This window comes from Panicum virgatum, chromosome 9N, assembly GCF_016808335.1.
Source record: "Panicum virgatum strain AP13 chromosome 9N, P.virgatum_v5, whole genome shotgun sequence".
NCBI classification, from domain to species: Eukaryota; Viridiplantae; Streptophyta; class Magnoliopsida; order Poales; family Poaceae; genus Panicum; species Panicum virgatum.
Genome location: NC_053153.1, coordinates 79,017,319 through 79,086,951, shown reverse-complemented (window position 1 = coordinate 79,086,951; position 69,633 = coordinate 79,017,319). Strand labels below are relative to the sequence as shown.

At 45.0% G+C, this 69,633-nt stretch overlaps 6 protein-coding genes and 1 pseudogene across 9 annotated transcripts; 3 read left to right on the top strand and 4 right to left on the bottom strand.

Moving 5' to 3' along the window:
• The first annotated feature begins 1,827 nt into the window (after window positions 1-1,827).
• On the top strand, window positions 1,828-5,793 carry LOC120691186 (calmodulin-binding receptor-like cytoplasmic kinase 2). The gene is made up of 6 exons (XM_039974195.1): window positions 1,828-2,211; window positions 2,965-3,227; window positions 3,313-3,481; window positions 3,573-3,662; window positions 4,567-4,859; window positions 5,273-5,793. The coding sequence occupies exons 1-6, from the start codon at window positions 1,980-1,982 to the stop codon at window positions 5,495-5,497; spliced, it is 1,272 nt and encodes a 423-aa protein (XP_039830129.1). The 5' UTR covers window positions 1,828-1,979; the 3' UTR covers window positions 5,498-5,793.
• A 22,957-nt stretch (window positions 5,794-28,750) lies between these two features.
• Window positions 28,751-31,436, bottom strand: LOC120691156. Its single transcript, XM_039974143.1, has 3 exons — window positions 31,263-31,436; window positions 31,023-31,134; window positions 28,751-30,905 (listed from the first exon to the last, which is right to left on the bottom strand). The coding sequence occupies exons 1-3, from the start codon at window positions 31,419-31,421 to the stop codon at window positions 29,239-29,241; spliced, it is 1,938 nt and encodes a 645-aa protein (XP_039830077.1). The 5' UTR covers window positions 31,422-31,436; the 3' UTR covers window positions 28,751-29,238.
• Window positions 31,437-36,089: 4,653 nt separating this feature from the next.
• Window positions 36,090-37,753, bottom strand: LOC120692283 (annotated as a pseudogene).
• A 3,244-nt stretch (window positions 37,754-40,997) lies between these two features.
• On the top strand, window positions 40,998-45,701 carry LOC120692481 (cytochrome c oxidase assembly protein COX19-like). 4 transcript variants are annotated; one of them, XM_039975792.1, is made up of 5 exons: window positions 40,998-41,238; window positions 43,955-44,037; window positions 44,205-44,293; window positions 44,369-44,466; window positions 45,272-45,701. In XM_039975792.1, the coding sequence occupies exons 2-5, from the start codon at window positions 44,028-44,030 to the stop codon at window positions 45,393-45,395; spliced, it is 321 nt and encodes a 106-aa protein (XP_039831726.1). In that variant the 5' UTR covers window positions 40,998-41,238; window positions 43,955-44,027; the 3' UTR covers window positions 45,396-45,701. The 4 variants fall into 4 exon arrangements, with proteins under 4 accessions (XP_039831726.1, XP_039831725.1, XP_039831728.1 ...); XM_039975791.1 differs by having other exon boundaries at window positions 41,178-41,238; window positions 43,944-44,037; XM_039975794.1 differs by lacking the exon at window positions 40,998-41,238 and adding an exon at window positions 41,660-41,914.
• Window positions 45,702-46,315: 614 nt separating this feature from the next.
• LOC120692572 (exosome complex component RRP41 homolog) lies at window positions 46,316-50,156 on the bottom strand. Its single transcript, XM_039975925.1, has 12 exons — window positions 50,011-50,156; window positions 49,891-49,937; window positions 49,700-49,760; window positions 49,188-49,229; window positions 49,035-49,102; window positions 48,117-48,195; window positions 47,982-48,018; window positions 47,486-47,602; window positions 47,310-47,395; window positions 47,033-47,122; window positions 46,798-46,858; window positions 46,316-46,708 (listed from the first exon to the last, which is right to left on the bottom strand). Exons 1-11 carry the CDS (start codon window positions 50,065-50,067, stop codon window positions 46,814-46,816), a joined length of 729 nt encoding a protein of 242 aa, XP_039831859.1. The 5' UTR covers window positions 50,068-50,156; the 3' UTR covers window positions 46,316-46,708; window positions 46,798-46,813.
• A 5,532-nt stretch (window positions 50,157-55,688) lies between these two features.
• Window positions 55,689-56,736, top strand: LOC120692406 (LOB domain-containing protein 16-like). Its single transcript, XM_039975683.1, has 2 exons — window positions 55,689-56,228; window positions 56,334-56,736. Exons 1-2 carry the CDS (start codon window positions 55,926-55,928, stop codon window positions 56,571-56,573), a joined length of 543 nt encoding a protein of 180 aa, XP_039831617.1. The 5' UTR covers window positions 55,689-55,925; the 3' UTR covers window positions 56,574-56,736.
• A 4,007-nt stretch (window positions 56,737-60,743) lies between these two features.
• LOC120691772 (LOB domain-containing protein CRL1-like) lies at window positions 60,744-62,014 on the bottom strand. The gene is made up of 2 exons (XM_039974963.1): window positions 61,430-62,014; window positions 60,744-61,330 (listed from the first exon to the last, which is right to left on the bottom strand). The coding sequence occupies exons 1-2, from the start codon at window positions 61,706-61,708 to the stop codon at window positions 60,896-60,898; spliced, it is 714 nt and encodes a 237-aa protein (XP_039830897.1). The 5' UTR covers window positions 61,709-62,014; the 3' UTR covers window positions 60,744-60,895.
• Window positions 62,015-69,633: the final 7,619 nt, after the last annotated feature.

Sequence of the window (69,633 nt, the reverse complement as noted above, 5' to 3'; positions counted from 1 at the left end):
TGCAGCCAGGCGCCGCCGCGCGGCAACCGACTCGCTCGCTCCGGCCCGCGCGGCGTCCACGGCCTTCGCGTGGGCCTCGCTCCAGTCAGGTGGGGGCCGTGGGATCACATGACTCACGGCGCGGGGTTAACTGCGGCGGGGTGGCGGTTGCCGCCGTGTGCTGGGCCGACGCCGACGCGGCTCCGGCACCGGCCGCGGCGGGTGCGTGCTCGCCGTGCCGTCCTGCGGGCGGTGGCTTCATGTCGCTACCGGCTGCAGTGGCTCATGATTTCGCCGCAACGGACAGTCCTGACTGACGCGGGCCGTAACAAACTGGCGCCCCCATTAAATACGGCCGTTTGGACTGTGCTCTTAAAGTTACCTCTACCAGAAGACAAGAGGACGTCCATTTCAAATTTCTTTTGTTCGCCACTACAGGGCAAAGAGCATGCCACTCTCCTGAGTCCTGTTACCGGAAAGAACCAGCTGAGGCCGGCCACATCGAACCAGGTTTCTGAATTCTGAAGTTCGTTAATCTCCCTGAAAACAAACAAACAAACCTACTCCTCCGCATGTAGCAACTGGTGGTGCCGGGACACTAGTGCAAGCGGACACAAGACCCGTGCACCCACACAAAATCCAGGGCCAAAAAGTCACAGCCTACGGAGTGGATCCAGCACAGGCCCTCTCGTTTCTGCAAATGGTTAAATATGTTCGTGTACCGCTCGCGCTGCCAATTTGTTCGATCCTCGGTTACACATGCCATTTTAAATTTGGATTTGAATTCAAACCCGTCAAACTGGCCGGTAAACCGGTACGAACCGATTGAACTGAATTTTTTAAATTCAAATTTAAATTCGACCGATACCGACCGGTTTCCGACCAAACCGGACAAGTATACCGGTACCGGACCCCGACGGTTTGGCCGGTCTGGTCGGTAAATGAAACCTGCTCTTGTCTTCTCTCCTCTCGCGACTCGCCTGCTCTTGGCAGGCATGGGCCAATGGGCCATGCATGCACTGGGTCAATATGATTTGAGTCCGGCCCACTCGCCACTGGGCGGAACCGGCTATCTTCTCCTCGCCTGTCGCATCTCGCATGTAGGTGCGCGCTGCGGCAGTCGAGCCAAAAGTTTGACTTTGACTCCGCTCCAACATTTCCAATTCCACGCGGTCTGGTCCCACAAGAGTGACGCGATACAGGTGCGGCGCTACTAATGTCCCATCGTTGCTCACTCAGATAACATAAGCAATCAGGTTACTTTTTTTTTGAGCACAAGTAATCAGGCTACTAAAATAGCACAGCACTAGCCGGAGATAAAAAGCAGTAAAGAGATAAACAAACTATTTCTACTAGCAGCACAATTGCATCTCAACTGCAACACACCGCAATCCTTTTTCGTACGAAGGTCTGTCAACATCTTTACCAAAGAAGGTGCTACCAGTAACCATTTTTTCTGTCACAAATCTGCAATTCCTCTGCTGTTTCGAAGAACCGGGGTCCCCTTTTTGCTCCCTGACAGCCACCATATCCAAACGTTGTCGCTGGTAGTGCTAATTAATCGCCACCACTGGTCGATCTGCATTTTTTTTCCTGATTTGCAGGAAAAAAAGTAGATATAAATTGGTAAAGAAACAAAAGGAAAGCCAAAGGTCACACTGCAATGGCTTCACAAATTAATATTTTGTCTATATATTCGCTACAATCACTAAACAAAACCAGAGCACTTTCGGTGAAAAAACATAGCATTGCGGGCCGGGCCCCACGTGCAGCGTAAAAGTCTGGTCCGGTTCCGAACCAGTCCAACTTGACGCGCCGGGAAAGAGCACAAAACCCCCGGCTCCTTCCGCCTCCCCCGCGTCGTCATCAACCCGCAGATTTCCAATTCCCAGCCATCAAGGCAGGCAGCGAGGGCCACCACCTCCCTTTCGTCTCCGCACGCGACCGCAGCCTCGACAGCGCTGCGCGTGCACTGCCGAGTGCCGACCCGGGGTTCCAAGATGAGGAGCGGCAGCGGGGGTGCTTCGCCCTGGAGGCGGAGCGACCCCGGCGGCAGCGGAGAGCTGTCCCGCGTCTCCGTCGCCACCACGGCGTCGTCCGCCTCCGAGCGTTCCGTGAGCGGTGCCGGGCGCGGGGTCTCCTTCCTCGACGCCTTCCGCTCCTGCTTCGTGCCCCCGGAGGCGCGCTCGCCGGAGACCTCCATGTCCGACGACTTCCACCCCTCCCACCAACGTACGTACGCAGACGCCCTTTGCCTTTCTCTACCCATTTCTCCGGTGCTTTTGTACTTTCAGGTGCCTTTTGCAACCCAAGACGATATTTTTGGCAGGAAAGCTGGTCTTTTCATGCTCGTTTCTGGGAATTTTATCATTATACTGGTATTTATTGTGCAATAATTCTGGTTAAATGCTCTTGGGCAACGAACAATTTTTCGGATATTTTCTTTAAATAATGCAAAATTCGTACATCCTGCTTTGTTTGCAAAACGATTTAGTAATCTTAATCATATCTTATCTTTCTTTACACGCATTTTGTAGTATCTCCTGCAAAAATAACCATTCCATCCGACTGAGCTTACTACTTTAATCGGACGTGTGCGACACTTCGCCTTTTTTTTGTTTGCTGTCCACCTGTCACCATTTGATGATAGCCCTGGACCCATATTGGTCAGCATTTTAAATACGGGTCACCACACTAGCTAGTATATGGAAACCCCTAACACAAGGTAGCATTTGTTAATTTCCTCTATGATTGAAGGGGAATTCCTGAGCATGTAAAGAATGGTGCGAACCATGCCCGTCCCATTTAGTTCAAAGTTCTGAGGGAATTTAATATCTTAGTGATGCAGAGATAAGTTATCCTCAAATGGTCGCTGTTAATTCATTCAGCAATACACGTAAATGCTTTTGACTATTTTTTTTTGCAGCACGTGCTGTCATTTTATTTTCTGGCATGTTCAGGTACTTACCTCTGTTAAATTTACAGTCTCGCACTTGGTGAGCTCACAAGGTTCTAACAGTGGGAGCACTTTCGGGAGCAAGCGATCAATTAAAGGAATGTATAGTCCCATGCATAGGAACTCTTCAGAGAGGGAGATGCCTGGCAGCACAAAATTCTCCTTGCCGCAGATCCAGAAAGCAACCAAGAACTTCTCACCAAACTTGAAGATTGGCCAGGGTGGTTCTGGGACTGTATACAAGGGTCAGCTTGCTGATGGTACCCTCGTCGCTGTCAAACGGGCCAAGAAGGTTTGTGCTTATTTTCTTTGAGAGCTGTTTAAGTAACGTAAGCTAGTTTTTGCTGCAAGGCTATATGAGTTTCCATTCTTTCCAGAATGTGTATGACAAGCATATGGGCCGTGAGTTCTGGAACGAGATTGAGACATTGCAACGCATTGAGCACCTGAATTTGGTCAGGTTTCATGGGTACCTGGAGTTTGGTGGCGAGCAGTTGATCATTGTGGAGTATGTTCCCAATGGGAATCTTCGAGAGCACCTTGACTGTAAGAATGTCGTGGTCCTATCTTTCTCTTCTGAAGTAATAGTGCAATGGCTTGTACTAACTGTGTCTTACATGAGGTTAGCTATATGCAGGTGTCAATGGTAAAGTATTGGAATTCTCACAGAGATTGGAAATTGCAATTGATGTGGCTCATGCTATTACATATCTTCATACCTACTCGGGTAAACCTTCTTTCAGCTTCATTTTGTTGCTAATTGTTCCTTTTGTTCCGGGGTGTAATGTTTCAGCAATAATCTTTGATGTTCTAGCATTCACCTGTAAATTCAGAAAATATCCCTAAAAGTTGCATAGTTCAAGATTTTTCTATTTTACTTCAGAAATTATATGATAGCTTCAGTTAAGTTACTAAGTTATAATCTGCTACGCTTGTATATTTTTCTATAATTAACGGAGATGATACAACTGAACTGAAACCAGTATTAGGTATCGCTGGAACAGCTGTTGCAAGAATAATAAACACCTCAAAATACAACATTCAAGATTTGCAATTTACAATCCTAATGGGAAAACGGCCAATATTTAGTTGAGTTACTGCAATACACTTCCTACAATGAATGACCCTGGATGCATGTCTCTTTCTTATTTTTGTATGACCGTATACCAGATGCATAACAGTAATGCATGTACTCTCTTCGGTTATTTTACATGCTATGAATCCGTAGGGAATTTCTTGTAGATAAAAAAAATATTTGATGAGGGATCCTTAAGAACATATCTAGTGAATGACACTGGAAGATTCATGTCCACAAATTTGTGACTAGCTTTCACCCAGGCCACTAATTACACGAGACTATCAAAGCTTTTTTTCCCCTTTTTTCGATAAGGAAAGCTAAATTTCAGGTACCCATTAGATGAAAGTTTCTATGCTACATGTGCTGAAGAAAATTCTAGATACAATGAACTCTCTTGGACATTGTAGGGCTTGATATGTAGATGGTATACTGAAGACTTCTTAGCTTTACTTTCACACAAAGGGCTGGCTGAACTTTAAAGAAATCATTTCTGAACATCTAACCACTGGATCATTAGCAATTGAATACTATCTCATTTATTTCACCGATGCAGACCATCCAGTCATCCACAGGGACATCAAATCCTCAAACATTCTTCTAATGAACAATTTTCGAGCCAAGGTTGCTGACTTTGGGTTTGCCAAACTGGCTCCAACTGACGCTAGCCATGTCTCTACTCAAGTCAAAGGAACAGCAGGCTATCTTGATCCAGAATATCTCAGAACATACCAGCTCAATGAGAAGAGTGATGTCTACTCCTTTGGGGTTCTGCTGGTGGAGTTGGTTACTGGGAGGCGCCCTATAGAGCCGAAGAGATCCATCATTGAGCGTGTTACCGCCAAATGGGTTAGTTTCTGTCAGTCTAGACAATGTACTTATTTGCATCACCATTGGTTTCAGTACTTGATGAAACAGTGGTAACACAATCATGCAGTACTATATCATACTCCATCCGTTCCAAATTGCAAGTCATTCTAACTTTCTTGGAGACTCAAAACATTTCAAGTTTTACCAAACTTATGCACCAAAGTACTAATATTTATGATACCAAATTCTTCATTAAATATAATTTTATGGTATATCTATTTGGTGCTATAAATCTTTGTAACCTTTTCTATAATTTTGGTCAAATATAAAAATAGTTTGACTCTTCAAAAAAAGTTGGAATGATTTACAATTTGAAATGGAGGGAGTAGCCACCAGTCTACATTTGGTTTTAATGTGCTTCCTCCATGTACTGCTATACCGGTTTTTTACAGTCAATGGAGAAATTTGTGGAGGGCAATGCTATCCAAACACTGGATTCGAATCTGGAAGCAAACGACGCTATCAATCTGGCAGTCGAGAAGATGTACGAGCTGGCTCTGCAATGCTTAGCTCCAACAAAGAGGAACCGACCGAGCATGAGGAGATGCGCGGAGATTCTGTGGAGCATACGTAAAGATTACAGGGAGTTGGTTGTACCCACCTCGGCCATGAACTGAAGCAGCTCACCTGGAGCAATCAAGCGAACAAAAGATGCATTCCAGTTTGCCTCTCTACAAAGATTTTGGTGGTGGGAATCACGCAAACGCTTTGCTGCGAGTAGCTGTGAACGGGACTGGTGGGCCTCCCTAGATGTTGTGTGTCTTCTACTAGTAACTAGGCAACCAGAAAAAAATCTCTTCTTACAAGTCTTACTATACAGTATGAAAATGTTTCTGAGCAAACATGTATGAATACGAGTATATAGTGGTGTGTGTATCCTGTAGGTTTTCTTATACAGGTGGATATATGAACCGGTACCCCCAAAGTGGTACCAAAGGCTCAGCCTTAGGTACCGGGTAAAACAACCGGTGCCTAAGCCTTCAAAATTCACGCAAAATATTCTCTTTGGTTGGGACTTGAACTCGCGACCTCTAGCCTCGCACATTGCTCCTTTACCATCTCAGCTACACAGTTGTTCTGATCGAGTAGGAGATATTTTCCTTTTAAAATAACCAATGGATGAGCCTAAGGTACCGGTTGGTAACACCAACCGGTAACTAAGGCTCCTAAGGTACCGGTTGGTAACACCAACCGGTACCTAAGGCTCATCTATAGGTACCGGTTGGTGGTACCACCCGGTACTAATATAAAAGTTACCACCCGGTACCTATGGAGAGCCTTAGGTACCGGTTGATAATATCAACCGGTACCTAAGGCTCATTCATAAATTCCATCCACCCCAAAAGTACCGGTATGGAGATGAACCGGTACCTATGCTAACATAGGTACAGGTTCATCTCCATACCGGTACTTTTGGGGTGGACATATGACTTGTTTTCTAGTAGTGCAACAGGCCTAGTTGGGCCCATCCCTTTCGTATACATGGTGGCCCAAAGTTAAGAGTGGACGGGCCAAGTTGGCAACGACACAAAGGAGTCGTCTCGCTTGCGGGCGTCTTTTTCTTTTTTTATATTTAAAAAAATAAAAATTTCAAAAATATATGTCCATTTTGAAAATTTTCGAAAATACCTCCGGTCGCCCGGCCCAGGGGCGACAGGGGTCCTGTCGCCCAAGCAACGGGCGACAGGACCTTAATGTAATTTTTTTTGAATTTGCAAAGAGGTCCCTAGCGACAGGGGTCTCCCACCCTATATAACCCCTGCCCTCCATTCCCTTCTCATTTGAGCCTAAAACTTGCACCACAAATTAAGAAAAAAAAGAGGGGTGAGGAGAAGAAAAGCGGCGAAGCTCTGTCGAATTCCGCACTTGTGATCTACCGGTAACTTCCGTATGAATCCGTTGATATTGTATAACAATTTAATTTAATTAGCGGATTAGCTGAATTAGATTTTGTGCTTTAGAACACTCGTTTAGTATTATAATTTCAGTACTATTACAGACTTGTTTTTAAATTAATTATGAATTAGAATAGAATTATGACAGTACCTTATTGATATTGCAGCATAAGGCAATGGCTGCCTCCAATTGTGGAGGATTTTCATGGAACGAAGAAAAATCTAGTATAATATTTGGCATCATGACCCATCTTGTTATCAGTAAGAAGTTGGATCCGTTAGCGGATGGTACGATAGAGATGGTGTTGTCCAAAGTAGTAGAATTTAAAGATTTGACATTATTTCGAGGTATTACAACGCAATATGTAAAGGGACACCTGCTAGAACGTCGGAAGATATACATGAGAGTATGTGAACTAGCGAATCATCCTAATATTATTGGATTCTTACAAAGTTCTTGTAAGATATAGGTGCGGCCAGAGGTGTATGAGATGCACATTAAGGTAACTCTCATTCAGTTCTAATCCCGTCCGTCATTTGGAATTCATATATTTGAAACAGTAACATTGTTATTTAATTATATGCTAGGATTACCCCGAGGACACGGAGTTGATTAACAAATCGATACCAAATTTCCGTAAATTGGTATGTATCTTCGGTGGAATTATGCCGCAAACTAGGCGAAGGAGGTGGAGAAGATCTTCGGGTGATAGTACTTGGCCTCCACAAGAACAGATGACCGGAGGTTCGTCCAGTCATGCTACAGCACCTCAAGCACCAAGTTGTGTTAACTTGGATGACGACATGGATGACTTCATGCCCCCCAAACCATGACCTCCAACACATGATGTTTCTTCCCCTGTACATGAACCTAGATCCAAAAAAGAGAGAAAGGGAAAGAGAAGAGGTTCGTCAAGTCATGCTGCAGCACCTCAAGCACCAACTTGTGTTAACTGGGATGACGACATGGATGACTTTATGCCCCCAAACCATGGCCTCCAAGACATGATGTTCCTCCCCCCTGTACATGAACATAGATCCAGAAAAGAGAGAAAGGGAAAGACAAGAGGTTAGTCGAGCCATGCTACACCACCTGCAGCACCACCATCTGTCAACTAGGATGATGACCTAGATGATTTCATGCCATGATCTATAACATATGATGTTCATCGGTTCAAGATGTATTCGCATTTAGTATTGGTAATGTTGTATTATGCTTTTATGTATGTCTCGTACCTAACTTGCATTCACTGGACATGTACATAATGTCGAGTTTGAATCGTAGTTAGTCCTAATGGAGCAGCGAAGCATAAACATACCATCTATCGTATGTGATGGAAAATATGAGAGTGATCAGAGGCGAACGTTGAAGTGTACAAATAAACGGTCCACAGCTATCTCATTATAAATAAACATCAGAGATACAAACATCGGATATATCTAACCACCCCTAGGGCGTCGGACCCTCTTAGCCCTCTGCTGGGCACAGACATGACCCTCGGAGTAGGTGTGACGATCCGGAGACCTCACCTGTCGCTCAGGACGCAAAAGGGGCTGCGGTGTCTGCTGTTGAGAGATCCCAAGTGGTGCTCCTTCTAGCTGTGAATACCCCAAGACATCGGGGTCACCGTGCGCGCCAGGTGAGTCTGGAGTCAAGCTGTCGAGTTCGTCTAAGGTGACGCCCTCGTTGTCTGGAACGAACGTACTCGAAACAAACCCTGCGTAACATATAAACGTAAACCAACATATGTTGCGTGGTAAATTAGTGAGTGTATTGAGAGAGTGTTTTGTACCAGGTCGAAAGGAGGAAGAAGGTCCGGCGCCCGCATCGGGGTAGAATCCTACGCATAAAATACGGATGTTAGCGTACGCTCGTGTCTTTCGTCATGATATGTAGAAACCAAAATACGAAACATAAACTAACCTGTGTAGGCCGGTATCTGTGGCCCCGGTACCATCCCTAGATACGGTCCGCCAACTGGTGGTGTCCCTCTAAACATTCCAGTATGGCCGAACACAGTAGCTGGATCGTATCATGTTTGTGATATTAGTAAATATGTAGCAACACTTGATCTAATTGTAAAGAGATATCTACGTTACATGCAGTTGTGTAGTACTGCGACGTCGGCCCGTGCACGGTCGCCGGATATTTATACATTACAGATAGGTTCGATACAAACTCCACGCACGATATTTATACATTACAGATATGTTCCATACAAATTGGACGCACGATTACTACATATTACAGATATGTTCCATACAAACTGGACGCACGATTACTACATATTACAGATATGTTCGATACAAACTCCAGCACGGTTAGTATATAGGTACAAACTGCACACTGGTGGATCATGACACCGAGTGCCTTCCACGAGCAATTCTCGCCGATGGTCGTTTGAACGTAGGAGGTGCTCCATCTCTGGGATCATCAGATGAGCCATCATATTCTTCCATCTCCATTGCGGTTTGGTCTTCTACCTCCATCTCGTCCACAATGCTATGTATCATCTCTCTCTCATCAGCAAGACCCTGTGGTCCGATGTTTTGGTTCTCTATCTCTTCTGACTCATCTTGCTCAACATAGTTGGTCTCTCTTCGAATACTCAGAGTTGCTTGATCTGCACCATGTTGGATTTCATTTTGTGTCTTCTCTCGGATTTGAACAAGAATGGCCAGAGGCCACCCACGCTCTAGAGCTGCTTGCATGTACTTCTGCCAGTCATCAGTGTTGTGTATCATCATCAATTCCCATAAATCACTTTCTACCTCCCAATTAATAAGAGACTGAACGGTCATCGCATGTGTCTCCGGATCAACACGGAACCCACGCTGCAGCCACTTACATATGGAACCAAAACTCCTCTCCAGAGGTTTATCTATGGCGCTAGATGTGCACTTAAAGACAAAAAGCTCTACTCCACTTGGCCCATACAAAACATTGTAGTCACAAAAAAATACTTGAAACTGCATCTTGCTCGACATATCTGTATATCACAGAATACTTATCGAGTTATACTCTTTACTTCACTATCTTATTCAATAATCCGTAAAAACTAAGTATGGATTTCAACTACAACATATAAATATTCATAACTACGTGATGACACTCAAATTCTATACTTCATATGCGAAATTCTATTCTAAATCGTAATTAATTTATAAACACGTCTCTAATAGTACTGCAATTGTAATAATAAACGCGTAGTACTAATTTTCTAAACTAATTTACTACTACGTAACTAAAGTATCATTAAACTCCTACTTAAATGGTTCTACTATAGCACTAATTAAATTAAATTACTCTACAATACCAATGGAAAAATACATAAGCTAAATGTACTAACCTACAGATCACAAGTGCGCAATCCGGCAGGGCTTCGCCGCTTCCTTTCTCCTCACCCTCTTTTTTTTCTGGATTTATGGTAGAATTTTTGGGCTCAAATGAGGAGGGAATGGGGGTAGAATGCTTATATAGGGGGGCAAAACCCGGTCACCCGGGGGGGCGACCCTGTTCCCACGTGCCCCCGGCCAGAGACCTTGTTGCAAATTTAAAGAAAAATAAAATACATTTAGGGCCTGTCGCCCCCAGGGGCGACCGGGGTATATTTTTGAAATTTTTCGAAACGGACATATATTTTTGAAATTTTAATTTTTTTAAATATAAAAAAGAAAAAAAATTGCCGCCAGCGGGACAGCACGCTACTACGCTAGCCGAATCCACGCCGCCGCCGGTGTCCGCAGGAGGCACACCCCTTCTGTCTGTCAGTCTGTGGTCACTGTCGTGTGACTGTAATAAAACTTGAGCATTTTCTTGCCAAAACCTGCTCTACCTAGGCGTCCACTAATACAGCCGAGCTTAGTTATTTATAGCAACGGTTTAGCATGATTTCTAGGGTAGAGAGAGAGCTGTTCCACACGATGTTCACTAGGATTTCAATGCCCAAAACGAACCCCAAGACACGATCTTTGTTCTCTCAGATTTTCTGTACCAGTAGTGAACACGTGCCCTTCTCCACCAGTTCTCATTTGATCACCACCGATACAATTTCAATGCTTTATTTCTCGCTGATTCGCTGTGTTCGCTTGGCTGTTGCTGGTGGCTGGTGCTGATTTGTTATGAGAGAATAATACTGCTGACTGGCTGGTAGCTGGTGGCTGGTGCTGATTTAGTATGAGAGAACAGTACTGCTGGCTGGTTGGCTGACAAACCAAACGAACAGAGCGAATAGCTGGTACACACTTAGGGAATGAAGATGAGACTAAAAGCAACTAGTATTTTTTAATGTTTCTTCCGCGTACTAGCTGGTACACAAAGTCGACATCGTAGAATGTGTAACTTGTTGTACTTTGTGTGTATATTGTCGTGGTGAAACTAACGCGTCAATGCACGTCAACTTAGAGAATTCTCATAGTAGGAACCATGTGGTTTTTGTGAATCTCATGGTAAGAAGAATGTATAGTCCTTATTCATCGTGGGATTTGAAACTTGTAAATATACTTTGTCACACTTATATGGATACCCACAAAAACAAACACCTATATGGATGGGGGTAATGGCCGCTTCAAGAAGATAACACCCCCATAATAATGTGGGACGTCCAAATAGTCTCCAACAAATCCAAGGTTTGTTTAGAAGCAATTTATTATCTCTTTAATTCATGCCAGCCAATATGGATTTATCAAGAGAAGAACAATACATGACTGTTTGGCTTGGGCTTTCTAATACATTTACATCGGTAAAAGAACCAAGAGAGAAATGGTTATTCTCAATTAGAAAGGCTTTTGATAGAATTGAGCACCAGGCCCAGCATAAAGGATTTGGAGTTAAATGGATAAATTGGATCAGAGATATTCTAGGCATTGGCACCTCTGTTGTTCTTCTCAATGATGTTTCTGGAAAAGTCTTTCATTGCAGAGGAGGTGTTAGACAGGGGATCCTCTCTCTCCATTGCTCTTTGTTCTGGCAGCCGACTTACTACAGTCTTTGGTCAATAAAGCTAAAGATGAGGGGACTCTGAAACTACCAATTCCTAAAAAAGCTAGGGAAGATTGTTCAATATGCAGATGACACACTTCTTATCATGGAATCTTGCCCCAACCAGCTTCTTCTCCTAAAGGAAATTCTAGAAACCTTTGCTAGCTCCATTGGTCTCAAAGTGAACTATAACAAATCTATGATGGTTCCTCTAAATGTTTCTGAAGACAGACTTGAGATCCTTGCAAGCCTGTTTGGCTGTAGTAAGGGTAGCCTAGCTTTTACCTATCTGGGTTTACCACTTGGAACAACCAGACCAAAGATTGATGACTTCTTATCTTTGATTCAAAAAATTGAAAGAAGACTAGTTTGAACCTCAGCCTTTCTGTCTCAAGGTGGAAAATTAGAAATGGTAAATTCTATTCTCTCCTCCACGACCATTTTTCAATGTTACACTCTAAAGCTTCCAAAAAGGAGTTATCAGGCAACTGGATAAATATAGAAAGCATTGTCTGTCTGCCCAAATTTGAGGGGGGGGGGGGGGGGGGGCTTGGGAGTCACTAATCTCTCAACCCATGATGATTGATGCTCTTTTTCTCAAGTTCGTTCATAAGTTCTTTAATAGAACTGACATTCCATGGGCCAGATTAGTTTGGGATAACTATTGTTCAAATGGAAAGCTACCAGGTCAACAAAAAAGGGTCTTTTTGGTGGAGAGATATTGTCAAGCTTATTGATAACTTTAAACGTATTGCTAGGGCAACAACTAAGGATGGAGCTTCTATTCTTCTTTGGCAGGATCTTTGGAATGATGTAATTCCAAAATAGCAATTTCCAGAATTATTCTCTTTTGCCAAGGACACTTGCATTTCTCTCAAAAAGGCTGCAACCCTAGAGATTTCTCTGATCACTTCCATCTTCCCTCGACTTCGTTAGCCTTTCAACGGTTTCAGAAACTCTCTCAAGCTCTCTCCGATTGGCAAGTTGAGGATGAACCAGATTTTTGGTGCTACATTTGGAGAAACCCACTCTTTTCTACAGCCAAAGCCTATAAGGCCCTTATTGGTCATAAGCAGGTTGATCCGTTGTTCAAATGGTTCTGGAAAGCCAAATGTCAAATGAAACACAAAGTTTTCTTCTGGTAGCTCCTTAAGGACCGAATCAACACAAGGGACATTCTACAAAGAAGAGAATGGTACTAGAATCTGTAACCTGCGACCTGTGCATTTTGCAAAGAACGGAGACTGATGTTCATCTCATTCTTAGATGTAACTTTGCAAATGCTTGTTGGTAATCAATTAGTGTCAATTATATCAAAACCAGACCTCTGCACCAAATCCTCAGGAGGATCAGAAGCAACCTTAATGTTCCCTTTGCCACAGAAATCATTATTCTTATGTGTTGGTGCATCTGAAACACAAGGAATGATTGGATTTTCAACAATAGAGACCCTTTGATTCAAGAATGCAAACCTAAGTTTTGCAGGGAATTCAAGCTCATCCTGTTAAAAGCCAAGCAACACAATGTGACGGCTATAGAACCGTGGTTAGCCATGCAGCTGTAATGAGTCTTTTAGGGCCGCATTTATTTTTTACTTTCTTTTCGGTTTTCTGTTCATCTGTTCTTCTAGTTCTTTTTCTTCTTTTATTCTAGTTCTTGTATTTGTTAGTTCTTTTGGCTCTTTTAATATATAGCATATCCTCTTTTCCCCAAAATGTATTCTATCGCCAATAAATACACAAGCACACAGTATTAGCTAGCAGTTATAGAAACTAACAGTTTCACACGAGGATTCTTGCTTCACCCTTGCTTGTGGAAATAACATATCAGAAGGAAAATTGCAACTCAAAAACTTGAGAACAAAATTAGAGATTTTACCTATCACGGCTCTTTCATGTGGTGCAATCACTTTTAATTTACCCACAGTTAACTCCTACTTACCTATGGCTGGAGTGATCTTTTTATTCCCAATAGTTTTGGTTGTATTATTTATTTTATTTATTTTTAAAGGATTTTTCTATAATTCTTGGAAAAAACCCACCGGCCATTAGCCGAGCGCACAGTACATATAGGGGAGAGGGGACAAAGGAAGGTTTGAGTGGAGAAAAGGCAAAAGAAGACGGTCACAGAAAAACGAAAACCAGACGCAGCACCCACCTTCCATTTCCGTTTCCACTTCCACCTAAACCCTAGCACAGACTTCGATCCCTTAGCGCCGCCGCTCCTCCGCTCGCCGGCGACTTGATTCCGCCATGCGGATCCGAAGGAATCCTTCAAGGATCCTTGCCTTGTCCGCTGACGCCACCGCGCAGGTGCAACCCAAGGCACTGCTGCCTGAGGAGCCCGTGCTCCCACCGCCCGCGCCCGCGTCGCCGGCTTCGCAAGTCGACGACATCGTCGCCAGCCTCTACCTCCTGAAGGCCGGGCCTGTGAAGTTCTGCTTGCAAAGCTGTGCATGGACGTCTACACATCCCGACACGCTCAATCCTGAGGTCAGCCTCTGCCCCCTACATCCTATCCTCTTCCTTTGCTCCAAGCCTCCGATCCACCCGTCCGCCGTGGTTTTCGGCTTTCGCTTCTAGTTTGGAGATGCCCCATATACCTCTTTCTTTTTTTGCCATGCTTGCTTGGGTTTGGGATCGCATCGACATCTCGCATGTGCGTACGTTTAGGGTTTGGTTTGTCCATTCGGCCGCTGGTCGATAGTCTTGAAGTGCTTGGCTGGGGGCCGGGAGAAAGGGGAAATTATCCAAATCGGTTTCATGCTGGTTCTGCGGGGTTCTTCCACTCTGAATCCCAGATTCCCAGTTCCCCGATTTGGTATCTCTAGTCTGTGGAAATGGAAGATCTTGTCCAAACCCTAGCTTCTGGATCTGTGTCTGCTACTGTCTGGAATAGAAATTCGTCTTCTTAAATACGCAGGAGAGCTGCTAATCTTTGTATAGTGAGTATGAAGGAAGCACGGATAGGAAGTGCGTATATATCTTAGTCCAAAGAATCATTCCGTTTCCTATGCACTGCACGCCGTATACATTGGGCCATCGCGGGTTGCTTCGGTTTGCTCTGTGCTTGATCTTTCTGCTGTTGCCTTGCTATGCATGTAGGAACTGAACGACGACGATGGTCGCGTCGGCGACGCCTGGAGGGAACCCCGCGAGAATCCTGGTTTGTCTTACAGCGACGTGGACTTCGTGCTGCAGCAGGATGAGGAGGAGACGGAGTCTGAGGTGGAGGAGTTTTTTCTTGTGAAGAGGAAGAAGGTGGAGGACAAGATTGGGAAGCAGCAGCAGCAGAAGGAGGTGGTGGTGGTGGTTAACGAGAAGCTGAAGCGAGATGGAAATCAGCAGAAGAAGGGGTCCAAGTCCAAGACAATGAAGGCGAGAGTGGTCACTGATGATGAGCCTCCGAGGTGCAAGAAGACAGACGGCAGGAAGTGGAGCTGCCAGAGCACCGCTGCTCTGCCCCACACACTGTGTGAGAAGCACTTGAGTCGAAGCCGCTCGTACTACAGCTCTTTAAAGCAAGCACCTGGCCCTGGAGAAGGCAGCTCCAAATCAGCTTCGCAGAAAGCGTTGGTGGGTTCCGGAGCAGCACCAGCGAAGGCTTCGTCCGGCTCCAAGCGAGCTCGGGCGAGCGCACTTCCAGCGTTGGCGAGTAATGCGCCGGCGAGGTCAAAAGCAGCGCCGTCGGCGGCGGCGGGTGCGCGGCCAAGCTCCAAGCGCCCACAGAAGAAGAAGAAGAAGGAAGACGATTACTCGGGCGGAGCGTTCTACTACCCCGAGCCGTTCGGCCCGTTTCGAGGAAAGCAGCGCGGCCATTACAGCAGCAGCCGCCCTGCCATCGTTGAAGAAGAAGAAGAGGGATCCCCACAGGGAGATGCCAGCACATCAGAAGCTCCAGAGGGAGGTGTCTTTCCTGAAGCAAAACTGAGCTCGAAGGCGACGAGGAAGGCTTTGAAGATCCGGACTCTCGAGTCGCTGAAAGGCCAGTCACTGTAAGTGACTCCCGTGCATGTCCAATAAAAAAAAAGTGACTCCCGTGTGGGATGCCGTAGACTGTCTTAATCATTTCCTACTTAATTTGCACCATATATAAACTTGTAGCACCCGGTTTGTGCTTGGCTCGTTTCATCTGGCGGCTGTGTCGTCGCGGTGTGGTCGTGTTGTGTGATCTCATCTTGTGTTTGTTTGACTGTTGTTATGGATAAAGTTTTAATATGTGCTGCTAGCTAGTTTAATGCGTGCCCATCATATTTTGACTTATAGCATTATATTTCTTAGTCGATCATGAATTCATGATAGATGCTGGCATTACTGTTCGTATGTCAACTCTGAATCTGTATGGTATAATCTACAAATTCATAGGATCCCATGCATGTTATGTGCACGCCTTCAAAAAGGAAGGTAGGCTGCCGATTTCGCTATATCGGTCAATAGATTAGGGCTTCCCATAAAAAGACTTTGTTTTTCTTCTTTCTCAAAAGAAAAATTCTGTTACTGTCTCTTCAAACTTTATTCAAGACATATCAGAGTAAGTTTTATGGAGGTCGCAACAGGGTAGACGGAAGGGCAGAGCAAGTTGCTAGCTCTGCTCCGCGTTCTGTGTCGTGGCCGGCGGCCGGGCAGTCGGCGCATGGCCAAAGCTCGTGCACGTGCTCGGAGCCTCGGATTGAGAACGGACGATCCCGATCGATTTCGAGCGGCTCGACGATGGTAGCGGTGCTCGCCAAGTCGACACGCAACCCAAGACGTTATCTAGCGCCATGCAGAATATTACGGTTCTTTTTTGGACCAGAAGAATGTTACAGGGTTTCCCCCGACTGTACAAGAGCAGTGACAGAAAAAAGAAGGGTTAGTTGTAGATGACAGAGGATTCATCCTAAAAGATGAATGGTAACAGTATGTATATATCCTATAATTATCCGCAAATCATTTTAAAAAGAAAATAAACATGGATTTTTCGCAGAAGAGCTGCACATTAATAATATATTAAGAAAAATAAAAGGGGGGAGATACCCAAAACAAAACTGTACATGATTTGGAGGGTCTGTAACACACCCATAGAACATAACCTAGGCTGTTGCTTAAGAAAAAACTAGGAGACCAGACCACAAGCCCATGAAACTAGGATGTAGAAACCAGAGATGAGACACTCCTCAATCCCCTGCTACTGCCTAAAGTTGTGCTTCCTCTTTAAAAGCCGAGATGACTCGGGCAAGTTAGGGCTCCCTCCGTCAAAGACACAAGAATTCTGATGCTTCCAAATTAGCCAAGCTCCCAAGAAAATGATGGAGTTGAACCCCTCCTACCAATCCACGAAGATCAGATTATCTAGTTGTGGGGCAGTGGCTTGTAGCCCAAAAATTTGCAGAATGCTGAACTATATTTGCCTGCTAAAAACACATGAGACTAGTAAGTGGTCTATTGTTTCACCAACCTGATCACAGAGTGGACATCTTGGTGGACGATCAAGACCCCATCGTGCTAGTCTATCAGCTGTCTAGCATCTATTGTGAGTTGATGTCCACATGAAGAATTTGCACTTCTAGGAGCTTAGCTCTTCTAAATCTCTTCTCAGGGCTTAAAATAGGTGGCCCCAATAAACAAGGCCTCATAGACTAATTTAGTGGAATATGAGCCCGAAGCTGAGAATTTTCAAATATGTGTATCTTTCACATCAGGTTGCAGTATCACATTTGAGAGAAGTTTCCAAAGGTGTAGATATTCAATCAGAATAGGCACAGTCAATGCACCTTTTATATCTGAGATCCATGTCCCACAATTGATGGCATCCAAAACCGACCTTTTTCTTGCTCTAGATGCTACAGAACTAAACAAATGTGGCATGGCATGTTCCAAGTTCTGGCCTAGCAACCACCTATCTTTCCAAAAATGAGTGTTTTTTCCATTTCTAACTACTGTCTCAACAACCATAGAAAAGAAAGCTAAGCTTGGACTTGAGTCTGAGCATGGATGGGGAAGAAAGCCTAATCTTTGTCAGGTTCAGTTTTCTGCAGCCACAACCACCTAAGCTTTAGAGCATACCCCAAATTTTGAAGATTAGAAATACCTAAGCCCCCCAAATTCCTTGGTCTGGCGATCTTTGGCCAGGCTAGCAAACAATGACCTCCTCTCGCATCTCTTCTCACTTTCCACATAAAACCTCTCCTCATCTTATCAATAGCCTTCAATGCCCATGGGGGGAGATCACGTGCCATGATGATGTAGATCAGCATGGAGGTGAGGATAAATTGAACCAAAATCATTCTTCCAGCCTCAGTAAGTAGGTCAGCTTTCCAACTTGGGAGTTTCTCTACAATTTTTTCAGTGATGGGCTGAATCTGTTCTTTGGTTAGCTTAAGAGGAGAAAGGGGGGCCCCTAGGTACTTGCAAGGGAAGTCAGAAAGCTGGCAAGGCAAAGTTTCCTGTAAAATTGCTATATCATCCTCACTATATCTTATAGGAAGAACACTGCTTTTCTGTAAGTTTGTTGTGAGACCAGAAGCACTTCTAAAAAGCTGCAGGATATCCAAAGTGATTTCAATGTCACATGCTGATGGTCTCAAGAATAAAACAACATCATCTGCATACAAGGAGATCCTATGTTGCAAGGCTCTTCTGGCAAGTGGTTGCAAGAGTTGTTCATCTGCAGCTTTCTTCACCAAATGGCACAACACATCCATGACCAGAATGAAAAGCATTAGTGACAATGGATCATCTTGCTTTAGTTCACGATGACGTTGTATCTTCTCCCTTGGAGAACCATTCAGAAACACTTGAGTGGAAGAAGTGGCAAGCAAGCCACTTATAATGTCACACCAAACTGATCCAAACCCCAGATGTTTTAGAACTTTCAAAAGAAAAGGCCAAGACACTAAATCAAATGTCTTATTGATGTCCAACTTTAAGAGGATACGAGATTCTTTTTTGTTGGTGCAGGAATTTTGTAGTATGATGAACCAGCAAGAAATTATCCAGGATGAAGCGACCCTTAATAAAAGAACTTTGATTAGGAGAGATCAACTAATCAAGAGTAGCAACAAGCATGTTAGATAGAACTTTTGTTATGTGTTTGGCAAAAGAATGCACCAAGCTAATGGGCCTATAGTCCTTTATGTTTGAGGCATCTTCTTTTTTGGCCAGGAGAGTGATGAAAGCTGAATTCAGCAACTCAAAATTGGCAAATTTTCTGCTCTAAACAGCTGAGACTGCAGCCATAATATCCAATTTTATAATTTGCTAGCATACCTTATAGAATTTCCTAGTGAAGCCATCAGGAACAGGAGTTTTGTCTGAAGGTAGTGAGTTAATTGTTGTCCATACTTCTTCTGAAAAAAGGTGCTTCTAGTTCAATGAGAACAATGTTTGGCACGTCTAGTTCAGACAGGTTAACTATCACTTCCTTGTCTGTGCTCTTGCCCAGAAGATTGTTGTAGAAGTCAAAAATAACCTACTCTTTCTCTTCATATTTGGTGAGAATTACCTCATCATCAGTTGTGAGCTTACTGACAATGTTTTTCCTCTTCCGATGGCGAGCATGTGCATGAAACAATGTTGTATTGACATCACCCTCGCTGAGCCAACTAATGCGAGATATGCTCCTTGCTATAGTGCGCTGAAGGGAGGAAAGAGCCAAATAGTGTGGCTTGAGTTTGTATTTTAGCCAAAGCTAAAGCTGGAGAGACCTCATGAATCCGATGCAATTTCCAATTGATGCAGAACTTCCTTGGCAAAGGCTAACTGTGAGTTGACATGTCCAACGTTCTCTTGACTCCAGCTTTACAAACTTCTCACGGTTGCTCTAAAATTTCTTGCCAAGGTGTCAAAAGGGCAACGAGAGGCTGGTTCAGATGCCCAAACAGATGCCACAACATCCTGAAAACCATTGGTTAAGAGTGGAGGATGTCCTCATCATTCCCACCCCCATAAACAAGGGCCCAACTCTGATACCAAATGATGAATTCGACCCAAATGGGGTTGGCCGAGACCCAATAAATTAAGGTTGCCCGAACCCCCAACAGTTCTTAGGTACACCCACTCGGGGAAAGGCCCAAGCTCCATAAAAGACTAGTCCAATAGGGGAAGAGTGGCTCTCCCTTTTAAGGTGCCTTCCTCCTCCCAAGCTAAACAAGGTGGAATTATTCAGAAGCTGACACAGTCACCGTCCAACTACAACTGGGTCATTTGGCCCCTTTGTTGCGTCTTTGCCGGCGGTTAATATTGGAGGATGTCCTCATCAGTACGGAACGTCACCTTGGCTCCCGTCACAGTGTCCAATGGCCGGCGGTCCCAACCGCATGTGGACCGGAGGATGGTGGGCCCCTCCTGACGGCCCCACCCTGGTCACCTCCGCCAGAGCAAGGAAAGAAGTAGACGGCCGTCGGATCCACTACCGGCGACGACTTCGATCAGAATCAGATGATGGAGGGGCGGGGGAGGGGGCATTGGCTAGGGATCCTCTCACCGCCATTGAAATCCTGACGGGTAGCAGAGGGTACGCTACGCCAAATCATTACCTCCGCCAAATGCCACCGGCTCTAGAATCACGAGGTCCATCTCTGGAAGTATGGAGCTCGGAGAAGAACTCCACACCGTTAGCCGGTAAACTTCACAATTAGTTGCTGTCACAGGATGAAGGGTGCAGCGGATGCAACAATCCCCAGCAGTTGTGCGGCTGTCTCCAAATCCCAGGAGTGTGCAGGAATGCCACGAAGCTCCACTTCCATCGCCGAGGAGAAGATCGCCGCATTGGAGTGTAGGCGCGACCATCGCATTAGATGAAGGCAGACCAGTGGAAACACCAATGGTCTGCCCTTGTTGAAGATCCTCGTGGCCACTTGCTCATCCGGCGAAATCAAGAGGAAATTAGCTGGTCCAAAACTATGGAGGGACAACATATTTTCCTCGATCTCAAATCATTGGGCAATGGCCGGCACAATGAGCTCCGAGTGGCTGCCAAGGTTGTCGGCACAGAATGAGTGCCTGCTCGGCTAGACGTTCCTCCCTCTGTGAGATGGCCGCAGAGCGTGCGATCACCCATTGCGAATGTTGCGACGGACCACCATCATCGGCCGAGCGCTCGTCTTCACTAGAGGTTAGAGTAGGGGAATCACCCGAATCCACCGGGAGTAGAGGAGGCGAAGAAGGTGCGTAGTGTCTTCCACGCCTCTTGCGGCCGCCAGTGCCATCCAAGATGGAGGGGCAGTCCTCTGCACCGAGCAGTCGTGAGCACGATGGCCTAGCTCTCGGCAGTGGAAACACCTAGCGGCAAGAGTGCAAGCCGCCGCCCGGTGCCAGGTGGAGAAGCAATTAAAGCACTTCCCCCGGAGGCCCGCCGGCATAGGATGACGTTCCAGACGCCTGAGCTCCTTGCACGTTCGCCGATTCACCGCAGTTTGCCAACCTTCGTCGTCGGGGCTTGTAGCAAAGGCAGGGGGTCGGCACTCGCGCGGGTGCACCACAATCCGTGGGGAGGATCCGTCTGTAACGAACATGGCACCATTTATGCCATTTCGAGTGATTTTGGTGATCGTATGACAATGCAATCAATGGGACTAATGGTTTTGTTAAGTGAACATTTTTAGATCCCAGGGATGAAGTAAAAAGGTCATACAAAGCAATACATAATGAAAGAACTCAAAGAAATACTGAATTAGATGAGTTCTGCAGAAAACAAGAGCACCGGAAGAACCGATGCCTGTAGCATCGGTGCATCCGATGGTTGTCGGAAGTTCCGACGCCCTGGCATCGGTGCAAGTCTGAGCACCAAATGGAGATCAAGCGAAGGACCAAGTCAAGATAGCCAAGTCACCGGTTGAACCGACGGCGTCAAGCTAGACATCGGTGCATTGGATGTACTATGTTCCAGAGACGTTGTCAAGTGTGCAGCATCCAAGCCTTCAGCACCGGTTGAACCGGTGGTGCGTCAACATCGGTGCAACATCGGTGCAATGACGTCAGAATCAGACATCGGTGCAATGACGTCAGCAAGGGCAACGGCTATCTGCGGATCAAGTGTCACCGGAAGAACCGACGCCTAAGCATCGGTTCAACCGATGGTCCCAGAAGGTGCTGTGGCCGTGTCAGAGAAGCCAACAGCTAGTTCAGAGCGCAGAGTGACCGGAAGAACCGATGCACTATGCATCGGATGTTTCGATGCCTACACAGAAAGCTGCTAACGGCTACAAACGGCTAGTTCGACTTGGAGGCCTATATATATGAGCTCCCCGGCCATTTGAAGTTTGCTAGAGTTGCTGGACATCCCACTCACACCCAAGAACACCTCCAAGCCATCCAAGACCATAAAGATCAAATCTTTAGTCCTTAGCACAAGGTTTGTAAGTGTTAGTGCTATGTTAGCTCTTGAGTGAGTGGTCAAGCAAGGTTTAGATCCTTGTGCTATGGTTCTAGAGTGAACCATCCTTGTATCTTGGTGCGCCGGCCATCCTTGGAGCTTTGGTGGCTCACCGGCAAGTCAACGACCCTCCGGCTTGGTGTGGAGCGGCGTCGACGACATTGTGCGGGGGACGGAGACCCCTCCTTTGTGGGCAATCTCCCTTAGTGAAGATCGGGATCAAGGTGACCGTGATTGTTTTTACGGAAGAGACTTGATTGCCGGGAAGCGATACCTTTGTGAGTGCTTCAACAACGTGGACATAGGGGCGCCTTTGTGGCAAACCGAACCACGGGATATATCCTCGTGTCGAGAGTCCTCTTTCTCTCATCCTTCTCCTTAAGCTTCCGCATTTCATATTGCAACTTGTGTGTCTTTACTTTCTTAGTGTAGTATCTTGCTAGGATTGGCTATAGATTCCAAAACTCTTTTGGGATGAGGGTTTCACACTAAGGTTAATCGTAGTTGCACATCTAGATAGCTTGTTTTAGTCTAAGTTTTGTGCAAACTAGTTGGAGCCATATGTTAAGATTTTAATAGTGCAAACTTGTCAACAAGAGAAGCAACATGATGTCACCGCTAAATGCATAATCTTGTCTTCTCTTAGTGACAATGTGTTCAATCGTGTTTATTCTTGTGAAAATGCTAAAGAGCTATGTAAGACTATTATTGAGAACCATGAGGGCACAGAGGATGTTGCCAACGAAAGATATCATGTTCTCATTGATAAGCTTAATAGGTTTAAGCAACTTGATGATGAGAATGCCGAATCAATGTACTCACGCTTGAACACTCTTGTGGATGAGATTAATTCCTTAGGTGTGAAGCAAATTGAAGACTTGGAACTCATTCGCAAGATTCTTCACTCACTCCGAAGGCCGGACTATGATTTGGTGACCACAATTCTATATGAGAAAGAGCTCGACACAATGACACCAAATCAAGTCCTCAACAAGGTGATCGCCCATTAGCTACGCAATGACATCAAGACAAAAGTGCCATCTTCTTCACCAACACATAGCGCACTTACATGCAAACACCTCAAGAAGTTGAAGAAGATGGCCATCAAAGATAACTCAAGTGATGAGGAAGAAGAGGATGCAAGAAACTCATCAAATGATGAAAAAGAGCCAATGAACCCCAACCTCTACAAGCAAGTGAAAAAGATGAACAAATGCTTGAAGGAAATCAATTCAATGGGGTACATGATCTTCCTCAAAGATGGGCCTCACCATCAACTTATGAAGGTTGAGAAGAAGTTCAAGAAGAACAAGCAAAACAAGGAGAAAAAGACCAAGCATGAATCATATGCTGTATTTGGTGAATGGATAAGCGGTGGTGAAGAATCAAGTGCAAGTTCAAGTGATGAATCAAACAAGAAATTCACCACCCGCATGGGATCATCATCCAACTCTTGCTTTATGGCCAAAGATATGGATAGCGAAGTAAGTGATGACGACTCCAACTCTCCTTCAATTGATGAACTTCTTGACCTTGTTCATGAGCATCAAAAATTCATTAAGAAGCAATTAAAAGAAATTAAAAACATTAATGCTCTCAATGATCGAAATGCTTCTCTTGCTACAAATTTTGAAGATTTGATGTGCAAATTCAAATTGCTTAGCAAGGAGCATGAAGGGCTCAAATTAAAATTTGAGAGCATTAATGATACTAATGACTCTTGGGAAATGAAGCAAACTATCCCTTGTGCAATTCCTATCTCTAGGGTAGATGTTTAAACTTCTTGCATTGATTTAATTGATGATTCTTGCTCTAACCCTTGCAATGAGAAATGTTATGAGAATGTTGTTGTAGAATCATGTGATGATCTCATTGCCAAGGAAAATGATGAGCTCAAGCAAGAAGTGGAAAGGCTCATGAAGGACTTGTATAGATTGAAGGGCAAAGGCATAGAGAGCAATGTCCAACCTTCTCAAGATAACCGTGAAGACAAGGTGAAGAAGCTTGAGAAGGGGTCCACCGTGATTTGCTCAAAGTGCCACAAAGAAGGTCACCAGTCCAACAAGTGTCATCAACCAAGGAAGAAGCTTCCGGATGAGAAGAACAAGAAGAAGCTCACAATCAAGAGTTCTCTCATCTACACCAAGCCCAACCGGAGGAACAAAAGCAATAGCACCTCCTATGTGATAAAAAAGAAGACCAATGGCAAGGTGGTTGCTCATAAGGTTGGGAAGAAGGAAAGGAGTTGTAACCACTCCATTTGGGTGCCCAAAGACATCATCACCAATATGAAGGGGCCTCAAATGGTGTGGGTTCCAAAGGATACTTGAAGCCCAAGAATGTCAATCGGGGGATTTGTAGGCTTAGCTTACAAGTTGAAGTGATGAATCAAGCCAAAACAAGCTAAGCTCATAACTTGGACATATGTTGCCCAAATCCCCCATAAGATAATAGTAGCTAGATTTCACTTCAAGCATCATGTAGCTCCATTGCTTTTGCTAGGATGTTTGCATACATTGCAGCTCCTAGTGTTATATATGGTAGGTTGCTTGTGTCATGATTCTAACCCATGAGCAACTTACATGGTTTGATAAGTGTGTAGAAAGCTACACAAGGTTACTCTTCATGGTACATGGACTTTATGAGGTATGTGTTTCATATGTGTACCATGAACACAAGCTAAAGGATAAACTTCCCATTGTTGTCAAAAACAATGTGCATATATTTGCTTGGTAATTCAAACACTAAATGCACACATTTAGGGGGAGTCCATCCTATGTTTTGTGATTTTGAGACTAACATATTTACGAGTTTATCTTTTGTAGTCTCACGTAGAGTCAACACTCTAAGAGAATGTTTCTCACGATCAATGTGAACAAACAACTCTATAAGAGTGATTAGATAAATTGTGCTTTCATGCATATTGAGCCATGCTCTATTGAACTTAAATGCTCATATCTAAGTTCATAGGTTATGTGCTCATACATTTGCTTAACCTTGGTGTACCAAGTGCTCTTTGTTTAAAGACTTTCAATTGGTTGCAAGTCACTTTCAATTGGTACATGCAAGGTAAATAAAGTATCCCCCGGAGGTATGTAAGGTTCTAAACTCATTCAATTAGTATCATTGTCAATTCCTTATTATTTTAGAGCTACCTCCGAGCATGATATGAGCTAAGCTTTCTTATTGAATCTTTTAGTTGTACACTTGATTTTCACATTATCATGTTGTGTACACACTTGTGGAAAGTTTAGCTCATGTCATGCTAGTTTTGTGATTTTGTGATCCACCATAGTAAATTTTCAATTGGTATCTTTATTGATATCATATAATTGGATCATAAGTCATGAAACTAACTCCCTAGGCTACTAATCTTCTCTTGAACTATATTGTTTTGCAAGACCTTTTAGGTGCAAGACCTTTTAGGTGATTTGATTCCAAAGGGGGAGAAATATGGATCAAAGCAAGGCATGTTCCCAACAAAGGGGGAGAGATGTTTCTAAGAAGAAAAAGTATATTCCAAAAGGGGGAAATGGCGACTGGATCAAGTCAATATATGAGAGAAGAGTAGCAAATAGGGGGAGGAACAAAGGGGGATCATGTTTTTATGGGGAGGCCAAACCGTCATTGGATGATGGTAAATATCCAAGTAAGTGTAAGTGGTTCAATTTGTCAATTCTTGCAAATTTTATGCTTGCTTTGATTGTGTTGTCATCAATCACCAAAAAGGGGGAGATTGTAACGAACATGGCACCATTTATGCCATTTCGAGTGATTTTGGTGATCGTACGACAACACAATCAATGGGACTAATAGTTTTATTAACTGAACATTTCTAGATCCCAGGGATGAAGTAAAAAGGTCATACAAAGCAATACGCGAAGAAAGAACTTAAAGAAATACTGAATTGGATGAGTTCTGTAGAAAACAAGAGCACCGGAAGAACCGATGTCTGTAGCATCGGTGCATTCGATGGTTGTCAGAAGTTCCGAAGCCTTCAGCACCGGTTGAACCGGTGGTGCGTTGGAGCAAGGCATCAGTGCAATGACGTCAGCAAGGGCAACGGCTATCTGCAGATCAAGTGTCACCGGAAGAACCGACGCCTAAGCATCGGTTCAACCGATGGTCCCAGAAGGTGTTGTGGCCGTGTCAGAGAAGCCAACGGCTAGTTCAGAACGCAGAGTGACCGGAAGAACTGATGCACTATGCACCGGATGTTCCGATGCCTACACAGAAAGCTGCTAACGGCTACAAACGGCTAGTTCGACTTGGAGGCCTATATATATGAGCTCCCCCGGCCATTTGAAGTTTGCTGGAGTTGCTGGACATCCCACTCACACCCAAGAACACCTCCAAGCCATCCAAGAGCATAAAAATCAAATCCTTAGTCCTTAGCACAAGCTTTGTAAGTGTTAGTGCTAGGTTAGCTCTTGAGTGAGTGATCAAGCAAGGTTTAGATCCTTGTGCTGTGGTTCTAGAGTGAACCATCCTTGTATCTTGGTGCGCCGGCCATCTTTGGAGCTTTGGTGGCTCGTCGGCAAGTCAACGACCCTCCGGTTTGGTTTGGAGCGGCGTCGACGATATTATGCGGGGGACGGAGACCCCTTCTTCGTGGGCAATCTCCCTTAGTGAAGATCGAGATCAAGGTGACTGTGATTGTGTTCACGGAAGAGACTTGATTGCCGGGAAGCGATACTCTTTGTGAGTGCTTCAACAACGTGGACGTAAGGGCGCCTTTGTGGCAAACCGAACCACGGGATATATCCTTGTGTCGAGAGTTCGCTTTCTCTCATCCCTCTCCTTAAACTTCCGCATTTCATATTGTAATTTGTGTGCATTTACTTTCTTAGTGTAGTATCTTGTTAGGATTGGCTATATATTGCAAAATTTTTTTGGGATGAGGGTTTTACATTAAGGTGAACCGTAGTTGCACATCTAAATAGCTTGTTTTAGTCTAAGTTTTGTGCAAACTAGTTGGAGCCATATATTAAGATTTTTTTAGTTGTCTAATTCACCTCTTCTCCCTCTTAGACTGCTAGAGCACCCGATCACTTTCACCGTCCAAACGGACAGAGCAAGCCGGAGGGGAACTCGGCGGCTACGAGGTGGGTTTGACAGCTGCCAGCAACACCTCCTTGAATGTAGGCAGGGGAACGCCGCCACCAGAGTTACCCGAAGGCGGGGTATCACGACACCAGCGTTGCACCTTGCCACGACCAGATGGAGCGACAGGGAGCGACAGGGCAGGGGTCCCAGACACCGGATTGGTGAGGTGGCCGCCGAGCTCTGAGTGAGCGGCGGCGGGCTGGTGGCTAGGCTAATGGCTTCAGGGAGGGGAGGTGGCGGGAGAGGCGAAGCGGTCGCCTTCACTCGTTGTTAGAAGATTCCAGATTGTCATGCTCCTCAAACATCAGAATTCACGCCCAAACTGGACACATTCGTAACCCCCGTCACCGGAAACGAAATTTCCAGCAAAAATTCTTTCCACCAGCGAGCAACTCGAAGATTGAATTTCATGGAACGGGGTCTGGAGTACCTCAGAATCCAGCTACACCACCCAGTTCAAGGATATATGGTGCAGAGCATGCAGCAAATCAATGAAGCGTCACAGAAAAAAAAAATTGGACCAAAATTCATTGGCCTCAGCTGCAGATCCAGCTCTTCAGCAACTATCCTCAATATAAGTCTGATAGGGTTGAAAAAGGAAATAAAACAGAGTGGCTTTCTGACGTAAAAAGCTATTTGCTACTGTACTCACTTCAGTCATGAAAATAACTAGAGCCATCAGGATTTGAAGGCAAAAGCCATTTTCAACCTAACATCCCTACCTAAAAACACAGCCGTGATTTATTTTGCAGATGTTTAACAAAGAATATGGGCCAATAAGCATCCCATCTAGCTATTTCAGCAACTCGCCATTGCTTGAAATCCATTGCCAAATAGAGAACAAGCAAGAGCAGATGCATCTTACAAGCAGGAAAGGTCAATATCCAGTATCCAGATAGACTTTTTCTGTGAATGAAAGATTTAAAACTTTTTGTCCCTTGGGAATGTACAGCTGCACAAGGTGCTTATGCTAAGGCTCAACCATTGTTTTTGCTTTTGCAATCTAGTACAAGTAAATTATCTCTGTAAAAGCAAGATTGGTCATTTAAACCATATAGGATGCTCCTGGCTACTCCATTCATAACACTGCAACATTTATGTTGGACAACGAGTTTTATTGTTTCCCTTTTAAGGTACAAATTTGCTAGCTTGATAGCGGTTCAGGTAGCAAGAGCCTAAAAGCAAATCCAAGTCAGCATGCATATAAGGTAAAATCCAGAGCACTACAGTTCAAAACTTAGTATCTTCTGCAATTTCTGAATTGACAATGTCGCGCCAATCTACAGTGCTTCATCTATAGGTAGGTTGAAATCAACCCAAGAAATATTTATGGTCCATGCATTATTCTTGGAAAGCACAGAAGCAGCCACTTCAAAAATAAAAGGAAGAGCTCGCAGTGAAAAAGGACACATCACATTAGTCAATGATTGAACAGCTCTAAGATCGTCAGGCATCTAGAAGAAGTGATGGCTTGTGATTTAGCTTCATTTATATAAACCACATGGTACAAAGTTGCAAACAACATCACAGATTACTTAAATATATGAGATTGCATCTCTGAGTACAAAGATGATGAGATGAATGTAACAGAAATCATTTATATACATATGACTAGTTGAGCAATCAAAATAGACTAACCTTATACTGTACTTTGGTGCAAACATGTTAACCCAACCACCCAAGTAAATAATTAAGCATGGAATACTATGCTGAAACAAAATCATAAAAATAAAAAATAGCTTCTCATTTACAACTCTAGGTCTCAGATTCGATACAGCACTGGCCGTAAGTCGTAACCAGCGGGAATATTATCAACTAGCTTCCGCAAATGTACACAGATATTTTGAGATACTCAAGTTTCTAAGCTAAATATTTTAGCATTTTCCTCAACAAAGAAACGAACAATCCCACTGTAAGTTGTCAGACCAGTTGCGAGAAGATCCCCTAGCAAATGAATAAAGACATCTACAGTAGCAACCACAAACTTCACTACTATCCTAATTCTGTAGTATCAAGCGAGCTTTTACCTCTGTGGTTTGCACCTCCTCCTGTGCCGAGTGAAGTCTGAAACAAACTTATATATTCTGTTGCACCCAGGCGTCGTGCATTTATAAGGCTTCACCCCAGCATGAACCTTGAAATGCTCAGCCCGATCCCATGACCACTTGAAAGCCATACCACAACCATCCCATGGGCACTTGTAAGGCATATCATCGTTGTGAACACTCTGGTGGCGTCTCAGGTACCTGTGCGATCTGAAATGTCTGCTACATGACTTGACCGTGCACATGTTCTTCTTGTGAACAGAAAGCTCAACTTTTGTCTTGAATGTCATCTGGCAATAATCAATATTACATTCAAATCTATTTCTCTTCATCTTTTTAACCTTGTTTGCAGCTGAATTATCCATAAGCTCTTTCTTTATGTCAGCAAGTTTAACATCCACGGATCCAGCTGTTGATAAGACACTCTCACAACGACCAGTTCTCCCCAGTGTCTCTTCCTTGCATATAACATCATCTTCCAATTCAATATTTTCCGTCTTTACCTCCAGCAGCTCCAGCTTCCTCTTACCTCTCCGCCTAGCATAACAAATAACATCTGATCTCCCTGAAGTACCAATGCTTCGAGCCACTATGTCATATGCACATGAAACACTGGGTTTAACAAATCCATCATTCGGCAGTCCTCCCTCAACAGTTGAACCTTTGGCTCCAACAGCACCGTTGCTTGTGGAATTCACAGAACTGAGAACTTTTGCAGCATCACATCCAGAAGGTTGCACTGTGCTTGCAACAGACTCTCCAGCATTTCCAAGCTGCATGTTGCCTATGTTTGGATTCCAACTAGGCAGCTGTGGCCTATCTAAAGTAGCAGTATCATCTACATTGGAAGAAACTCTGCTGGAATCTTCCAGTTCTGCAGCAGCTTTGCTAGCAACATAATCCACCCCTACAGATGTAGTTTCTTGCATGACGGAAGCTGCCCCTGTAACTTTTGGTCTGTCAGCATCTTCGGTACTTAGGGAACCTGTCCTGAGCATGGTGTTTGCAACTCCTGGATCGGTAACAGCTTTGCCCAAGGAATTTCTCCTTATAACTTCTAGTCTGATGCCAGATTTATTCATACGAGAAGGCACCCCTGTAACTTCCACGGAACCTGTCCTGAGCATGTTGGTTGCAACTCCTGGATCGGTAACAGCTTTGCCCAAAGAATTTCGCCTTATAACTTTGAGTATGATGCCAGATTTATTCACACGAGAAGGCACCCCTGTAACTTCCGCCGCAGTGCTTGTAACCTCCGGCACAGTGGCAGCTTTACTCTCAGGAGAAACTTTCTCTGTGACTTCAGGATCATGAGCCACTTCATTAGCAAGCGGTGCACCCTCCAAAATTTCTAATCCAGTGGTTGATCCATTCAAGAGAGAATCCCCCGCTGTAACCTCTGGCTTGGCAGCATCATTCACAAGAGAAAATTTACAGTTAACTTCCTGCCCAATAGCAGCATCATTAACAATGAAAGTTGCAGGCTTGACAGCAGGCTCAGCATCAGCTTCATTAACAAGAGTAGCTCCTCCTGCAACTTCTGGTTTCACTGCAGCTTCACTAACCCCAGAAGCCGCCCTCGGAGCTTGCAGCCCCACAGAAATTTTACTTGCATTGCGTCCATGATCATTCTTGCATTTCTTAACTGAAATCGTTCGCAGAACACCAAAAAGAACACAAATTTGTTGCATTAGCATTTGCCACAGTGCTAATCCCGGAAAAACAAATGATACTTTGAACGGAAATAAAATACAGTGCGAACCTTCGGGAACAGGCGGTTGTTGAGCTTGGCGGACGCGCTCATCGCCCTCGACTTCGGATTCCGGCACCCGACTGGCAATGTGCCCTTTGTGTTTGATGGCGTCCGGGCCCTCCTGCGATTCCACCAGACACCCCCACTGTTACAGCCCCCGCACGAAAGCAAAACTACCCCCTTCACTGCGACGCGGCCGAATAATGCAGCGATAGGAGAAGGGGGAAGAAGAGCGGGGGGTCGCTTTACCTGCGGTGCCGGGCGGCTGAGCTCGCAGAAGGCGCAGCTGTCGTCGGCGGCGGTGTGGAGCCAGGACGCGGCGGGCGGTGGCGGGGGCGAGGAGGGGGCGGCGGCGGCGGTGGGGGAGGTGGAGTTGAGGAGGCGCGCGGCGTAGCGGCGGATGCGCATGGCGCTGGCCGGCCGCGCCGCCGGGGAGGGGGGAGACGGTGGTCGGTGGTGGCGCGGTGGGGTAGGGGGGGGGGGGGGGGGGGCAGGCGCACGCGGACGCGGACGCGGTGCGGGAGGGGTTGGGGAATTTCGGCCGGGAGCTCTCGCCTCCTGGCTGGCTGCTAGACACAGGGGTGTTGTGCCCTGGCCTGGCCCCTCGGGGAGAATTTTCTGGTGGCGAGGGAATGGTGGTGCGGCTTTCTCTCGCTCGCTCCCCTTTTGTGCTGCGTTTTCCTTCGCTTCGGCTCTCTATAGCCTAGTGTTTGTGTTCAGAGTTCAGACTAGTGTAGGTGTAGGGAGGCTTTCCTTTCTAGTACTCTCCGAATGGCCCGGCAACGTGTCTTCGTGAAACTGAAACAATGTTACTATGTTAGAGATAGAAAGAGTGACAAAATAGATGATATAAATCGAAGTGACATAGTGAAATAAAACCAAAAAGATCAAATAGAAAAACCATCAAAATCTTTCCTGGGATGCTTTTTTTTTGAAGCAAATGGCAGGAACTCTGTCTTTCAATTAAGAAGGAATAGAAGTTTTAAGTACAAGAAACAATCCAACATCTGCTGGGATGCATGGCTCCACTTCGATGAGGAGCCTTATGAAACAATCCAACATTTGCTCGTAGGATATTTTTCCCCTCACATTTGGTTCTTCATTCTCCAGGCATGTCTCAATGGGTACGGTGATGGCCAGTTTGGAGATTGGAGCCATGCATCCCCCATAGAGGAAAAGGAAAGGTCTACTCAACCGATTTGATCGGTCTGCGCGGTCTCGCTGCCCTTCAGTGCGTCTGCGACTCGCACGCTCAAGTGTTTTCGTGTGTTGACCGAGATTTGCGTCAACATGCTGTTGTCCTGCAACACTCTGATCTGGATCATTTCAGATGCTTAGTTGTGGATTCATTTCAGAACTAGAGAACTGCACAAGTATATGCCATTCAGGGCACAGCTTTTGCTTGTGAAACGAAATATATGTCAACTGCACCTGTGCTATAGCAATTGTGAGGCAGCGTACATAGAATTCCAATGGTAATGGTAATTGAGGCAGCTTACATAGAATTCTAATATATTCAGAAAATCAAAAGCCTATTGAACATCAGAGTTCAGAACAGTATGCAGATTAGTGAAAGATGATATGAATGGCATCAGAATCTGTTTGCGTAATCAATGCTGGATTGCAGATCGTTTGGCGCGAAGAGGGCTGCCAGCCTGGTACACCCAGCATAGAGTCCACTATGCGATGAGGAGCCTGATGAAACAAGGGTGTATTTTCTTCAATCAGGTTTGGTTCTTCCTTCTCCACGGTTACCTTGTGATGGCCACTTTTGGAGATTGGTGAAAGCATGCATCATCAAAGAGGAAAAGGAAAGATTTCAACTCCTTGACCATCCCAATTGTCTTTACGGTGTACCTTCAGACATGCCTCAATTTGTGTACATTTGGTGAATAGCAGGAAGGTCTCCCAGAGTTAACAGTCTAATAGTAGGCTGTAGATTTCATGATGTGGCCCATAGCCATCCTCACCTTAAACTGGATCGCGTGGACTCATGCTGTGCCACGAGCCTATCAAACTGAAGTCACTGTTGGCTGCAACTCTCTGATCTGGTTCATTTGTGGAATGTGGATTCACTTCAGAAGTGGAGAACTGCACAAGTATATTATGACATTCAGGGCAGCTTGAGCATATGAAATGAAAGCTATGTCAACTGTACTATAGTTGTGAGACAGGCAGACAGTGTACATAGAATTCCATTATGTTCAGAAAAATCAAAAGGCTGTTGTGAATTGGTGCTACTAGGCTATCAGATAGACAAATATATGAATTGAAGCCATCTGAAGCACTCAGGTCTTCATCTAAACAGAATTTAGAGAACACGCAGCTGAGAGAAGGGAAAATCCGGAAAGAGGAATCTGCGGTCACCGGCTCTTGGTGAATGATGCAGTCACCGGCTCAGCGCTTAGCATGCCTCTGCAGTCACTGCCCGGGGTTGCAGGGCCTGGCGCGGGGAACCAGCGTCATCCTCATTGTTTCATGGCGATCGAACTCATGCGGCGGTTCAGTCCGCCTGCTGCCGACATGATAGGTGCCGATCGAAATTCACTGCTTCCTGATGGCGACACCCCTGGTATATCGCGGCGGAGGCAATAGACGGCAACGTCTAGGTAGAGAACGAAGACGAGCACTGCACACCGCGCGGCCGCCGAGGCTCCTCCGTGGCACCAGCCTCTTCCCGGCGATGTTAACCTCCAGCAGCTCCAGCAGTCAGGCAGAGCACGAGGCTACTTTGTCAGCACACAGAGTAAACTAAAGCATCTTATCCTCCTCATGCATATTGCGTGTTGAAGAACACCTCCGACGTATATGCCTAATAGTCGGAGCCTACAATGACAACAATGTTCTTGATGCTACGTCTGGCTTCCCTGGCTCGAAAGCAACGGTTTTCTTCGAAGGGAAAGGATACTAAAAGCAATTCTCCCTTAATAGGAAGATACGCAGCTCTCCTGCATGTTCGAGAAAAAGTATACTGAAAGCAATCGGGTATAGAGTGTGCAAGATTAGTGAAGCCCATGCCCATTGTAACATCTCCAGGTAGGAATTCATAAATTGCTCAAATCTGAATGTTGATGGTGATTGCACCAACATGGTTCATCAGCAGAATTAGCATGTAATACTGAACCAGGATGAGAAGATTGGAATTTAGCATGTAGAAACTGTATCAGGATCAGAAGCTGGAGTTGCTGGCCAGAGATGTAAGACAGATCAAAATATCTGATTTTTTTAAAAAATAATAGTATTTAATGAAAAATTGTGGAAATAACTACTGAATTTTTTTTTGCAAATCTATTAGTCTGTCGGCTACCCAATAGCCGACAAGAGTCTTATCGGCTCCTAAAAGCCCGACAGCCCTCGTGGCAGCCAACGTGGGCGGTCAGCCCCGCGGCTCCGTAGGTTGTCGGCGCTGACTAGGGGTGTCGGCTTTTGGCGGGCCGATATCGGCTGCCAAATAGCCGATAGAGCTATCGGCTCTTGACGGGCCGATAGGCCAGTTCACCGCTCCTCGTGTGAGTTCGACATGAATCAGCAGACGTCGGCGGCAGCGAGCGGTGTTCGTGGTGTTGGAGAACGACAACGAGGACTCGGCATGGAGAGCCTGTCGTCCCGCGCGAGTGATGAGGGCACGTCCGCCGCGCGCAAGAAGCTTCGTCTCTCCAACGAGCAGTCCGCGTTCCTAGAGGAGATCAAGAAGCACAACACCCTCAACCCCGTAAGCATCCTTCCAAAAGATTCGACATTTCTGATCCTATCCCTCCGCGCTTGGTGCATGCACAGAAAAAAATCTCTGCTCCTATCCCTCCGTGGTGCACCCACGAGGATGCACGCGTGCATGATGAAGCTGAAGCTGACAGACGTGCGTGTGCATGACGAAGCTGCGAGTACCTTCAGCGCTGCTCCTGTGAGCGCGTCGCCTCCTGCTAGGTCGTCGCTTCCTCATCGGCGCCCGCATCATCCGCGCCGTCGGCCCCAACCGCTGCCGCAGCAGTCACTACCGCGCGTGGCAAGCACCGGCGGTCGACAGGCCAGTCGGCTACCATGGAGCCAACGACGCCCCATATTGGTGCGACAGGCCTGTCTGCTACTCAGGAGCCGGTAGGATCCTAGTCGGCGCCGATTGCCCTTACTGCTGCCAACGTGGACCGGTGGGTGCCAACGTGGCTCACTAATCTGCTGTTCACGGTGGGTGTTCCTTGCCCCTCTACACTTTCAGGACATTACACCACAAGCTATGGAGTCGTTGCAAGACTGGTGGGTGCGGCTTCGATCCTTCCTGCCTCCAACCAAAAGAAAGGGTTTCGACACCTTGTTCTCACTGATCGCGTGGGAGCTGTGGAAGGAGAGAAACGCTAGAGTGTTCCGTAACGCTGCTGCTCCTGTGCCACAACTTGTCCAGACCATCAGGCATTTTGGTGAGCAGTGGGTCTTAGCGGGTGCGAAGAAGCTTGGTTGTCTGTTTAGCGAGTAATAGCTCTAGTTCTTCCCTGCCTTCCTTTCCCATTCTGCTAGTAGCTACCTTTAGCTTGCAGTAGTATGGGGAGCGCCCACAGTCCGTGTGGCGCGTTGTGTTTGTAATCCAAACTTTCAATTTCTTCTTCTTAATGCAATGATGCGCAGTTCTCCTGCGTATTCGAGAAAAAAAATCGGCTGTTCACGGGTAATTCCCAACTTTCAATTGGGTAGCCGACAGACTACTAGATTTGTAAATTTTCCTTTTCAATAGTTATTTTCGTAATTTTTCATTAAAGTACTATTATTTTTTAAAAAAATTCAAAATATCTAGAGCATCCGGTTATTTTTAAATGCAAATTGAGATGACGGAGAACACAATAAAGTGTAGTGAAGGTTATTTTCTTCAGTATGTATAGCATGAATGGAGTAGTCGTTTCTAAAATCCCGGAACTTCAACTTATTCATATGGAACACATGGAAGTGAGAATACTCATCACATGTCACACACATGACACACCACAAAGATTGAACAATTCAATTTGTTAGAGCAAACATCATGTTAACTGCGTAAATCTGGATAACAGAACAGTGTGCATGGCGCGAGAAAAATACATAAAAGTCTGATAATGCAAATTATGTCACCTAATATACCAGATATAATCATCAAGAAACTAGAACACGAAAGGTACTTCAGAGAAGAAGGCCAACACAAGCATATTCTTAGATAAATACAAAATTATTGGGATCCAATGAAGTACATAGTCTTAGCAAGAAACAGTTTCACCATACTTTCACACCCCAGGCTTAAGCTAGCAAAACCTGAAGAACTTCAGAAGAAATCTTTGAGAGACAAAATGTTATAGCATCCTGCAGCATAATTGATAGGCGATCTTGCTACCAATACAACAGATATGGTTCTTCCAGTATATTACAATTGTTTATGAATGCTTTGAATATCCAGCAGGGTTGGCTTGAATGCAGAACATTGTCAAACCACCATTTAACAAGCAGAAAATATCAACATTAATCTTATACTCTTGTGCTGTTCCTCATCTTCTTGACGTTATCTTGTCTTTCATCTACAAGGACTATACCATCATCTCCTCCACCCTTCGTGCTCTTCTTATTCTTCCCCTCCTCGATCTAACCCTTCTTACTCTTCTGTATTTCGATACTGGCTCCTTCCATCCCATTGTCCAAATCATACTTGCCCTTCTCTTTACCCTTCTTGCCAACCTTCCGCCCCACATCAACAAGAATGGCAACACTCTTCCTCTTTTTCTCTGTCTTTTTTGTCTCTACCTGGACTTTTTCCTGCATGACAACATCCTCAATCTGCTCCTTCTTATTCCTCTTCCTCTTGCTATTCTCCTCATTAGTAACTCTGGCTCCATCACCGGCATCAGCATACCTCAATGCCTTTGTTTTCTTCCTGTCGAACTTCTTCCCCGGAATCTCCACTTGTGCAGCATCAATGACCTCCCCAGAACCAACTTCCCCCTGCAATCTCTCTACAGGCACCTCAATCTTCATACCCAACTCCGGCAAAACCTGGTAAATTGGCAGCGCAACAGAATCCACAGCCTTCAGATGCAGTGCCCCTACGTTGCCCCCCTTCTTCGGCACCTTTTGCGCAGCCGCCTCCACCACGGCCATCACAATCTCCACAATCTCCTCTTCCTCCATATCCAGCCTCCCCACCTTGATCCCCGAGCAGGTCCCTGACCGCTGGTACAGAAGAGCGGAGCTCAGCACCTTGCAGACCTGCTCCGGCCACCCGACGCGAGTGAAATCGACTCCAATCGGAGCCTTCTTGGTGGAGTAGAACGCCTTCCCGAGGATGCGTGGCAGTAGCGGGAGAATGGCGCGGTCGGCGATGAAGAGGTCGTGGGAGGCCGTGAGGCGGCGGCGCGACTCGTACGAGCGGTAGTCCGAGCGGAGAGTGGAGAGCGGGATGACCTCGGAGACGGGGAGGCGGTGGAGCAACTTGGAGGCATCGAGGAGGTTAGAGGCGGATGGAGATCGCGAGTTGAGGCGGTCGTCGGAGATGAAGCAGACGGAGGCGCCGTCGTGCCCGGATACGAGGTACGGTAGCGGGAGCAGGCATGGCCTGGTCGTGGGTGAGGCGGGGGGCGGAGGGAGAGCTGGAGGATGACAAGGTCGTCGCGCTCGTCGGCGAAGAGGTTCGAGGGCGCCTCCGCAGCGCGCTTCTTCATCCACTTGGTCAGGGAGGCGACGGCGCCGGCCACCGTCTCGCGAGGTACCGGGTGTGGCGGCGGCGGCGACATGGCGGTTGGCAGCGGCGTGAGAAGAGAGAGAGCAAAGGATTTTAGGTTTAAAACATTTCCCAGAATTGCTCCCTATCACCGTATGGCAAGTGGGTCCAACTGTCCCAGGGACGCCCGAAAATTCGAAAATGTTATCAATTGCATTTGGGCCAAATTGAATACCGTGGTTTTCCGCGAAAAGCCCAAGTCCTCAAGAGAGGCCGGCCCACAAGCTCCGAAGCCTCCTTGCCCGTCACCAGACACCAGTCCAGGCATTTTTTTTAATATTTTTCAAAATCGTTTTTTTACAGAAATATATTTTCAGTTTCATAATTTACAGTTTTGTACCCCTACCGCCCGGCTGCGGGGCGGCCGCCCCCTGCCGCCCTGCTGCCGGGCGGTTGGGACCTGAATGTAAATAAAATTTATTTTAAATCACATTTTGACCCCTGGGGGAGGCTGCCGGGCGGCCGGTACCGCCGCCCGGTTGTGGGGCGGTAGGCCTGGCAGCCGCCCGGCAAGGGGACGGCATGCCCCCCCTCTATATAAAAGACTGAGCTCCCCCCTCCCCCCTCATTTGCTTCCCACGACATCCAGAGAGGGGGAGGGAGAGAGGAGGTGTGAGGGAGGGAGTTGCAGCGGCGAAGCCCTGCCGGATTTTGGATCCGAACGGCAGGTAATAAATATTTCTCAACTTTCTTATTCTAAATTTTGTGTATGTTTAATTCTATAATTAGTGTATGCAGCAATGATATTTTAGCGATTTAGGTACTGTTTTTATTATAATTTATGTAGAATTAGGATTAGTTTTTAGAAAAACCATTTAGGTTTACCAACCATTTTTGTGGTATTGATTAGTTGTTTATTGCGAGAAATTTTTTTAAAAAATGCTCAAAAATTGTAGAAAATGCTAGAAAATTATATGAAAAATTCAGATAAATTGTAGAAAATGCAGAAAAATTGTAGAAAATGTTGGACAATTTTATTTATAAAAATTTATTGTACAAAAATTGTAGGAAATGCTAGAAAAGTTTATGAAAATTTCAGATAAATTGTAGAAAATGCAAAAAGCTTATATTTTTTGTGTTAGTTATGGCGGAAGATACGCCAGCTCTACTTGACCGAGTCATAGACTCGTCGCACCGGTCCTTCCTTGCAGTGGTTCAGCGCGTGAAACTTAACGTGTTGCGTCCACGTCCACCAGCGGAGTTGATTCCTGTTGACCCACGAATACGTTTGTTTCGTATACGTTTCCTACATAATGTACTTACCTTTGATCGTTCTACTTTTCAGTTTGAGTGAGGCTGGTTTTCTTACTATAGGCCGTCTTGCTGAGAGTGGTTTGGCAAAGCTGGATATGTCCCTACTGACGGCTCTGGTTGATAGATGGAGGCTTGAGACACACACCTTCCACCTCCCTTGTGGGGAGATGTCACTGACCCTACAGGACGATGCGATGCTGCTGGGTCTTCCTATTAGTGGGGATGCCGTAGGGCCTCGCGTTGTCCCGTCTACATGGTTGGACGATCTAGAAGAGCGTTTTGCAAATATTGACATCGCGATTGATGTAGAGGAGCACCCAAAAGCAACAGGGCCTGCCAAGTCATGGATTCTGCAGTTCCAGGTACATACCTCGTTTTGTTATGAGTAATGTTAGAGTTATGCTTTTGACTAGTGCAGCTATGGTTTTACTTTATAATTGATCTTGTACTCATAAATGTTCATCTTTTCTATGCAGTCCGACAATTTGGCACATGATGCTGATGAGGATAACGTCACTCGATCCCTTGAGGCATACCTGTTGTGGTTGTTTGGATACATAATGTTCAACAACTCACACGAGGCCTATGTGGGTAGGGTGCTTGTGCCTTACGCACAGGAGATCGCAGAGGCAGCTGTGGAGGAAATGTCTCAATACAGTTGGGGTACAGCGGTACTTGCAGCCACGTACCGTGGCCTCTGCAAGGCATCGGTGCAAAATAAGCACAATGCAATTCTTACAAGATGTCTGATTCTGCTACAGCTTTGGTCGTACGAGAGGATAGCAATTGGTCGTCCGATTATCGACCACTCACCGTATGAGCCGGATATGTACGGTGACACCGAGGATGATAGGCCCACCATGGGGACTCTCTGGTACGCTCGTCAGGTACGGAAATGACTGCTACTCGTACTATTCTATTGGCAATTCTGTTGCTTTGTTTGACCCTCTTTGTATTTCTTATTGGTATATATTATTAATTTCGTGCAGAAGAATTAGGCCCACGTACAGTCTCGGCGGTCATATCCTGAGTTTGCAGCTGAGTTTGATCGGTTGACACCTGAAGACGTTGTGTGGGAGCCCTACTCCCAGTTGGCTATAAACACTCGTGCACCGTTCGGGATATCTTCGGTTTGCTCTCAGGACTAGGGCCTTTGGATGACAACTACAGCATTGGTGTACGACGTTTATATTGAGGCCCACTGCCCGGACAGAGTCAGGAGGCAGTTCGGTCAAAGAAAGTTGTATCCTGTGCTGTCAGCATTGGATCGGGTCCAACGTCATGACCACAAGTAATGATTCATATGTCATTTCAGTGATAATGCATTGCTGCTTTAACTAACCAATATTTAGTTTGTCGAGGGCTGGTCAACCCTTCTCGAACATGTGGGTGACAATGGTGCAGCCTTGGGTCGATGGCTGGGACCAGGCAGAGGAGAATGTGGCGCTTCTGACCCCCTGCACACACGGAGGTTTCTATATTTTTGTTATGAACATGTCCATGTTATACTTATTTCGTTCTTATGCATCACCTATTTCGTTCTCAGTTGCGTATGTGTATGCATTGCTAAGTTATACTTTTCATATTCATCTACTTTACTAACGATTTTTATTTTTATTCAAAATATCTAAAACAATATCTAATGCCGCACTGCCGCACTGACGTTCAAGATTTAACTTGGGAGGAGGGGCCTGCCGCCCCCCTGCCGGGCGGCTGCCTGGTCTACCGCCCCGCCACCGGGCGGCGGGTACCGGCCGCCCGGCGGCCTCCCCAGGGGCCAAAATGCGATTAAAAATAATTTTTATTTACATTCAGATCCCTACCGCCCGACAGCAGGGCGGCAGGGGGCCGACCGCCCCGCAGCCGGACGGTAGGGATATAAAACTGTAAATTATGAAACCGAAAATATATTTCTATAAAAAACGATTTTGAAAAATATAAAAATAAAAAAAACGTCCAGTCCAGCCCACACCTCTCCCTCCCAAGTCCCAACCCTACTCCTCACGGTGGCAGGAAGCGCCGTACCCGAGCGGCGACGGCCGACGGCGTCGAGGCGTGGCGGGCAGCTTTGGCGTCGCGCCTCAGTTTCACGATCAGCCACGCGTGGGGGTGACCGCGCGGGACGGCGGGAGGTCTCGCGGAGCTGAGCGAGCTTCGGCCTCCCCAACCTGCGTGCGGGCGTGCGGAGTCCCAACTACCGGTCTGCCGCCGCGCATTCCCACAGGCCACAGGTGCTGCCGTGAGGTGTTCTTCTATTCCTAATTTCTCAACGATCGTAGGCTAGTCTTCCTTCCAGTTTGGGATCGATTTGGAATTGAAATATTTTCTCGTTGATTTGTGTGAACGTTAGACCAATATCATGTGGAGCATCGAAGTTCGAAACTAATCTCTATCTCTATCTCTATAAATACGATTCTTGAACCAAACCCAAACATTCTATTGAGCCACGTCATCTTTTTTCCATTAGCCGTTAGATGAGAAACCGACGTCATCAACCACATCTCTACCGGTTCTAATTGCTACGGGAATTCTCGCGATGCTCAAGAAGACGGAACGTTTTTGCCCTTCTTCCTCTGCTGCTTCTTCCCGTCGAGACACCGTCAAAATCTGACCTCCAAATAGGATCTCCTGTCAAACGGTAGCCCGCCGGCTCCACGCGGCCGTATAGCGTCCTCCCTCCGGCTGCCACGCGATGCAGGATGCCTTCGGATGCCCGGTGACAACACCTCAGCGACGCACTGCCCGGGCGCGCGGCTCGCTGCTCGCCGTGCAGCTCACCGTGTGGTGGCCCATGTACCTGGCGTTCAACACCTGGGGCCGCGCCTACCCGCTCTGGGCCTCCCACCTCAACCCCTGCGCGCCCATCTTCGCCGGCTGCTGGGAGCACGTCGGCGGCGCCTGGTGGCCGCCATCCGCCTAGGTGCGTTCGACCTGCCTCCCTCTCCTGCTCGCCAATGATCCTCGTCCTCCCGCTAAACATCTCAGCACCGAACCCCTGAAGCCCCTTCCCTGCCTCATCTAATGGATGACGCCCAGCCGCCCACCAACCACTCGAGGAAATGCCTACTGAAGTAGCAAAACTGCTCACTTCAGCTTCCTGTTAAATATGCATCCCTGATCCCATGCAGTTTGGTAACCACCTCCGTTAGCACAGACTGCAGAAACATTAGTGCACTATCTTTGATGGACATTGGAGTCTCCTTGCCGATATTAAGTTCTTGCAACAGCTATGGGTAAACAGTTTGCAACACCTTTGTCAGGGATGGTAATCTCTGTGAACTTTGCAATGCTCATCCCATCTCTGAACAAGTCATCTGTTGGCCTGCTTAGAATACTTCACGGAGAACAACTCCAACGTCAAAGATATTCACGAGATTCAATTCACACGTTAACCTTATTGCTAGATGCACGAGTTAATACTTGTAACAAAAATCATAAATACCTATTACCTCCAATAAGGTCACACCATTTAATCTGAGCTTCTTCTTTTCAAAAAAAAAAAAAAAACTGAGCTTCTGGAACAAAACCAAACGGATGTCTCATATTGAGTTGTAGCTGAATAGCAATTGAGAAGCTAATTTAGCAGCTATATACACTGACATCCAAATGAATCTGATGCCATTTAGCAACTGGGATAGATAAAGCTGACATCCAGCAATTAAACTGTTAATCCGTATCTTCAAATATTTCAAGTTTTGATATTCATGTATCAGGATTTATAACCATGAATCAAATTTAATTCTTCAATTTATTTGTAACTGAGATGTTTCTTGGATAAGCAGATACATCTATGTTGATTTCCATAATGTACTCTTATAGATATGTCCATATTTCTCCCTTTATGTTTCTGAAGCTTTAGCTAATCCGTTTCTATCCTTTTATTCTTTAAAACTGCCAGGCTCCTGTTATTAAGTAATATTTGATGGAGCTTAAAAACTTCAAGCCTCTACCAATTCTTTATTTCTATTCGGACACCATCAGGAAGTCATTTACCTGATTTATCTATTAAGCTCATATGGATGATAGAGAACGGTTGGCTGTGTGAAGAATAATGCAGAAAAAGAATAACCTAGCTCTCAAATTATGGTGTCTCTTACTCCACGGATACTACTAAAGGTTCTCAAAAAAATATTAAATCCACATGTGAAAGTATGTGAAAATCGCTGGACCGCGTTTCTTTAAATCCACATCTTCATTAAAGTTTTAGATTCCCCACACTCGACATATGTGACAAATAAACTACAACTTCGACAGTTTATATATGTTGACAAGGTTCAGTCAAGTATTCATGTTCCAGATAATCATAATCCAATAGCTGACAAGCTCATCAACACTGCAAGGAGACCACACACACACATGGCATACGCGGCAACGCCGCGAGCATTTCTAGTTGTATTGAACATGTATGCCAAATTTTGAATCTGTTAAATGCGTGACGAGTTGTTTGCCTCCGATTCATAATGCAAGCATATCGTACGGCATAATAATTGATTCTTACTTATTTGCTAGATTACAAAATCCTTGCACCCACACTACTAGTTTTCTGGATCTACAGCTAGATGAATATGTATGTGCTAATCTCTTGCTACTCCTTGTTTGAAGTTTGGTCCAATCTCCATGGACCATGGTTGGCTTAAGTTGTTAACACTCTTAATTAAATGCATTTTCAGAGCTTCATGCATCCGGTGATGTTTATTTGTTGTTACAACTTGCAGAGTTCAGTATGAAATGCATGTATTGGATATTCTTTTTTTAGCCTATGTGTTGGATATTTATTGTTTGACTTTGTGATATTGTTGGTATTTGACTGTTTGTATTAAATGGGTAAACATGGAATTCGCTGATACAAAACTGAAGTTTCAGCCGATAAATTTTGTATACTCTCCTTGCCAAATGTACCATACAAATAGCATGCATTCCACTACAATGGTTGATTTGTGTCTTTGTAGTGTTGTTGCAGTGTCGAGCATTGGCCGATTGCTGGAGATCCGTCCGTACTCTTGGAAGCCTTTGAGGTTCTCCCTTTTCGGCAAATGAGTGCAGGTAAGGAGGAGTACTGATCCAGGGTTGACCTCTTAAGATTGCTTCCTATCTAATTTTTTTTTTTGTTTGCACTTTAGGCATCTGTTACAGGTTTTTGGAGCTGCCATTCGTAAGTTGCAAGGTTATTTTAATACAAAGATCTGGATAACACTGTGAATTTGTCACAGGTGGTGCTTTTGGTGGAAATAGGGGGGTGAGGCCCGTACCTCCTGAGAAAGGTGTATTCCATTTGGATCACTTACATGAGTGTGACTTGGTAACGCTGCAGACTTTATTCATCAATTAGCACAGTCATTTATACTTGTTATATGAGTGGTGACTGTTCAAACAGGAGAAGAAAGACTATCTTGCCTGCCTGAAATCTACAGGATTCCAGTCTGAAAGATGCTGTCAGTTCTCAAAGAAGTATCTGGAATGTCGGATGGAGAGGTTGCTATGTCCTTATTGTCTATATGCTAATTTTAGAGCTGCAAAAGTTATCATGATATAGTTACATAACATTGGTTTTGGCATATATCAATAATTTGCTAAGCTTAGTGACACTTTAGTTTTTGTGCTTAGCATGCTACATAATATAGAATTGATGCCCAAGGAAGCTGTGCCAACATATTAATAATATATGCATGAATTTTGGAGTCAAAATATTAATGACTGTCCAAGTTTATGGATATTTGCCCTATTGGTTGGAATCAATTCTCCATCCTGCGCTCATAAATGCTTTTAGTTTTTTTATGACAAAATGTATTTTAATGAAATGGGAAAATATGTTCTGATGCACTTTCAGTTCTTGTGTGAATTAACTGCTATGTCTGCATTAGCCTATGGCAGCCTAGTTTGGCCTCCCAGCAAGTTCCATCGTTTGCATCCCGGGGTGGGCACATGTTCAGGGTGCTACATTGGGGTCTGTGTTTGGAAATGGAGTGAAGCAACTAGTATGCCAACCACAAGTGGGCAATTAGTACCTTTAGGGCATGTTTTTTGTGTAGTAGTGATTATTTTGAGGTAGATCATTTGTGTAAATTTTGGAAATTCGTACTGGCACTAGTTCAGCTCTTACCAACTTTGATATCTGAAGCTCATAGCAAGATGCACTTTGCATTAAAATGTTTGTTGGTCCATAACAAGATTCACTTTTTGCTTCGTTCTTGGTTTTCTGCTTCTCTTTCCGATAAAATTTCAAATCATTGTTTCCATGTGTGGTGCTATAAATCTCTCAATTTGTTATGTTCCTCAGAAACTTGATGGCAAAGCAAGACATGTCAGAGCTTGGATTCAGAAATTTGGACGAAGTGGAAACCGCTCCTGACAAAATCAGCAGACTAGAGAGCTCTACTAATGAGCCAAAGGAGAAAAAATAGCTGCTTGATTTTGATGTACCTTTTGTATGTTTCTGGCGCAAGTTCTTCATCCAGGAGATCTATCAAGATCTGAGAACAAAGAAGGGTACAATAAAAAGGAAAACAATACAATTTTACAACAAATGCTGAAACTTGTGTATTTGCGGCTTTGATGATATTAAGGGCCCTAGATTATATTTAACCATACATTTCTGGATACAGCTTTTGGCTTTATTCCATTCATCCTTTTTTGGCTATGTATAGGGAAAAAACGACAAGCATGTTAAGTTTGTGCTGGCGTTACTAAACAAGATAGTTACTATGCTATTATGCCCGTGCGTTACTATGAACAAAATTGGTATAAATATCGGATACATATAGTTGCTCATGCACTAATTTATAGAGATCTACGTGATCAAGTCGTGGACGGAGAACTTGTTCGACTCAAATACGAGGACTAAAGCCCATATGTCAACGGACTAAACTAAAAAATTAGTTGAAAATTTTACTCTAAAAATAGGTATAGATTTAGCGTCAGTGTTGCTTTGTTAAATTATCTCTATGCCATCAATGTGTGAACCGTAACTACACGTCATGACAATTATCAGAACTGGAAACGGAGGATGAGAATGACCTTCCAGCTTAGTTTGGGCCTCTTTGGGCGGTCATCTGGGAAGGCTTAGGCTAGAGATGCTCCTCTAGAACCAAAAGCAGAACATTTATTGAGCAGTGACAGTAACAAAGGTAGTTCACAAAAACTGCTCCTTTTTGGTTAATATTACCAAATAAACGCTGAGAACCAAGAACACAGTAGTAATCAGACACACAGTCCTGATGCACCATGGTTTAGAAACTTCCCGAGACAGCCGTTGAACCAGTGAGCGTTCAGGCTCAACTATCCGGGTATCAGGATGGGAGGGTGTCAGATAACAGTGGAAATAAGCTTTCAGGAGTAACCACAACTTGCTTTCTGAGGAGATAAGCTTTCAGAAGAATTAGACAGCTAGTGACCGGCCTGATGCATTCAGTACAAGCTCTTACCAGGGCGCAAAAAATGCACCTATTTCAATTGGTACAACTGGTGAAAATGAAGATGTTGCTGTTTGTTTTCAAGGAAAGAGTCAATCAAGTTTCTACAAGTGAGTCCATCTCAGGAAACCTGCGTCCTAGAAATCCGTTATCATCAGATGATGCGAGTCAAGCTCAGGAATTTCATGCCAACTGCACTGCACTGAAGCCATTCATCCTCAATTAGCAAGCCTTTTACACAATGAGTGATGTCCATTTATGGGTAGCAATCTTCAACATGTTCAGGCTATTAATCTTCCTATAGTCTGCGAGTAAGCAGATAAATGTCAGTGTTGCTGTTAGACAGATCAGTCCGGACTTCAAATGTTACACAAGCTGGGTAGATGGGATTCACCTCTTAACTTTTAAAATTAACCACGCTGACACTCCAGCCGCTTTGTGTTCTCCAATAGCACCTGTTTCAGTATAATGGCGTGATGGCCACAAATCAACATGTATATCACAATTGGGCAATCAAGGGGCATTGAGAAGTTCCAATGTGTCAATGACAGGTGATAAGTCAAATGTAAAAGATAAACAACCTAAATCAACTGCAGTCGAGAGTAACAAAAGAGCAAAAAGATGTGTACCTCTCGGATGTATGTCGCAATTGCTTTGCACCCTTCTATGGCAAGTTCCATTACGTTTTCAAATGTGTCCATCGGTAATTTTGCATCCATCTGGAAAAAAAACTTTGAGCTGCTTCCTTTTTGGTGAAAATAACACTATGCAGCAAACAATCGCAATACAAAAAAGGATTTTACAAAAGAAAGTTGAAATGTGTAACCATTGTTGCATGTAGAGACAGGCTTGAGCAATTGAGGAATTTTGAATCTTTCGAATAATAAGAAATCTTGATCTTTTTACCTGAAGAAGAGTCACTTTGTCCATCTTTGCAAGAATACCAACTGTGACATCTGGACCCCCAGCACTGTCTTCTACGTAATTCAGATCTGACATAGCACATTAGAATTATTTGAGTTTCGTTTCTACCATACGATTCTTAGCGTAACCTAGATATGAAAATTAGTTAGGTGTCTCACCAAGCAAAGGAGTGGAACACAGATACCCAGCACTACAAGACGTGATAATGTCTCGCATTGGAATCCCGGCATCTGCAAGAGCTAGTGTTGCGGCATTGATGCATGCTGACCTTGTTCCTGTTATACAAATCGTCATGCTCCAGATACGACAATCATTTTTAAGCACAAAATATGATTAAATCATTTCAAGCAAGTAAAAGAATAAAATGCTATAGCATGATTGAGTAATATAGCCGTAAAGAATAATATGCTATACATGCCTGAGTAATATAGTTAACAGAGGTACACATCAGAATTGATATGTTCTCCAGCATCCCTCATCATGCAGAACATAAATCTAGATTTACAGTCTATGGAAAATAAATAGCCTTGCTTGGCTTCATCTTCAGACAGAACAAAAAATTCATTTGGGAGCAAATAATAGAGGGGATTTTGGAGGAATATACAGCCTGAAGATAATTTCAACAATCTGAAAGTAGGAAGGTAGCATGCTTACCACCATCAGCTTGAAGAACTTGGACAAATATATCAATCTGCAAACAATGAAACAAGTATGATAAGCTTTGGAAGTTGGCACTGATATCATTTAAAACTGAAGTTCTTTAAAGGATGTGGGCTAAACCAAACTGACCTGTGAACGTGGCATTAAATCTGTTAATATGCTTGCCTCCATTGTCTGTCGAATAACAAGAGAAATTTCTGTTGATCGCCTGCCAGATGATTGTAGTTTTAGTTCACTACTATAGTTATATATGGGAAATCAGACACCATGTAAATTCATGCAACTTAAATTCACTTTGCACACTGCTTGTTCAGCTTAGAAGCATGATTCACTAAAGTATACTGCTGTTCTAAAAAAATAAAGTCTACTGCAGCACTATTTCTTTATGACAGACCAGATGCTACTACTGAAATATCTGATCTCAATTATGACTTGTGATATGGGCATATGGCAGGGGATGAGGAATTAGGCAAAGAGATGGAGGCAAGATCAGAGCCCTCTCAACGAGGCTCTGAACTGCTGGTTTAGATTAATTATGGATAATTCTTTGCTTGCCAAACTCAATAACAGATGCCCTAGATATAGAGATTGGTGCCTAATAAACTGATCTAACAAACAAGCTCATTTTCCTCTGAAGAAACAGCAAACCGACTAACTAATCACGTCACTAATCCTCTGCTGCAGTTGTGGGCACCTGGCTAGCCACGCCGTGCTTATTGCAACATTGGTATGTGCCACCCACAATGGTGAGCACAGCAGTTAGAAGCACAGTGGTCTTGATCTGATATCAATACTTTGATTGAGGATCCTTTACTGGGAAAGTCAATCAAAAAGGGCGTACCCAATGCCGTAGGCTTCCCGCACTGTGCGGGGTCTAGAAAAGTCAATCCTATTTTAAAAATACTACCCACAAATTAGAAGACAGAAACAATACAGAGACATGTGAATAACACAAGATGTAGAGAACAATAAATGATCCTATTATTGCGACCTCAAGGACTGGACTGTTCTTTTTAATCAAATTTTAATGTTCAAGTTGGAACACACCTGTCACCTTTCGGCTTTCTTCTCCGATCTCCTGTACTAAATTCTGCCATCCTGTACTCACAACGAACCTGCATATGGAACTTGATCAGGAACACATCATAAAGGAGAACCTCTAAGACTCTAAGGAATGTACTTGTAGCAGTGAAACTTTACCAAAGCCTCTTTGCTGTTCACTTGCTGACCTTTGTTCTGGACCTGCATGAACAAACCAAGAGCATGAAATCTAATTAGATAGTGTTCGATTTCACTGAAAAGTGAACAGCTCTTCCTGGTAGCACAACATAGGGTTCCCTGGTGTAGTGTGTAGTCTAACAGGAGGAACATAAGTGCTTTAGATTTACAATTTCCATGGTTCCAAGCTCTCCAGTATATATCACTGACTCACTGTGGATGAACATTGTACGTTCCCCTAGGCCATTATGGATCTTAATGGTTTTCAAACATGTTTTGTGCATAGTAGGAAAAGTAAGCAATAAACCAGTTTTCCCATATAATTCCCACTTTCATTCAAAAACACTCCTGAAGATTATTGTTGATTTGGAGAGTCCACAAGTATCCAAGTAAATGAAAATCCCATCAAAGGAGCATTTCCTCAAACACGCCGTGCGCATGACCCTATCACACATGCACCTCACTAACCAGAGTGGGGGGTATACGGGAATCACCTCTCGAGGGCCGTAGACGGCGGCTATGACCCTAGTATTGCCCATCTCGAACAGCGCGGACCTGCCCGACAGAAAACACCAGCAAAATCAGATCAAAAGCGAGCAGCACACGTCTAAAGCAGAATCCCTTCAAAGGCAAATAGCACCACCGTAACCCTAATCTACAGCGCGACGGAGCTTTCTTTACTCACCCGTCGGCCCGCGCGACGACGCCGACCTCGCCCTTGAGCTTCCGCATCTGCGCGAAGTCCAACAGCAGCACGGAGTGAGATTGGGTTACGCGAGGTGGGAAAAGGTCAAGTAGGGATCACCTCGTTGGGTCGGCGCCCATCGATGCGGAAGCCGGTGAGGGCGTCCACGAACTCCATCGCCGGGACGCCGGGTTCGCCCTTCGCCGCTCTCTCTCTCTCTCTCTCTCTCTCTCTCTCTCTCTCTCTTCGTGCTCTAGCAAGCGACGCGCCGCAGCGGCCTCGGGCGAGGGGTTTTGTGTGGGGTTTTCCTTCCTATTCGGGCTGCGGCCCCTGGTCCCTGGACCCAACTACTCCGGCCCATGCCTTAGTTTTTTTTTTTGCGACTCGGCCCATGCCTTAGTTGAGCCGGGCTTGAAAGCTCTAAGCCCAACCATCTGCTCGACCTTTTCCCAGCCGGGCCCAGCGACCACTAGAGCATTGTGTCTGTCTAGTTCGATTTCAAAATTTAATTTATTTCTTTTAGAAATGCATACAAGTACCATCTCAAAAAAATATGCGTATATGTAAAGTCATATAGAATTTTCAAATCTGCTGTGAAGTCCATTGAGTAAATCATGGCCCTAATTTGACAGTTTAGATTAGACGGAGAGCACCATGCCAAGCTTTTGAGGATCGAGATTTCTTCCGTATCCCGTCAATCTTTGCACGCGTGTCGTAGGCTTGTCACGCTCGTTCGCCACGTTCATGCCAGCAGCTAACTACCTAGGCATATGACCAGCATGATCGCAGAGTGCAAATAATGCCGGGTGTGTGGTTCAACTTCGCACACATCATTCGAACAGTCCTTTGTCCCTCTAATTCGTCTGTCAACCCAAGCTTTCACCTTGTATTTGCATTATTACAACACAAAAAGAACCAAAAATCTTACAGAGCGAAAACGAGTAGTACTCCTTGTGTGCTGATCAGAAAATACTATTCATTCTCGTTTCAAAAGAGAAAGAAAATACTACTATTCATTAGTCCACAGAATCAGCATTGTTCATCGAATCGATACCATACATGCATCGCACACACTAATTAATTTTCTAGAATGTCTAGAAGGTACTTTGACCGCTAATTTTTGGTATTAAATAAAGATAATTTATAAAACCAACTCCAGAACCCCCGCTAGGAACCCTAACGAGATATTTGACCGCATGATTAGATGATGGTACTGTAGCACCACTGTATTTAATTATCGATTGATTACCATCATTAGATTCGTCGCAAAAAGTAAACCCATCCATGTAGAGGTTTTGCAAATAGATTTTATTTAGCTAGCCCGCCATGCATGTAAGATTCTCTCCTAGAAGATCCTAGAAAAAGACAAACCAAATAAGGCCACACACATATCTAAAATATTGGAGCCAACCTACACACATACACACACCCCTAAAATGTTGGAACCACTCTCCTTAATGATTTATTCAAGACGATTTAGACCATGTTTGTTTTCGCTTAGCTTATAATCTAAGCGTGGCTGAGAGAAGCGAAGATTTTCTTGCTTCTCGATTCTCGCTTCTCGTAGTTCAAATCTCTGAAGCGGATTACCACAGAAGCAAAAATAAGCGAGGCGTTTGGTGGGATTATCGCTTATTTCCACCGATAAGCCGATTATATTCAGAAACAAACAGAGCTTTAGTTCAAGCAGGTCCAGGTCCAGTTGTGGTCGCCCTCTTTCTTCGAATCAGCATATCCATCTTCCTACGAATATTAGAGCGCCGTAATCAGTGAGTTTGATAGCATTTGCAGTTGAATAGCATGCACACAATGAGCTCGCTCTTCCCTACAACGCTAATGTTCAATGAGCATTTCGCCTACCGTTGCTTCGCCCGAAAAACCCTTCAGGTGTGTAGGTTGGCTCCAACATTTTAGGTGTGCGTAGGTAACATTCTTAGGGAGCAGTCCGAAAAACCCTTTATTATTCCCTACAAGTACATGTTGGTAGTGCAACGAGGACCAGCATAGGCCAGACAATATATATAGGTTGGAGGCCATTCCAGTTCCAGCATGCTCTGCTTGATATAGATCGGTCTATTATCTTATTATTTGATCAATAAACAGAGTCTCCACGTTCGCTCTTTAGGTCTAGAAATTCCCATGTTAATTAGAGAAAAATAAAAAAATAAAAATTACCCACCAGTACCATTACAATAAAAATTAGCCTAAAATACCCATGTTCCTAATTAAAAATCAGCCACCAATGCCAATATATAAAATATCATTTAGCTATGTATCAGTTACAAACATACTATTAATAAAAACTAAAGTTGTTCTAAAAAAATAAAAACTAAAGCTAACAACAACCAATCAAAATAAAAAGAAAATAACAATAATTATATGCGCATAATATTATTAAACCTCAAAAAAATCAAGTTGTTATTATAGGTAGATCATATTTGAATTATTTTAACCAATGCTAAGACATAATTTATGATAATGAACAAGATGATGTATGGTAACAAATAGTATAATCTTTAAAAATAGTAAAGATACAATGATATGCAAATTTTTTAATTTTCAATACTAAACACGCAAATGCGCGAGCCATACGCCTAGTTCTCGTAAAAGCACGTCAGGTAAGCAGAGAAGGTAATCCATGATTGAAATGGTGTTAAAAGAATGTAACCATGTGCGAACCACACGAAATGGATAATACAAGTGTGCTTACCAATTTCAGAAAAAAAAAGAGCTACGTTTACCAAATCTTGAATAGTAGTAGATATACCAGGCCAGTTCCAGAAATGTGTGTCCGGCTAAAGGGGTCTTTGAAGTAACTGTCTTTCATTTCTTCCTCTGCCCTCGTTCTGTCTAGCTTGGCAATCCCTAAGCCTTAAATTTAATTTAGGCATAATTATTGCTGGTTTATTATTACGAGAATCATTTTTCCATATATGTAGTTAATTCACTACCCTTGAGAACATGTAACTTTGGAGATGAAAATGTTTAACTTTGACTAAGTCTAAAAGTTGTTATACTTTGAGACATAGGCAGTAGTTTGTAATGTGCGCGCATTTTCAACTCGGTCGATTGGTATTGTGCGCGCGGCCTTGGGGAAGGCAGGCCCAGTTACATAGAGAGGCCTGGTGACGGACTGTGCCCTGTGCGGTTCTCTCTCTGCTGGTCCAATACCAAAACCAGTTGCAATTTGAAAACAAAGCTAATGCCTAATAGACGTACGTGGTGCTCAGAAATTCCAATTTTTTCTAGGTTCAAAATAGGGGAGACCTTACTCAGTTTGCGTTCATCATATGTTTGACCTTCCTTTTTTACCTGATCAGTTTGATTATTCTCGAACTATTAATACTATTAATTCAAGGGAAATATTGTGCATTTGAAACCCCGCTGTATATGTATTTGTATTAGAAGATGCCGAGTAGTCTGAATTTCTGACCTCTTTTCCATCCCCAAACCTGCACCATGCATAGAGAGTATTCATTCATCAACCCCTCCCCACTTGCTTTTGTTTAGCTAATCCCCTGTTCTTGTCGTGGCGAACATGTACACGTACGCATTAGCTAGCTTGGCACAATAATAAGGCGCGCGAATACACCACTGGGGCGGACTTGCACGTACGCACGAATGAAAAAGGAAATCAGATAGCAAGGAAGCAGACAAGCTGCATTGGCGCGCACATTATCCTAATCATGCCTTGATGCTGCCCGGGGAAAAAAGCAAGGGGACACCCACATCATTGCACGATAAACTATATGGTCAGGTTACGTGCGCAACTATTTCTATTCGGCTGGATGGGCTTTGTTTATCGCTAGAGGGGGGGGGTAGCTGTGTCTGCAGAGCTGGCGCACTTGAGGTGAGCATGGCAACAACCCCAGCCAGAAGGCTCCCCAGTTGTTAAGACAAATCAAGGACAATCTAGTGTCCTTAATCATGAGTCATCATCACCCCCCTTATTAGCTGACCTGGAGTTGAGCAGAAACATATCTGTTTCATATAGTGCCCTAGCCCAAGAATCAAAAGGTTATCATTTCCTTGTAAAATTCATAATGAATTTCTTCAAAACCATAATTTCCTAATTAAGCTTTATGCAGTTCTGGAAAAGAAAAAGAGAGAGATGGGTTAGACTAGTCTCAGCGTACAATTTCATGGCACAGTAACTAAGACTAAAAAAACTAGATAACTGTACCGGCCGAGTTTTATGAGGTGAAACTTCTCTCTCAGCCCATGAAACTCCCTACTCTCTACGCACCATGTCAGCAAAATTGATAATATGACATAGAATTTAATATCATAAAATTCTCTAAGAAATTTTCATTGAGACCGGCTTTAAGCATCAAGATCTGCAGCCGTGCTGATTCTATCTACCGTGACTGCATGCAAATTAAAAAGCGCACAAGTGCCAGTGTGCCAACCAAACCGTACTCCCATCTCATAATTTGTTAAGCTCTCTCCAGCCGATGCATAATTGGTGGCGATGTATCTTAGCTCCTGTCCGGACCGGTCGGTCGACCGTGCGATGTGACGTACAGGTAAGCTCGCCTAGACCCTGGAATTTTGCGCAACAAACAGGGGGGGGGGGGGGCATCGGTGTACCAAACGCAAGGTGGTGCAGTGCAGCGACGACAAAACAGACGCAGCAAACGGACACGGGAGCACAAGGCAGGGAAAGGGAAAAGGCAGCGGAAACCACGTACCCGATCAAGCTCAGCTCGTCACAAAAGCTGGCGGCGTTCGGCGGGCATGCAAAAGCTGCCGCGCCATTTCCTCCGGCGGCGTCCGGCGGCCAGCACACGGCCGCCGCCGGAACCACTTTGGCCGGACGAACTAACTCACCACACGTACGCCACCTTCTCCGGTTCAGGAATCTTTTAATTTATAGCTCATCCATCAAACTAAAGGCCTGTCTCTCTCTCTCTCTCTTTTTTTTTGCCCCCCTTCTTACATCTTGTTGAAAATTTTGCCGTAGTTCTCGACAGGGTCACATGCACGAGCGATCCAATTATGTGAGTTCTCAACGCGTGAATTGGTGCTACATACGTGTGCTAGATGACAAGTTTGGGGCATTGACATTTTGGCAGTTTTTATTATTTGATGCCGACAGTCCAAGGCCTGTTTAGTTCACACCCCGTAAACGCAAAAACGTAAAATTTTGCGAAGGAATTTTGCTAATTCGAAGTACTAAATGAAGTCTATTTATAATTTTTTTTGCATGGATGGGCTGTAAATCGCGAGACGAATCTAATGAGACTACTTAATCCATGATTTGCAACAGTGATGTTACAGTAAACATCTGCTAATTATTAATTAATCATGGATTAATTAGCATCATTAGATTCGTCTCGCGATTTACAACCCATCTGTGCAAAAAGTTTTGTAAATAGACTTCATTTAGTACTTCAAATTGGCAAGATTCCCTCGCAAAATTTTTTTGCGTTTACATATAAAGTAAACTAAACAGGGCCTAAATGAAGTTCAGGCACAAGCAGGCCAACATGTCAGTGTCACTGTGACGGCTGTGCAGGAGCTAGCTAGAAGCTAGTTCAACCTTTAGTAGTTTTGCATGAATTGCGAGCGTGCCCATCCCTTGCCCTCTCGTGAAACGCATGGCCCCATAACTTGTGCGAATCAGCGATGTTGGGGAGGTTGAGACGCAAGACGATGATGCCTTTCTTCCCTGAAATTTATATATATGTATGTTTATATATATATATATATATATGTATGTATGTGTATATATAATATATATATATATATATACAAGTGTTCGTGCGCCCTCGAATGAGTGCCCACAGGTCCCTTGCTCTCCTCTACATCGTGCGGGTTTCTCTCTAGCCTTGTCCCCTCGCGACCTTGCAGCCCTTGTCGTGATTCCCCTCTATAAAACTCGAGCTCGAGCTTAGCCGCCTCTCCCCCGTGCGGCTGCTGCTATAGCAAGTTGCGGTGCTTGTCTTTAGGAGCTGCAGCTGAGCTTGTAGAAGGAGGAGAGGCGTGCGGGATCGGAGAGAGAGCGCGATCATCAGGCGTTGACGGCGGCGGCCATGGCGTCCTCGGGCAGCGGCGGCGGCGGCGCGCCGGGGTCGCCGTGCGGGGCGTGCAAGTTCCTGCGGCGCAAGTGCGCGGCGGAGTGCGTGTTCGCGCCCCACTTCTGCGCCGAGGACGGGGCGGCGCAGTTCGCGGCCATCCACAAGGTGTTCGGCGCCAGCAACGCGGCGAAGCTGCTGCAGCAGGTGGCCCCCGCCGACCGGAGCGAGGCGGCGGCCACCGTCACCTACGAGGCCCAGGCCAGGCTGCGCGACCCCATCTACGGCTGCGTCGCCCACATCTTTGCGCTGCAGCAGCAGGTAATTAACGCTGCCCCTCTACCTCTCCACGCGCCGGCCGGCGGCGTTCTTGCCGAGGGCGCGCGCATGCAAACCCCTGAACGCATGCATGTACCGCGCGCGCAGGTGGCGAGCTTGCAGATGCAGGTGCTGCAGGCGAAGGCGCAGGTGGCGCAGACGATGGCGGCGGCCGGCGGGCCGCAGGCGGCGGGGAGCCCTCTCCTGCAGCGGTGGCCGCTAGAGCCCGAGTCGCTGTCGACGCAGAGCTCCGGCTGCTACAGCGCGCGGAGCTGCGACGGCTCGGCGTCGCTCCAGGAGATGTACTGCGGCTTCGGCGAGCAGGAGGAAGGCAGCTACACGAGATGATCGAGTCGTTCGCGCCAACCATCGCACAGCCTAGAGACCGCGGGGAAAACTTGTTGATTTATTTGCAGCGTGCGTTGTCTCTTTTGTTTAGTTCAGCGCCGGTTTGGGGAGCTTGTTGATTTGGGCCGTGTTTAGTTCTTTACACATAAAAATTTTGCGTTGAAATCTTACTAATTTGAAGTACTAAATGAAGTCTATTTATAATTTTTTTTACATAAATGGGTTGTAAATCGCGAGACGAATCTAATGATGCTAATTAATCTATGATTAATCCATAATTAACGGATTGTTACTGTAGAATCACTGTTGCAAATCATATATTAAGTAGGCTCATTAGATTCGTCTCGCGGTTTACAACCCATCCATGCAAAAAGTTTTGTAAATAGACTTCATTTAATACTCCATGCATGTGTCCCAACATTCGATGTGACGTTTTTTTTTGCGTTTACGGGGTTTACGGATAAAGATCTAAACAGAGCCTTGGTGCGAGGCTCTAGTACTGTACTGCTTGCCAACTTCATCTGTAAAGGGTGGAGCTCATGATCATGTGGTTAAGGAAGAACACATCAGCACATCAGAATGAAATCACACGTATAATCAATTTCATAGTATTGCTTAGGGCGCGTTTAGTTACCAAACCAAAAAATTTTGGTTGTCAAATCAACAGTTTGACCAGATGTCGGAGGACTTTTCGGGCACTAATTAAAAAACTAATTTTAGAACTCACCTGGAAACCGTGAGACGAATCTTTTGAGGCCTTTGACCGCATCATTAGCACAAGTGGGTTACTGTAGCACTTATGGTTAATCATGTACTAATTAGGCTCAAAAGATTCATCTTGCCGTGTACATCCAAACTGTGCAATTAGTTTTGTTGTTTAACTACATTTAGTACTTCATACACGTGTCCAAAAAGAGAGACACAAATTTCAAAGTGAAAATTTTTGGGAACTAAACGCGCCCTAATTAGATGGAGTACTCACGCACTGTTTAGATATATGCAAACTTTGATGCATACATGGGGAGAACGTAGCAGACAGGGAAAAGAAAGGCGCAGAATTGGAGCCTTCAGACGTCAATTCACAAGGATGGCAAGAAGACAGCATCTGTTTATTTGACAGGATAGAGAAGACAAGTGCAAGGAATGGACTGCCACCAATGACTGATTCGTGCAACTAGACTCGAGCTTAGTTCAGGATGCCGTGGACTGGGCATGAGATGACCCTGGCCCTAGCTGCTTTGTACATGGTCGGGCCGCTCGAGCTGCTTATGGGCCTGTCAAGCTTCTGTCCCGTCGTGTTTAAAAGCCTTAAAGGCATGTTTGGAACTCACGAATTCATTTTACAGGATTCAATTGAAAACGGTTCCTTTTTTTATTTCAGGAATTCATAACAAACCGATCAACAATTCCTATAGAAATTTTGAATAAGTTCGGTGCTAGCTTGATCCCTTTTTGGTTATTTTGGGCATGGTTTAGGTTTGACCCGGCCCTGTCCTTGAACTTCAGAATGAACGTAGGACTAGTGCTGCTAAAATAGGATCATTGCATCAAAATCCTTTCATAAACAAACAAAGAAGCTGAAAAGTATCTGCAAGAAGGGCGTTTTCATTTCATTTTCCATTTACATCGCGCTTCAAAAATTTATTGAAAGATTTCCTGATGAAACTCACAAGATATTGGTCGCAATGGAACTTACCTATACATATGCATATACATGTTTACATTATTTGACCATTTAACGAGTGGCACACTTACTACTGCATGTGTTTTTTTTTTCTTTCTAAATATTACCTTATTTGAAGGTACACTCATCTCAAATTCTCAATCGCTCTCCAAACAGCAAGTCGCTCAAACTAGGTCATTGCAGATATCGTGTAAATCTGCATTAAATTCAGGAATCGTGATATGCATGCATGTATGACATTTATTTACGGATAGATTTTTAGTTCTAAGATTATATTCAATAACTTGGATTTTTTGGAATTCGTTTTCCAAGAAATGGACATGTTATATCATACATGCTAGATCGATATTATTAAAAATATATTGAGAAGAGGGAAGCATATGGGAAGCGGAAAGGGAGAGCTTTACACTGAATATCTTGATTGTTTACATCCTGAGCAACAAGGTGCTCAACGCTTACAGGACACCGATTACACCAAACTGCACTATGATTCAAATGCTTTGCAAGCTGATGAGCAAGCTCTCGTGTGCTAAGGTGTTGTTATTAGTTCACTGTAAAGACAGCAATTATTGATGCTTTCGTCTAATCGTCTCCCGCTTGGTATGATATGGTATTATGTTTCCTGTGATATGATGTGCCTGTCTTGTTAATAATTAGGATGCAAAGTGGCATCCTTTTCTTATGTTTTTTGCTTTCTTTGTTATAGCATTAATTCATCATGTAGATCATGTATCAATTTATAAAATACGTACTTTGTACGTGGAATACAAACTTTAGTGATTGTGAAACTACTTTTGCCACTTTAGTTGACCTGTTTCAGATTTAATTTAAACCACCAAAAGGAAAATATACTTAATTGTTATTCTCTCTTTCAACTAAGTCAATCCTCTATCATTAGTCTTGATACATATATTACTCCCTCACCCCACAAATATAAGGACATAATAATGAGGAAGGAAAAGACTCAACTTTATTTTAGCTAGTCAACTTATTCCTAAAAATGTAAAATGGGTTCTATACGTATTTGAGTGAGTAATGACGACTAAGCCCCATATTGCACTAGCTTCTAGTTTGATAAACAAAACTAAAAATAACTAAGCTATCCACAAGTCATGGAATTTGCAAATTTCAAATTGTACAATTGAATTCTCCAATAATCCATGAAACTATATACACAGTTTGGCTATACATGCATTTATTGTTTTCTTCTGTATGATATAAACTGTGAGCCAGCAAAATCTAATAGCTAATAATTTAGGTACCATTTTTAGATGATAAGATAAAAATCTAGACCGTACCTCTTCTGCAAAAAGCATGTTGATGCAGGACTGCAGGTCACTAATGTGGACTGTTTAGAAGGGTCACATATGAATTGCACGGTCATATACATCCTCTTGATTAATTGATTTACTATCTTACTGCTAGTAATTACATTATATTTTATGCTGAGAGGTTAATGCTTAGTTACGCTCAATTGAGTTATTCACAATATAATCATTGTCCAATAACTATATGCATGGTTGCATAGATGATGTAGCATTATGAATTGACCTACTGCCTCTATATGTACACATGCTGATCCCATGGCCCCATGTATTACATCTATCTTCTGTAATCATGATTTGTTTGCTCCGTCCTGCTGTAACATACATGTCTTATTAGCCTGACATTTTCCAAAATAGGTATTCTCTTGCCTTACAATTATGCAAATAGTATTCCCTCGATTGTTAAAAATACTAAGTTCAAAATAAGCTAGCTAGTTCAAATTGAACTGGCATTCTCCAAATTGTTTTACTCTGATTAAAATATCTGGTTAGCATTTTTCCAAATAGCTAGCCTCAAGACTAATACATATCCACAGCGCGACTAACCCTAAGAGTATAGTTAAGTGGGCCAATTCACAGAACGGACAGGGTTTAGTGTGTGTGTAGTCCTGGAAAACAGTTATAAGAGTAGACATATAAGAAGCAGTAAGCATACGGATTTAACTGAAGGAGGTTATGTGAATTTAAGTAGAGGGACAATAAATCCACATATAGGAGAATTATTTTATAATTCTCTGAGAGACAAAGGGTTCTATCATATCATCTCTCTAGCTATGTAGAAGATGTGTCCCATCAGCAAGAGTTTCAGTAGTGTTCAAAAAAAAAGCAAGAGTTTCAGTAAAAGGAGTCAACGAAAATAGTAAGCTAATTGGATCTTCCACGTGTGGCCATGAATCAATCAGCTGTCTCTCAATACTCTGGTCTCTATTATTCCTTGCAGTACATTATTTGGGCATGACAAATCTAACCTTATCTGCACAAGTACTGCTGCAGGTAGAGAGAGAAGTGGAGAAGAAAGCACAACTCCAAACTGACCAAAGTAGCTTGTGCATAATCATAACAAAAATATTTTTCATGTCTTAATTAATTAGGTTTCTACACTGATCAATATATATAGATCTATATATCAATGAACTCCCACACATGCACCATGCTTCTGAATTATTTCTAGCAGAGATCGATCGGTCTCGAATCGATCGAAAATCGCACATATATTACCCAAGCTCAAGTCCAAAACATGGTGAGGAATTGAGAACAGATATATATCTATATATCTCTTGTGATATATTTTCTGCGCTAGTAGTTCTCAGTTCTTACGAGCGATGGTTCAGGTAAGCGTAAGCCACGCTCTGCAGGTCCTCGCAGTCTTGGTACCCCGACGACGACCTCCACCCGCTCTCCTCCGCCCCGAACGACGACGAGTCCGCCGCAGCCTCGAAGGCGGCCGCCTGCCGGCCGTCGTCGTCGGCCGCGCCGGCCTGCTCGAACGCGTGGTACAGCGACTGCTGCATGTAGTCCGACCCCAGCAACGCGGTCAGGGACTCGTGGCGGCCATTGCCGTACGCGCTCGGCTGCGCGGCCGGCGGCGCGCCCACGGCGCCCGCGCCTCCATTGCTGCTGCACCAGGGGTAGCCGTACCCTAGCTGCTCCGCCGCGCTGCCCATGTAGCCCTTGGCGTCCTCGTGCACGCCCTGCCCCTGCGCCGCCTGCGCCTTGAGCGACGCCAGCTGCGCCTGCAGCGTCATCACCTGATCGAATCGGAGCACGGCAACACGGATCAGCAAACAGTAGTGCACGCGCGCGACGGCGCGAGAGGGCAAGAAGGCGATCGACAAGAGATGACGCACCTGCTGCTGGAGCGCGAAGATGTGGGCGACGCAGCCGTAGATGGGGTCGCGCAGCCGCGCCTGCGCCTCGTAGGAGATGGTGACGGCGGCCTCGGGGCGGTCGGCGAGCGGCAGGTGCGCGAGGAGCTTGGACACGTTGCTGGCGCCGAACACCTTGTGGATGGCGGCGAAGTGCGCCGCGCCCTGCTCGTGGCAGAAGTAGGGCGCGAAGACGCACCCGCGCACGCACTTGCGCCGCAGGAACTTGCACGCGCCGCACGGCGACCCGAACCCTGTCATCTCCAAGCTCTCTCTCTGAATCTGATCGAGAGATCACCGCCGGCCGGTGAGATCAACCGATCGATCGAGCACGGTGATTATATTTCCGGCCTCGCCTGCTGCCGTGTCGCTGTTAGCAGGCCAAGCTAGCTGATGATCGGCGCGGTGAGGACGGGGTGCAACGCCCAGCATTGCTTATAAGAAGGGGCGGGGGATTAGGGCCAGCGGCCAGGGGATTAAACAAATCCGGCGTGTCTCCCCAATGGCCAACCGGCTCCATTATTTTGAGCTCCCAATCGCCCTCGCCCCTCGCCGCTAAATTTTATGGCCATTAATCTGAAAAACACACTGCACGGGGCACCCTACAGGGGCTAGCAGGAGTACCTGTGCAGAGGACAATGGGGGTCTGGAAGACGCAATGATTGATAATCGTTTGCTAAGGGCTTTGGGTTTGGTCTGATACTTTTAGTTTTTTTTTCTGTGCCTGCTCATGCAGCCATTTCTTTTGTGTGCAGTTGGGCTCAGCTGCTGCGAGACCAGCGAGCACAGTCTAGTTGATAATTCGGTGGATAAATGCGTTTTTAATTTCGGTGTATCGTGTAGTACATACACTCTACATCACCTGGCTCCAGACGTGGAGTTGTCGCTGCTCTCTCATCCCTTTGATTTTTTTTCCTTTTCTTTTTATTTTCTGAGATGAGGAGGAAAAGCCAACAATTATGAGTGATGGGGAGGAACTAGTTCTGGTGTCACATCTCTCTTTAATTATGAGGGAACTATATTGCTGTTTATTTTAATATTAGTTCTGTAGGCATGTAAGTCCAACCCCTGAGAAAACAACCTAACCAAGGCCTGCCAATTTGTAGCTTAAATATGCTTGAAAAAAAAAGATATTTAGCTTTAAGATGTACTATTTCTATATTATAACAACAGCACCAATGGAAGACTGGAGCAGGGGAGCAGAACTTCTGAGACTCTGTTGCCTCTGCTTCAAATAATGTTCAAAAGGGTGATTACTGGTGCCTGTATTTTTATCCTAATAAGGCTTTTGCCTTCCACTAACCCTTGGAAGAGTTTGCTGAACCAAATTAGGCTGGACTAAGCTAATTTGTTATTGGATGGTTGGTCCTAGCCTCTTGGCCTATGCTTATCATTACGTTATTATGGTGATTCGGAAACTAGCATATCCTGGCACTACTGATGACATTGTAAACATCAGTCTACTGCATCCTAGATTCATAGGCTCATGTAATTATCAACCAAAACAGATGGAAAGGAAAGGGATGCTGCCCTCATTTGTCCTCTTCTGTTCTATATGTCCAAACATGGTGGACCTGTGGACCTGGTTACTTATGCTCTGAATGATTCTCATTTCTGACAGACGAATCACACATGGGAGGAATAACAGAGATCATAACCAGAGCATCAAAAGTCAGAACAATGTGTGCGTGCATGCTCTCATCTCATGATGGAGCTTGAGGTGGATCAGACTGGTACACACCTTTATCTTTAGTGTGCCTGTTCCCATTTTTCCTCTATTTTGCAGCAAAAGAAAAGGACTAGGTTTGTATAAAACACTTCAAGAAATTAGGCTTGTGCAGTATATCTTTGCGTCTTACTCTAACATAAAAAAAGTACTCTGCATTTTTCATGAACAACAGGCTTCATTTCCTCCAGAGACAAGTACTCTGTAGAACATTTGAACTGCCCTATGCACCTAGAGTACTAGACAGGCATGTTTACACTTCAGTATCCAACTACTACATGTTTAGCAGCTCAGCATCCAACCTCTTCCTGATAAGCTACGTATGAACTACTGACAATGGGACTGCTGTCGTATTAGTGCATCATTTGCTCAAGCCATTTACACCACAACGCCAAAAACAGAAAATACATTATTTACAGTTTTGGGCTGCATGCACCATGCAATTCAGTTACACATTCCGGAAGTCTTTGAATGATGTCTACAACATTGCCACACGACAAGTAAGGTGCGCCATACTGTATCTAGCTCACATCATAGACTCGCAACTTTGCCAAAACCTTACCTAAGGTGCAGTTAGTTAGCCACACCTTTGTCACAGTATGGTAAAGATGTGTGGCATGTACCTTATACAGACTCGTAAGACTCAGTTATTTACCGATTTTTGTGTACAAAATTCTCGATTCCTATAAGTAGAGTAGAAAATAAGCTGATCCAAAAAAAAAAGCAAATAAGCATCTACTATATTCTTTCTAAAGTGGAAGTACGTGGATTTCTCTGGATTCGCTAGGTAGGGTTGTCACTAGTTTCAGAAACACCTATAGGTAGTACTTCACCACGCTACCTGGTTGGATCTCCTCCTAGTTTTTAGTCTTTTACGTGTTTGTTTGCTTCGGTGTCACATCAAACCCAAACCCATGTTAATAGAGGTGGCAAAAAATAGTGAAATGGAAAGGCTAGGGTAGGTCTGGTACGTACCCCAGGTGCCCATTTTTGGTGCAGCTTAATTGGCCCCACGGTGACCACTAATGCATCTCTTTCCCATTGTTTATTTATCCTGCAAGTGTGTTCGTCCTCAGTCCTCTGGGGACTAGCGTTAATCTTGTCGAGCTTTGGAACCTGGAGCATGGACATTTCTAAATTATTTATCGTTTTGTTCACATTTGATCGAAATGGTTGTGGAATGTGCTCATTCCTCTGGGGACTTAACCTTCTTGTGCATTGTACACGACAAGAATCTTCCTGTAGTCAGAAAAAAAAAGAGATTCATCAGTACTTGTACAATCTGCAACTAGTTGTACCACATCTGGAATGACCTGAAACTGAACCGAAGATTGCATCCTGGCTGCACTGCAGAGGAAAAACGACCTTGAAAGTTGAAACAAAACAAAACCAAGACAAATTTCAGAGCCCCAGCGACCAACGTCAAAGAGGAAGGAGCAGCAGCGCTGAAACTGGCCGGCAAGCACTGTGGCCGGTGAGCCCCAGGAGCGGAAGGGGACAAGCAGGCCCTGAAACCTTTGCAGGCCGCAAGCGATTGTTGCCTCTTTGGAATGCTGCGCGTGCCCAGCGCCTGTAAGTTCGGGGGCTCCCTCCCCTCATCCAATCCAATCAACCTTCCAGCAGCCTGCAACGTGAATGCATGTCATGTGATGAGCCAGCAGGCTCACCTTGCTCCCGAATTCTGATCGAGGTTGGCTTCACCAATCGCCACTAACCTTTTCTCTGGGGTCGATGCCCATCTCCCTGTCACCTCATGCTAGAATGCTACTACTTTTTAGATTCACTCTGCTCTCGCCTTTCTTTACATATTTACCTTTCTTTTTTGCACGCCCCGCAAGGCTACATATGAAAAACGCTGTTCCTGCATCCAACTTTCTTCTGATCGATTCTCTACCTCAATTTAAGGGCTCAGCTAGCTCCTACTGAATTTTCTATCAGAAAAGGAAATTGTGCTCATGCATTGAGACAGTTACTCTCCTCGTGTAAATATGTAATGAGCCATGAACAAGCTCCAAACAATGGCAGAAGCAGAGATGCTAACCAAGTACACTGCACAGAAGTAATCAGTGAACAGGGTACGGTGATCTGATGAAACAAAACGCAAATACAGTAGCAGAGTATTTATTTCAAAATACAGTAGCAGAGTAGCAAGGAATGGGGCCTGTGCTTGCATGATTTCGGCGATAAGAATCCAAATTATATTCCATCAGTCCTCAGAATTTAGGACATGCCTTAGAAACTTGTGCTGATGCGTGGCGTTTAGCACTTTAGGTGTGCCCTATCCTGGGCCCAGCTTAAGCGGCCGGGAAACCGAGAGAAGTGGGGCTAAAAACTACCAAAAAAGACCTTGAGGGAGGGTCGGCGGTTTGGCATCTCGTGCCTTGTGCTTATGCGGATGAGGAGCAGGGATAGGACATGTCCCAAGTATTCCTGGGGATGAGCAGATGGAGCTCGGCGGCTTCGGTGCCTTTGCACAGGCAGGGCGCTGAGTGGTGGGTCTCCCTGTCGTCCCGTCCCACAAGTTCCATTCCATGGAGTGAACAGCTAGCTGTGCTTTTCTCTAATCCATGCTTGGAAAAATTAAAGCTCGTACCAAATACCAATAGCTGAGTAGGACTGTCAGGTTCAGATGCTACATCGTTAGTGCAAACCCTATCTAGTTACTGCACTGGTTTGGTTTGCTTTTCAAGTTCAATCTACTGTTTTTTTTCGCGACCGTGTCTCAGCACGTATTTCATTAAGAGAGAGAAGTTCAATCTACTGTTCATATGTACTCACCGACATGCGTGGTCTTGGATACAACTGGTTATATACACAGGTCTACATGTATATACAACCAACACTCCTTTTCACCCGTTGCTAATCAGAGTATGAGGTGTCTCCAATCAGCAGTGAAGTCAGAAAGGCTTCACTTCAAGCCTACCCTTGATTCTTCTAAGAGAAAAAAGAAAATAACACCCAAACACCCTTGACTGAGCAAACGTTGCAGTTGCAGTAACCTATATTAAGGCAACACCAACACATTCTTTCCTTGCTGCGATGAGACTGCCAGTGCCAGCAGCGTGTGCCTTGTCCTCCAGAGACGAGCGGTTGCTTCAGCTCGCCGGCCCGGAAACCCGCTGGAGAACACGGCCTGCAGCTGCAATATTCTCCGCGCGCACGAGCGGACAGATAATCATTCACGCACGCACGCGTACACTGGTCTGAAGAATAAGGCTCTGACAGCGAGTCGCCAAGAGGACTCCAATAATAGCAGTACGCTGATGCAGTGCAGAGCCATTGTTCATTCTTCATAGCGTATTGTTACTCCATTGCCGCGTGTTGTGTTGTGTATGTAGATGATGCAAGCCGCTGCTGTTCAACAACGTGTGATGCATAGTTGGCGGTGATAATTCCGCAGCGTTCTTGCATAGTGAGACTTTAGGGGATGATAGAGACAGAGACTTTCGTGCCTTGACCAAGTGCGTGCATAGGACAAAAAAGATCCTTCTTCCGGGTTCTTTGTGCAGCGATTTCACAAGGATTTCGAAGGAGATGGTACAAAAAAGAAAATAATTCCTCCAAAATTAGAAATAAAAACTCTTCTTGTTTTCGTCTTAATTCTTGCATAATCTCCCACGAGCCAAGTAACTCACAAAGGCTAATAATCAATCCAATCCAAGCTTGCATTGTTCTTTTCTTCGATCAGCATTGTGTGCTGTATATCACTCCACCAGTTCATCAGCTAGAACAACGACAGAAACAAAAACAAATCCGGAGGAAAAGATCACTGTGAGTTGGGAGCCATGTTCATCATTAGCATGTAGTGCTGGTCAAAGAAACGGGGAATAAGAAACAGAATTAGAAGCCGCTAACCCAATGGAAAAACAGGCCGGGCGACGGAGCGTCGTCACGGCTCACATGGCATCCATAAGCTCTCGCTCTCGCTCTCCCCGCAAGGCGCCAGGACACGGTTGGGTGGCTAGTCAAATTTGGCCTCGTCCGTGGAACGCCCGGTCGGTGGTCCAAGATAACTGTCCGTCCGTCGTAACCCCGTCCGGATTAGGATTTTTCCCGTTGTACGTAACGGCAGCCTCGCACGTGTGGGGCCGCGCCACGTGCCAACATGATTGCCGGCTTCTAAACCTAATGAGAGGGTTCTTTCTTATGGGTTTAATAATCTTATTTTTTATGCTGTAATCTTCTATTGATGGCGTGCGTGTACTAATGTTCAGTTGTTTATTCAGTTCGTGGATATCTTGTTCACCTTCTTGCGTGAAGTGGCCTTGTAAGTTTACACGAAACTTACCAGCAATGAAGATTAGCAGCTGGTGTTTATTATTCCAGCTTGTTCCTTACGCTGTGCAGCTTAATAAGCTCACAATGGAGCCAAAATGTTGGTCTTCAGAGTTCAGGTCGTTGCAAGTTCTGTGCGTTGTGCGTGTAACTTTCGCCGCGAAAGCTGAGAAAAGGACATCGAGACACTGTTTCTGTCGTCAAGGAGTATGATCAGATCCACTGTTCTTCCTTGTTTGGTTTCTGCACCGCGCATGGACGCCCATGCATCGTTCAGCATTGCAAACCTTTTGAGTCATTCGGATCTCTCTGTCAGTGAATGACAGCGCAATGCCTAGAGTGCCATACGTACGTCAGAGTTCAGACTTCAGATCGCCCAACTGTCGCTCGGCTTTGAATGTACAGTTGGAGTTTGGACTTTTGAAGCCTTCAGAAAAAAAAAGGTTACATCTCAATCTTAACCTACAAAAATAGATTTGTCGGTGTCATTTACAATGGATAAAAGCACATCATACTACGTGGATCCAGCTTGCTGTGTTGCAAGTAGCATTCGTTCTATAGAGGTTCCCGAGACCAGTCAAGCCTCCAAACATGGAAGAGGCGTAATCACAGTGGATGCCCTTCCAAACGATCTATGAACGCAACAAAATGTATCAAGCTTTCACCAAACCAGATGGTATAAGCAGTGTGTGCTCAACGAACTCCAGCGTTCTGTCCCTCCTTCAGATTCGGTTCCGTCTGATGTTCAGGTTCTACACCTTCTCTCAACTAACAGTTCGTATGGGTTGTATGGGAAGCCGTTCATCTACGTCGGCAGAGCTCAACTGTCTGCAACCCGGCTTCGAAAGCGACTCAAGTTAACCACCTAATGACCCTCTCCCGGTCAAATCGGTTTGGAGTGTTGGCTCACTCCCCCCTGACCATTCATTCATTCATTCATTCAGCTCCCTTGTCACTTTCCGAACTAACACGAATTAGGGCTACCTGAATAACATATCCTCCTGCCATGTGCGCCCTGTTGCTCAGAAAACATATTCTTACGCAACAACATGGCTTTGCCCTCGCTCTCTGGATAGCATTTTCGCCGCTAGCAATGTCACATCCTCTGAAGAACTTGGAACGAAATCGGGCTTCCTTCCTCGAAGCTGGAGACGCCCTGTGCTCTCTGAAGCTCCCCTCGCTCCGGAGTGGAAACTGAACTGCGAGGTGGAAACATCCGACCTGCTAGCATCGGTTTCTCTCGAGGCCAAGCAGCCAGGAGAGAGGATTGGAGCCGGAGCACTGGCAGGGAGTCGCAATCGATCGGTTGATTTGGGTGGGCACCTGCAGGAGGAGCCCGACGACGGCGTAGCGTGTGGAGACGGAGGGAGGCTCGCGGGGGACAGGGGAGGCCCCACGGGCGCGGCCTGCCCGACGGTCGCGGGACACGACGCCATCGCGTCGCTGTCTGCACGGGGCGGGCGTATCTTCCTGCACTTCTTGTTTTCGTTTCGTGCTGCGCCGAGCGCGGGAGGGGGGGGGGGGGGGGGGACAAATCTTCCAACCCGCCTCCGAAACAATCCCAAACAAATCGTGTTAGCACACTAGTTGAAACGCAAGAAGATACATCACTGTGGCTTATTGGATTTGGTATATATATATATTATATATAGGATAGATGCTGCAATTTGTGTGACTTGTGAGGGAGTACAATAACAGATGAAGACTGGATTTTTTTCCCCTTCCGGGCGCAAGAGGACAAGTGATCGAGTCACCTCATGCTGCGTCGCACGTCCAATGGAGGCGAGGGTTCGTGACAGGGACGCCAGTTTGGTGCCATCAGGCCGTGGCAACACAGGGGAGCGTTCTAGTTTGTTTTTGTTTTTGTTTTGGGAAAAAAAGTAGCCCTTGAATTGGCCGTATTAGAGGACCAAGGGGCTTTGGGTCTTGACCGGCCGTCCGTGTGCAGCCCGGACTCGCAGATGCTCACCTCGACCGCGTGTTGGCGCCGGTAGCCGGGTTGGGGGAGCTTGGAAGAAACGTGCCTAGCAGCGGCGGGAAATAATTGTGGCAGGATCCTACTCGTGTAGAGTTTGACGGGTGCTTTGCTTTGTTGGCTCGCTCTCAGAGTTGGAAGCGTTTGCTGTGGGCGATGCGGACTTGACGCTCCCGGGTTGTCAGGTAATGCCGGAGACTCGAGGTTAGC

Bases quoted from the DNA above. Each gene is read 5' to 3' on its own strand.
- LOC120691186 (XM_039974195.1), top strand. From the start codon at position 1,980: ATGAGGAGCGGCAGCGGGGGTGCTTCGCCCTGGAGGCGGAGCGACCCC. The intron at 3,228-3,312 runs GTTTGTGCTTAT...CATTCTTTCCAG, and splicing joins CTGTCAAACGGGCCAAGAAG to AATGTGTATGACAAGCATAT. The intron at 3,663-4,566 runs GTAAACCTTCTT...TCACCGATGCAG, and splicing joins ATATCTTCATACCTACTCGG to ACCATCCAGTCATCCACAGG.
- LOC120691156 (XM_039974143.1), bottom strand. From the start codon at position 31,421: ATGCGCATCCGCCGCTACGCCGCGCGCCTCCTCAACTCCACCTCCCCC. The intron at 31,135-31,262 runs GTAAAGCGACCC...GTGGAATCGCAG, and splicing joins TCAGCCGCCCGGCACCGCAG to GAGGGCCCGGACGCCATCAA. The intron at 30,906-31,022 runs GTTCGCACTGTA...GAACGATTTCAG, and splicing joins ACAACCGCCTGTTCCCGAAG to TTAAGAAATGCAAGAATGAT.
- LOC120692481 (XM_039975792.1), top strand. The intron at 44,294-44,368 runs GTAACGCTGCAG...CTGTTCAAACAG, and splicing joins ACTTACATGAGTGTGACTTG to GAGAAGAAAGACTATCTTGC. The intron at 44,467-45,271 runs GTTGCTATGTCC...TATGTTCCTCAG, and splicing joins CTGGAATGTCGGATGGAGAG to AAACTTGATGGCAAAGCAAG.
- LOC120692572 (XM_039975925.1), bottom strand. From the start codon at position 50,067: ATGGAGTTCGTGGACGCCCTCACCGGCTTCCGCATCGATGGGCGCCGA. The intron at 49,103-49,187 runs GTAAAGTTTCAC...TTCCATATGCAG, and splicing joins TGAACAGCAAAGAGGCTTTG to GTTCGTTGTGAGTACAGGAT. The intron at 47,603-47,981 runs GTAAGCATGCTA...TTTGTATAACAG, and splicing joins AGTTCTTCAAGCTGATGGTG to GAACAAGGTCAGCATGCATC.
- LOC120692406 (XM_039975683.1), top strand. From the start codon at position 55,926: ATGGCGTCCTCGGGCAGCGGCGGCGGCGGCGCGCCGGGGTCGCCGTGC. The intron at 56,229-56,333 runs GTAATTAACGCT...CCGCGCGCGCAG, and splicing joins TCTTTGCGCTGCAGCAGCAG to GTGGCGAGCTTGCAGATGCA.
- LOC120691772 (XM_039974963.1), bottom strand. From the start codon at position 61,708: ATGACAGGGTTCGGGTCGCCGTGCGGCGCGTGCAAGTTCCTGCGGCGC. The intron at 61,331-61,429 runs GTGCGTCATCTC...CGATTCGATCAG, and splicing joins TCTTCGCGCTCCAGCAGCAG to GTGATGACGCTGCAGGCGCA.